The 60,948-nt window shown below is 50.8% G+C and overlaps 3 protein-coding genes and 1 pseudogene across 3 annotated transcripts; all 4 read right to left on the bottom strand.

Annotated features, from left to right (window-relative positions):
* Nucleotides 1-363: 363 nt before the first annotated feature.
* Nucleotides 364-1,012, bottom strand: LOC100599421 (annotated as a pseudogene).
* A 3,718-nt stretch (nt 1,013-4,730) lies between these two features.
* RAB44 (RAB44, member RAS oncogene family) lies at nt 4,731-36,550 on the bottom strand. Its single transcript, XM_030795647.1, has 14 exons — nt 36,461-36,550; nt 30,007-30,225; nt 23,797-23,908; nt 22,088-22,262; nt 20,447-20,572; nt 19,750-19,840; nt 19,280-19,375; nt 17,382-17,569; nt 15,197-16,770; nt 11,957-12,038; nt 10,233-10,347; nt 9,120-9,221; nt 7,172-7,248; nt 4,731-5,918 (listed from the first exon to the last, which is right to left on the bottom strand). The coding sequence occupies exons 2-14, from the start codon at nt 30,211-30,213 to the stop codon at nt 5,828-5,830; spliced, it is 3,036 nt and encodes a 1,011-aa protein (XP_030651507.1). The 5' UTR covers nt 30,214-30,225; nt 36,461-36,550; the 3' UTR covers nt 4,731-5,827.
* A 10,427-nt stretch (nt 36,551-46,977) lies between these two features.
* Nucleotides 46,978-55,577, bottom strand: CDKN1A (cyclin dependent kinase inhibitor 1A). Its single transcript, XM_030795646.1, has 3 exons — nt 55,458-55,577; nt 49,795-50,244; nt 46,978-48,569 (listed from the first exon to the last, which is right to left on the bottom strand). Exons 2-3 carry the CDS (start codon nt 50,237-50,239, stop codon nt 48,520-48,522), a joined length of 495 nt encoding a protein of 164 aa, XP_030651506.1. The 5' UTR covers nt 50,240-50,244; nt 55,458-55,577; the 3' UTR covers nt 46,978-48,519.
* A 3,424-nt stretch (nt 55,578-59,001) lies between these two features.
* On the bottom strand, nt 59,002-60,264 carry LOC100579786 (cytosol aminopeptidase-like). Its single transcript, XM_012496422.2, is given in 3 exon segments — nt 59,002-59,026; nt 59,028-59,918; nt 60,052-60,264. Coding segments are annotated over 3 exon segments (1,065 nt in total). The 5' UTR covers nt 60,201-60,264.
* Nucleotides 60,265-60,948: the final 684 nt, after the last annotated feature.

Genomic DNA, 60,948 nt, shown 5'->3' with positions numbered 1-60,948 from the left:
CCATCAGCCTATACTCTTAGACCCCTGCCAGGCCCCACAGGCCTCCTGGGGCCCTGTCATGGCCAGGCCGGACAGTCGCCACCACTGAGGCTGCCACTCCCACACCTCTGGGATGCCTGGCCGTCATCGGCCTGCAGAAGAGGTCCCTGAGTCCTGCCTGGAAGGGGCGGGAGAGGTAGAAGCAGAGGATGGGCCTCATAGCGCAGTTGGAGTAGAGGCCAGGATGGTGCAGAGGCTGGAGGCCACAAAAGCAGCCGGTGTGGCAGGCAGGTGGCCCACGGCTGCCACATGGCCCAGCGTGGAGCAGGGCCCCCACATCGGCACAAAAACCACCAGCACCACAAGGATGAGCCCTGTGTTCTCTTAATGCTCCTGGATGCTCTCTCCCGTGGGACCTTGGGGCTGGGTCCACAGGAGCCAGCCCACGTGGCTGAAAGAGCAGCCCAGCCCCAGCATGCATGGCAGGAAGGCCAGGGCTCCCAGCAGGCTGAAGTAGCAGGAGGTCCCAGCAGGGCTCGGGAGCAAGAGGCAGGCCTGGGTCTCGGGAGCCCCCGCTGTCTCCTCCTCCACTGCCACCCTCTGGAACAGCCAGTTGAGCAGGGATGCCGTAAGGCCCAGGGCCCACGTGGCCCCACAGAGCAGCAAGCGGGTGCCCCAGCCGGCTGGGAAGGCCAGGTCAGGCCGGGCCACAGCCACATGGCGCAGGAGAGCCGTGGCCACCATGCTATAGAAGATGCAGAACGTGGTGGCTGTGTTGGTGGCCTGGCTAATGGTGCAGATGGCAGGGCCCAGCCACCAGTTGTGCTGCAGGAAGCTCAGCAGCAGCACCGGCACCACGCAGGCCACGAACAGCAGGTCAGATAGCGTGATGTTCATCATGAGGCTGTGGGTCAGGGTGTGGAGCGGGTTGCGGGGAGCCTGGGCCCCATGACAGCCCCACCAGCAAGATGAGTCAGAGCAGTCGCTCAGGTGTGGCAGTGAGCTGCGTGGTGAGCGGAGCACTGGGCTCCATTCTCCTATTTCAGACACACAAGGACAAAGTAGAAAGTCCCAAAGGCCGCCTTCCCCGTTCCTGCTGAGCCTCCTTTTTTCACAGACCCCTGCATGTAGTGGGCCCAGATAATGCCTGTCCTTGGCACACATTAGCCCCTGCAGACCTCATGACAACCCCATGGGATGGACTCCATCAGTACCCTGGGTTCAAATCCTGCCTCTGCTACTTGCTAGCTCCAGTACCATGGGAGTTATTTATTTATTTATTTAGAAACAGAATCTCACTCTATCACCCAGGCTGGGGTGAGATCTTGACTCACTGCAACCTCTGCCTCCTGGGTTCAAGCGATTCCCATGCTTCGACCTCCCAAAGTGCTGAGATTACAGGTGTGCGCCACCACACCTGGCCCCCGGGAGAGTTACTTAATGTTTCTCTACCTCAGTTTCCTCAGCTGTAAGAAAGCAAAGAAATAAAAGAAATAAAACAGATGTCAATAGTAACGATCGTAAGTGGTAAGACTAGGGTAATTTTGATTTTCTTCTTTAAAATTTATTTCTAAAATTCTGCAGGGAGTACACATTGCTTTCATAATCTGATAAATACATATGTGCATACATACACACACACATATGTATCTATTTTTTGACAAAACAAAAACCCTGCCCTGTGAAACAAGCAGGTTTAATTTGAGGTTCAAATGGAAAAGTGGGTCTGAAAGGGCTTTGAGAAGGTGGGAAGCCCCTCCCAGTGGTTCCCAAGCTTCTCTGCACTTTGGGTCACCTGGGGAGTTTCACACATACGGAAGCCTGGGTCCCACCCCTAGAGACATGACATAGTTGGTCTGGGCTTTGGCATTTTTGAAAGATCCCAAACAATTCTAAGGGCAGACCAGCTTGGGAATCACTGCCCTCTAGGTTATGCTGTGCAGGCCCCTGGCAGGGTTGGGGAGTCTGCACCCAGTGGTCAGACCTTTCTTCTCACCCCCGCTCTGTCCCACCTGTCAAGGGCAGGGGGAGTCCCCGATTGGGAGGACTCTGGTAGAAGATGGGATGTAGCCATCCTAGAGCCAACCCAGTGGCTGACGTCACCATTGGCCGCCCTGCAGGCGAGGCCAGGGCCCAGGAGCTTTAGCTGGAGAGAGGCTTGCCTGCTAACTCAGTACATATTTCCCGAGCATTTGCTCTGGACCAGGCTCCGGGAATCCAGCAGCAAACAAGACACAGCAGAGGAGCCCTCATTGGAGTTGCCCTCCCCTTTTCTACCACACCAGGGTGGGGGCTGCAGACACCCTTCTCCTGAGGGTTCAAAGCCAGGTTTGAAGGAGTCTCTGAGTCCCTCCTGCAGAGCCCCAGCCTGGGGAACTTGGCTTGGTCTCTGGGGCCCCAGGGCAGCAACGTGCCTGAGGGCAGCTGAGGAGAGACTGGAGAGGGGGCCTCTGTGAATTCTGATGTCGGCCACCCTCCCGGGTCCCACCAGCTTCAGGGACGGCAGGAGGAGGGGAATTGAAGGACCTGTCCTGGATGAAGGCTGTCATCCAGCCACTTTCCTGGCATTTATCACTGCCTTTTCGTCTCTTTTTCCTGGTCCACACCCACCAATGACATGGACTATTACTGGAGGGGAATTGGCAGGGAGCAATACGAGGCTTCAGGGACCTGACCCCTGCTTCCCTGAAGCATCCGCGTGTTCCTGTAAGCAGTTGCATAACTTCAGGGTTAAGTCTGCGGGTATCGGCGTTTGGGTTTAACACCGGCTCCAGCACTTACTTGCTACGTGACTACAGAGAAGTTACTCAGCCTCCCTATGCACTACTTTCCTCTTCTGTAAGATGGGGGAGCACGCCTGATGGTGTGAGGGCTAAATGAAGTAACACGAGCTAAGTGCTCAGAACAGTGCCTGGCATACGGTAGGCACTGGATAAAGGAGGGACGTCATTCTGCCCTTGCTCACCCTCAGTTCCCAAAAGCCCTCTTCTCTTAGAGCTCCTGCCCAACCTTCATTCTCTCCCCATGCCCTCCCTTCTCACTCCACAGCCTGAGTCCCATCAGCCCAGTCCCACCCTCCTTTTCTTAATCAGACTCTGGCTAAGCCTAAGCCAGAGCCCCGTTGGCTGACATGCCCCAAGAACTCACCACTTGCCTGGAAGTTCACTCTGAAGTCTACCTCGAGTTTCTCCTGCTGCTGTCGTTGCCTGCTTTGTGCTACTCTGAGGTTCCTGGGTCCTGTTCCCTGGCTTGTGAGCCCTTTGACAGTAGGAAAGGCTGGTGGTCCTTGCACAGCTGTGCCCTGCCCAGCAGGTGGATCCGGCCCAAGAAAACCAAAAGAGGGTGTGGAGTTTCTCCCAGAACTCCACCTCCTGCGAACCTGAGTTGCCTGAGGCCAGAGCAGAGCTGAGCTGAGACGGGGAGGCCTGGGGGCCACTCTTGTACCGGGCCCCAAACAACAGAGGCGATGTCTGCTCCACTGCCTCTCCCAGGAATCACACCCTGCCTACCTGCCTCATTAACTCCCTGGCCCAAAGGACAGAGATGTTGGTGCCTGCCAGGTCCCTGGGCCCCAGAGAAAGAGCCATTAGCAACTACAGGACCTGTTTCCCATCCTCACCCAGGGCCAGCATCACTCCAGCCCACACCCGCCCCCTCTCTCTCTGAGCACACTGAGAAACTGCTCAGTTCAGGGGCAGGCTTGTGGGCTGCGGGAGGGGACCCGAGATGGGAGAAGACATTGGGGTAAAAAGGATCAGTGAAGGGCCCAGTAAAACAATCGGCTGGAGGGCCGGGTGCGGTGGCTCACGCCTGTAATCCCAGCACTCTGGGAGGCCGAGGCGGGTGGATTACGAGGTCAAGAGATCGAGACCATCCTGACCAATATGATGAAACCCCGTCTCTACTAAAAATACAAAAAATTAGCTGGGTGAGGTGGTGGGCGCCTATAGGCCCAGCTACTCGGGAGGCTGAGGCAGGAGAATGGTGTGAACCCGGAAGGTAGAGGTTGCAGTGAGCCGAGATTGCGCCCCTGTGCTCCAGCCTAGAGACAGAGTGAGACTCCATCTCAAAAAAAAAAAAAAAAAAAAAAAAAAAAGAATCAGCTGGACCATGGGAATCATCCACATGGAGTCTGGAGGTTGAATGGGGTCCGTTAAGGTAATCTAATCCAACTTTGGCGGCTTCAGATGCTGGGATCTTCTCCACCTCACCTTTCCCAAGCGTTACGTGTCTCCTGCTTGTGCGCATCTGGTGATGGAAGGCTCAGTGCTGCTGAGACATTCCTTTCAGAGCTGAGAAGAGTGGTTGGGGCCAGGGTCTAAGATTGTGTGATTCAACAGCCTTCTGTCGCTCCCTCTTTCTCCTTCGTTCTCTCTCTGTAACTCTGTTCCTTGAACTGGGGTTTCCATTGATTCAGCCAGGAAATTCCCCAGTGCCTGAAGGATTACAAAATACCAAACCCAGGCTGGGGGCGGTGGCTCACGCCTGTCAGCCCAGCACATGGGGAAGATAACTTGAGCCCAGGAGTTTGAGACCAGCCTAAGCAACATAGCTACACCTTGTCTTTGCAAATAACTAAGAACTTCGCCAGAAGGGGTGGCACGTGCCCGTGGTCCCAGCTACTCGGGAGGCTGAGGTGGGGGAATCGCTTGAGCCCAGACAGTTGAGGCTGCAGCGAGCGGTGATCACGCCAACGCACTCCAGCCTGGGTGACAGAGAGAGACCCTGTCTCAAAAAACAAACAAACTCAGTGCCTGGCACGTGTTGTATATTCAATTTGTGGTGATGGTGAGATGTGACAGACATACAAACGCAGACCATGGCAGTCTCTCTGAGACTCTAAAGCAAGCTCTCCGAGGGCACTGGAAACCCCAGCCCCGGCTGATAAGGTGCAGCCACCATTCAGGAGGTGAATATTATGGAATTCTGGAAACTTCCGCAAAAGCTCCAAAGAGGAGTGTGTGAATGATTCTGAGTCTAGGCTCCCCAGCTGCTTGGACCCCCCCAGCCACACCCTAGCTGCCCCTCAAATGCATCCAGAGACTGACAACTCAGGCCAAAGGCCTGTGCTTGGGGACACTGTGGCATTGGAGCAGGGGGCGGGACCCCCAAATGTGACCCCTGGGAGGTGTGTTTCATATCGTGGGGAAAGGGAGTGAGTTTGGGGCGCTGGAAGACAGGACGGCATCAGGGCGTATCAGAGGCCTCCAGAACATTATTCTTCCCAGGAGCCGGATTCTGCTGGGAAGAAAGCCCATGCTTGCAATAGAAATAGCGAGGGAGACCAGGCCAACGGCGCCCTGCCAGGCGGAGCACAGAGGGACCGCTCTAACACCCAGCAACTTGTGATTAACAGGTTACACCAGTTAGGAGCCAGCAGCACCCAAGGGAGCTCCTTGGGAAGTTTCTCTCCTCCTCCTCCACATCTCTTTTTTTCTGATTATGTATTGAATACCGTTATTGTTGAAAATCTGAAAATACAAATATGTGTAAAATGGAAAGTAACACCCACCCCTCCACATTCTCCCTATAATTTTATCACCCACAGATGTGTGGCCAATATTTTGGGTGTATTTTCCTTAAGTCGTTTTTCTAGACTTTTTCTTTCTGTGGAGAGTTTTGCCACACCCCTGCCCCTCAAGCCTTGTTCACTCAGCAAAGCCCTCCTTTGGAGTGTGAAAGGCAGAGGTGACGCGGCCCTGCTCTGGGATCCGAGTCCTGATTTGAGAAGGGTTTTCCTGAACCTCCAAGCTGGTCCTCTGTGTCGTTGCTGTCCAGGAATGAAGGACAGGAGCTGAGGGACAGGAAACCCTGCGGGTGTCCATCCTACCCGGGACAGGACAGGTGATCAGGAGCAACAGCCGAATCTCTTGGGCGGCCTCTTGGGGGCCACCTCCACCAGCGAGTCCTTCAGGCCTTCTTCTTGCATCCTGAGTGACCTATGTGACAGTGCCAGGCATCAGTCCTCTCTCTCACCTCCTGGGGGCAGCGTGGATGGGCCCATGGGTGCAGCTGGGGGCTGGGAGGCTGCACCCGCAACCCCCACACCAGCTCTGCCCCTGCCCTGAATTCCACTTGAGACCCGAAGAATTGAGTCACTGAGACTTTGACTTTCTCTCTCTGGCCTACTATATGTGCCAGGCACTGTGCAGGACTCTGACTACGACAAAGAAGCCACCATCCCCTCCCTTGAGTAGTGAGAGAGACAGACAGGAAAAGGGGTGACTGCAGCCCAGGAGTGATGGGGAGGCACACAGGGACTTCACACCAGGTCCTGGAGGGATCTGGGGAGGAAGGAGATGGTGACCGAACTGAAAACTGAGCCATGGACAAGGTTTGCCAGCAGAAAGGGTGGGGGAGGTGCATCCCGGGCAGAGGGCTATGGCTCAGTGCCAAGAGAGAGCTTGGAGGCTGGGGAAGCAAAAGAAGTCCATTCACTTCTTCATGATATATTTACTGTGTGCCGGATGGTGCTCATCTGATCTAGCTCCCCTCATCCCTTACTCATTTTATTCATTTATGGAGCACCTAGGTCCCAGGTATGGGGAGAGGGGCTGAACAAAACAGACATGGCCCTGCCTTCCTGGACAACAAGAAAACAGATAAATACATGTATCATTAATCTGTGTCGTGTCAAGAAAGGCCATGAAGGACACAAACAGGGGCTGTGATCCAAAATAGTGATGGGAGGTGGGTGATCAGGATGGGAGTCTCTGAGCGGCTGGAACTTAGCGAGTGTGTGTGTGTGAGTGTATGTGTGAATGTGAGTGTGTGGGTATGAGTGAATGCGAATGTGTGTGTGTAGGGGTGGGGGAGATGGCACTAGAGATGCTGCAGGCCATTGCAAAGCATTTGGATTTTAATAGAAGCTACTGGAAGTTTGGGAGCAGAAGAGAGACACTCCTTTTCTCAGCCCTCTTTGCAAATGAAAAAACTGAGGCTCAGAGAACCTAAGTGCCTCTGGGGAGTGATTCAGCGAATGGGAATGGCAGAGCTGGAGTCAGGAGACCCTCAGTGCAGGGCTCTCTCTCCCCTCCGACTGGTGAGCCCAGGTCTTTACCTAGGTGCTTCCCTGACCCATTTCCTCAGAGTGGGCCTTCCCGTCCCACCTGGGAGTGAAGAGTGAGGCTGGAGCTGGCCCAGAGGATTCTGCCAGGGAGGGTGGGGGCGGCGGGGGGCGGGCAGCACTTACCTGGCCAGGTTTACTACAGGCTCCAGGACGTTGTGACCCAAGGCGGCACTGCACTCCCCAAAATAGACCCCCAGTTCCTGCAGGCCAGACAGGGAAGGGCATATGTGTCTTGGGAGAGACAACTGAAAGGCCAGGCCATACCCTGCCACTAAAGTCCCGGCCATCGGAGTCCCAATGCATCCCTAAGCCAACCTCAGTGGCGAGCAAGACAGCCCCATCTCAGCGTGGGCCACGGTCCCTGGCTGGAGCCCTTTGCCCACTGTCCCTTCACCCCGGCTGGTCGAGGTGTCAAGGAATGCATTGAAGAGCATTTCACAGCCTTCGGAGTGGCGTGGGAAGCCGGCATCCCAACTTGGAGAAATGCCTCTGGAGACATTTTATAAATGTTAGTTATGTTTTTTAATTTCAGAAATATCTCATTGGGGGAATATTGGAAGATACAGTATAAGAAAGTACCAGCTCAATATCTAAACTATTGCTGTTAGTATTTGGGTAGATATTGCCATTCTGTTTTATATAACCCTTTTACAGGGCGGGGGCTAAATGTCCTGTACAGTTAGGTTAAACCATACGAAATTGCTATTTTTGGCAAGCCCCAGTCAAATATCAGCAATTTCATATGTTTCAACCTAAGCTATATCTAGATTTGCAGCTGCTTATATGGTTTTCTATTATATTGTAAGCATTTCCCCCACACCCTTAAATATTTTTCCAAGACAGGATTCTTAATGGCAAATACTACCCTCTCACATGAACATCCACGGTTTAACCACCAATTGCTGCCAAATGTTTGTTCTTATAAATAATATTTGAAAACCCTCATATAAACATGTTCGATTGTATGTTATACACGGGTATCCATTAGGTGTTCCTGTAGGGATTATTACTTCTGAGTCTTCCCTTAGGATAAATTGCTAGAGGATAAATTACTATGTCAAAGGGATGAGTTACTACTTTTAAGAAAAAGGCCGAGCATGGTGGCTCACGCCTGTAATCCCAGCACTTTGGGAGGCCGAGGCGGGCAGATCACTTGAGGTCAGGAGTTCCAGATCAGCCTGGCCAACATGGTGAAACCCCGTCTCTACTAAAAATACAAAAATTAGCCCAGTGTGGTGGCGCACGCCTGTAATCCCAGCTACTAAGGAGGCTGAGGTGGGAGAATCACTTGAACCCAGGAGTCGGAGGTTGCAGTGAGCCGAGATCGTGCCACTGCACTCCAGCCTGGGCGACAGAGCAAGATTCCATCTCAAAAAAAAAAAAAAAGAAAAGAAAAAGAAAAAAAAATTCCCTTCAAGCAGGAGCCACAATGATGACCTCACGATTTATGGGAAGTGGGAAGAGAAACAGGAAGAAAATACAGTATGAAAATGCCAAGAAGGGTTGTGTGAGAGGTAGGGCGAGGAGTGATTTTTCCCTCTATTTTTATTACTCTCCAGATTTTCTGGAATGTGGTTAAATGCTATTCATGAATAAATAGTATTCACTGTCTGGCAGTGGGGCTTTTGATGTAATCATCCCAAGGGAGAATTTGAGTCTTAAAATAGGAGAACTTAGAAGGTAGCATGTTAATTAGAGACCAGAGATAAAATTAAAATTTGATTGGGAATTTTAAACAAAGCTTTTAAAACCTTTTTACTCTGAAACTATTTCTTATGTAGGTGGGGACATGGTGTGGGAATGTGCTCATTCAACAGTGAGGTTCAGTGTCACGCCCGCCACTCCAGCCTCCGGTTTGGGCTTAAAGCGCATCTCCAGAGGCCAGGGCTGTGTGGGAGGCAGAAGCAGCCAGGCTGCTGTCCACTCTGAACAGGCCTTTGGTTGGGGCAGGGGCAGGAGTGGGCCACGGGTTCTTCTCGGCTGCCCGGGTAGGGTGATGCCTATCCGCTACCTGCCAGGGAGGTGTCTGCCCAGTCCACGCACAGAGACGGGCTGATGCCCAAGTGCTTACCTGGGCCAGTTGCTGCCCGGCTTCCACGGACACTTGCCGTTCCTCCTCACAGTCCATCTTGTTACCCAGGAGAACGATGACCACCCCATCCGACCCTGCATCCTGCGCACAGAACATGTTCTGTCAGCCACACCCACTGTGTGCCAGGCTCCTGGCACATTTGCCCTCCTAGAAGCTGAACTGTGTCCCCCACATGTTCCCCCTCTCAGGCCACATCCACTCCATAACCTTCTCACCTGGACGCTTTCCCCATCCTTCCTCGCTGCTGATAAACATCTCACCTATATTCCAAGGCCAACCTTAAGAACACCTCCCCCAGGAAGCCTTCCTGGATTGTTCCTGCCCATGCCCTCTCTTCCTGCCTGTGCTGAACAGTCCAGCACTTGATTACACATTTTCCCAATTGTCTCATGAATAATAATAATAATAGTTTCTGATTAATGAGTGATTGCTATACACCAGGTGCTGTGCTGAAAGCAATTCTATCAATTAATTCTCACAACTCCCCTATGAGAGAATTCTGGAAATTGAAATTCAGATGAGAACTCAATTCACTTGGCCAAAGTCAGAGTTGGGGTGGGTGGGATTCAAATCTAGGTCCTGTCAGACCCTAGTGCTCAACTCCCCTCTTCACACATTACCTTATCCTGCTTCTTTTGCTAAACTAGAAACTTCCAGCGAGAAGACAACATGGCTAGCTTCACACCCCTCTGCTGTGCTAGCACACACTGCAGAATTTCAGTATATATGCTTTGAGGAAGTAAGCAGGGGAAAAACTAGAGATGTGTGAACAGAGGAATTATCACGTGGAATGGCACAAGAACTACATTAGCCTCAAGTGTAAGAAGAAGACATTACAAACAGCTGCCATATGTAGGAAGAGAATGTTCACGGGATACAGGAAGTAGTTTGGTTTGAAGGCTGTACTGTGTGGTTGTGGTTTCTTTGTACTACTGCGTTCCCAGCTCATCCAACCACACGCCCTCAGTGGGTGGTGTCACCCATATGTCTGTCATGTCATTTGTAATCCTGGGAGAAAAGAGAGAGTGGGCAGGATATAAGGTCCCTCTTGACTGGAGGGACTGGGGCCAACCCCAGCAGCCATCTGCTCACCTGGAGACAGTCTAGCCAGTAGCGCACGTGGGCAAAGCTCTCCTGGGAGGTGATGTCGTACATGAGCACCACCCCGTCCGCCTTGCGGAGCAGCTGCCGCGTCATACTGTGGTACCTGCCCAGAGAGTCTGCATGAGGCCCCACCAGGCATCCTGACCCCAGGCCCTGGCCTCTGCAAAGCGAGAGAAGTAACCTATCCACAGAGCATGTCCATATGCTTTCCTTCGTTCGGTGTAGTTGTTGATGACTAGGTAACAGTTCTCATGGCTCAAATTTCCAAAGGTCTCAAGGAGAACTCAGTGAAAAGCCTCCTTCGTTCTGCCCCATTCTGGAGCCACCCAGTCCCCCTCCCCAGAGGCAACCAGGGTTATCAATTTCTTAAATATTTTTCCAGAGGTATTTTATGTATATACATATATATACACACACATATATACACCCATACACATACATCTTTCCCCCTCTATTTTATATAAATACAGTGCAAAACATGCATCATACTCATTAATATTCAGTGTTCTGCATTTTGTTTTTTTCCAGTTAACAGGATGTCTTGGAGAAATTTGGCTCACGCCTGTAATCCCAGCACTTTGGGAGGCTGAGGCAGGAGGATCACTTGCGGTCAGGAGTTCCAGATCGGCCTGGCCAACATGGTGAAACCCTGTGTCTACTAAAAATACAAAAATTAGCTGGATGTGGTGGCATGTGTCTGTAGTCCCAGCTCCTCAGGAGGCTGAGGCACAAGAATCACTTAAGCCATGGAGGTGGAGATTGCAGTGAGCTGAGATCACACCACTGCACTCCAGCCTGGGTGACAGAGCAAGACTCTGTCTCAAAAAAAAAAAAAAAAAAAAAAAATCCCTATTAGTACATAAAGAGAGTCCTCAGTCTTTGTGTGGCTTTATGGTGTTATATTGGGTGGATTGACCCTCCTTTATTTAACTGGTCCCCTATTGATGGACATTTAGGTTGTTTCCTATGTTTCATAACACAAGTGATAATACTATAAATGGTCCTGGTCCCTTTGTTATTATAGTCATATATGAGTCTATTTATAGAATGAATTTCTAAAAGTGGAACTGCAGAATCAAATAAGATATGCCTTTTAAGTTTTTATCACTGCCGGGTGCCGTGGCTCATGCCTGTAATCCCAGCACTTTGGGAGGCCGAGGCAGGTAGATCACGAGGTCAGGAGTTCGAGACCAGCCTGGCCAATATGATGAAACCCCATCTCTACTAAAAATACAAAAATTAGCTGGATGTGGTGGTGGGCACCTGTAGTCCCAGCTACTCAGGAGGCCGAAGCAGGAGAATCACTTGAACCCAGGAAGTGGAGGTTGCGGTGAGCCCAGATCACACCACTGCACTCTAGCCTGAGCAATACAGTGAGACTCCATCTCAAGAAGAAAAAAAAAAAGGTTTGATCACTACTGCCTAGGTTGAAAGTAGAAGACCAGCATTTTCAGAAGGACAGGTGATTGGGTGGCTGTCCCCTAATGACCATGTTGGGACAGCCCTAATATATGCCCTGCCAGGCTGAGGGACCTCTGGCTCTGCTGCCCTCTCTCCCCTGTCTTGGGCTTGACTCATCCCTCCTTCCCTGACCTCCTGAATCCTTGGGGGGCAGTTGCCTCCTGCCTGTGTTATTGGGGCTGCTCCCTGTCTCTCTGCACCCCTACCCTCAGCCTAGGTTCCTGACACCACTGATACGCAGTGCCCGTTACCTCTCTTGGCCAGCTGTGTCCCAGAGCTGCAGCACAAAGCACTTGTTGTCCACCAGCAAGGTTTTGACCCGAAAATCTACTCCTAGGACACATAGAGAGGGGTGAAGCCTACTAAGTTACCATCCAGGACTCCTAGCCAAGGCCTACCCCAGTATACACCTGTCCCCTTTACCAGCTGAGGTGCGATGGAGCCCTTGGCTGCCAGGCTTCTCCTTGGCTCTGCATCCCATCCGTCCTCGAGGACCCACTTCCTCCAAGAAGCCTTCCCAGACCTCCCTGCCACACTGGCAAGTTGTGCCAACACAGGGGACCTTGTCTACGATGTTCATTCCTTAGGCCACCCAGAATATAAATTTCATTATTTTATTTTTACAGTACTCTTTGTTCCATTCCCTAATTATTATATGCACTTTCCCCTCTCAACAAGACAGCAGTGGAGACAAGCAGCCCAGAAGGGCAGAAGGAATGCTGGCTTCAGGCAACTGTTACACTGGTTACAGGACCTCAGGCAAGTCACTTCACCTCTGTGAGCCTCTCTTTCCTTGTCTGCAAAGTGGCAAATTAGAAAGACCTACACTGCAGAGTGGTTGGAGGATTAAAATGCTGTTTTAAAAGGTGTGGTGACACACGCCTGTAATCCCAGCTACTCAGGAGGCTGAGGCAAGAGAATCACTTGAACCCGGGAGGCGGAGGTTACAATGAGATGAGATCTCGCTGCTGCATGATCTTGTTGCCTGGGCAACGAGAGTGAAACTCCATCTCAAAAAAAAAAAAAAAAAATGCTGCTTTAAGTGACCCAGAGAGCATGCAATTCTGAATTGAAACGAGGATAAAACTTCTGGTGTGGAGGCAGGGCTTTTAAGGTAGGTGGCCTTAACTTTGGGGGCCCAGCTAGGGCAAGAAACTGAACCAGGTCTTCAATTCTCTGCTTTCCTCATCTGTAAAATGGGGATAGATATGGAAAATGTACATTCAAATATAACTCTGTTGGCTCTGATTCTCTATCTGGTCCCATCCTCAAATGCAGGCAGGGTAGAGTTCTTAATTTGTGAGGTGGGGGGGCGGGAATGGAGGGAAGGTGACGCCAGGTAGGGAAATACTGACCCATGAAGGCAGGACCATTTCCTGTGGTATTTAAACCAGAATAGACGATAGCCACCGGGGGGCAGCAAACCGTAGCTGGGATTGGGACAGAACTGGACCCAGCACTTGGATCTCAGGTACTCCCAGCAGGCTAGCAGTGCATGCCGGCTTGCCTGGTTGGTTGGTTGGTTAGTTGGTTGGTTGGTTGGTTGGTTGGTTAGTTGGTTGGTTGGTTGGTTGGTTGGTTGGTTGGTTGGTTTCACAATTATGCAGCTTGTGTTTTTCTTGATTGAATTTTGTGAGAACTTCTTACCACATAATAAAGGAGGAGGCTCCATTCTAAGCAAGGCTGTTGTAAGGAATAAGACACGTATGGAAGATGCCTGGTGCATGGGAGGTGGTCAGTAAACAGTAGCTTAGGTGACTAACAATGGTAGCCTTGGCCAGGCACGGTGGCTCACACCTGTAATCCCAGCACTTAGGGAGGCTGCGGCGGGCAGATCACCTGAGGTCACCAGCCTGGCCAACATGGCGAAACTTCATCTCTACTAAAAGTACAAAAATAAGCCAAGTGAAGTGGCACACACCTGTAGTCTCAGCTACTTGGGAGGCTGAGGCAGGAGAATCACTCGAACCCAGGAAGCAGAGGTTGCAGTAAGCAGAAATCGTGCCACTGCACTCGAGCCTGGGTGACAGGGAGAGACTCCATCTCAAAAAATAAATAAATAAATAAATAAACAAACAAACAAATAAAATAATGGTAGTGTTGTAGAACCTGTGACCCCACTCAACATCAGGCCAGCCTGCTATAGGTTTCCTCTTCCCGAGGGAAACTGCATTTCTAACTAGCTCCCAGGTGAGGCTTCTTGGGCAAGCAAAGTTTGAGAGCCTGCCCCAGGCCTCTCTTGTGGGGGGCTGTCATTTACCGACTGGTTTGGCACTGATCCCCAGTCGGCATGTGCCCTGGTCTAATACAAAGACAGGCATGACTTCTTTGTCCCTAGGTGGGTCTCCCCTCCATTCCCTCGGGTTTGCTTTTTTTTTTTTTTTTTGAGACGGAGTCTCGCTCTGTCGCCCAGGCTGGAGTGCAGTGGCGCAATCTCGGCTCACTGCAAGCTCCGCTCCCGGTTCATGCCATTCTCCTGCCTCAGCCTCCCGAGTACCTGGGACTACAGGCGCCTGCCACCACGCCCGGCTAATTTTTTGTATTTTTAGTAGGGACAGGGTTTCACCGTGTTAGCCAGGATGGTCTCAATCTCCTGACCTTGTGATCCGCCCACCTCGGCCTTCCAAAGTGTTGGGATTACAGGCGTGAGCCACCGCGCCCGGCCGGGTTTGCTTTTCTGTAGCTCTGTACGGGGTTCAGTGGCCGCATATCCTGAACTTTTCGGGAGGGAAGCCTCTCTGCTTTCGGCCATTTCTTGCAGGAGCCACTGAGGTAGACATGATCAAATATTTACTTCTAATAATAATAACAACCACAATAACTAATACTTACTGAGTACTCACTACATGTCGGTTATTATTCTAAGATCTTGACATATTAACTCAACTAAACCTCAACCACTCTAGGAAGGCAGCACTACTGTTGTCCCCATTATGCAGATGAGGATTTGGGGGTTCAAAAGGGTTAAATCATTTGTCCAAATCCAGACCCTAATAAGTGGAAGGGCTAAGATTTGAACTCAGGCACCTAGGTTTCTAATTTACCACACTCTACAAATACATTCTGTGTAAAATATCCAGCTTGCCCAAGGTGACTTCCTGCCAGACCATGGCCGCCCAGCCTGGAGCTAGTCATGAGCAAACCCAACCAGCACAGACCCTGCTCTGGCCTCTGCCCACGGGCCACATGAGTGGAGACTTGCTTGTTTTCACCATCAACTCTCGCAGGCACCTAAATTGCAGGGTGCATTGTTGATGTGGCACATTATAAGCTAATCAGATCAATGCAGAAAAAGCAAATTACCTGTAATTAGAGACGATTAGTGAAATAGTAAGGTTATGCCCATATAAAACAATGTCTAATGCAGGGCCCGTGGCCAGGGCAGAACCTGCAGCTTCCTCAGGGAGGTCTTGGTCTGGGCCTGCTCCAACTCGTTGGCCCTGGCCCCTGCGTCTCTCCTTGCTCCCTGCCGCCCTCCCCAGTGCCCTTACCCACGGTAGCTGTCAATCCGGTGGCGAAGGAACTCTGGTGCAGCAGGTGCAGGAAGGATGTTTTGCCCACGTTGGAGTCTCCCAGGAAGATGACATGGAAGAGGTAATCAGGGTTGGTCTGGAGTCCCCCTCCAGCCATGGGATCTCCCGGGGATGGGGTCAGCCCAGCTTCCCTGGAGTCCATTCCTGGATCTTCAAGCCTGCTCTCTGCCCTTGATTCCCTGGAGTGAGGGGGGCCTTGTTCTTCTGTGCGAGCGGTCATGAGGGATGGCCTGGGTTGGGCTTCCTGCTCAGCCATGCTGGGAGGGACTTGCGTGGGTTCCTGGGGTCCTGCTCCAGCCCCAGTCTGAGCGCCCCCGGGAGGAGAGCCCCTTGGAGGTGCCGGTTTTCCAGGAGCGGGGGCTTCTGCTTCCGCCTGAGCCTGTGGTGTGGCAGATGGGAGAGAAACAAGCAGAGAATCTTGCTGGGGGAGTTCCGAATACGCAGTTTCTAGGCCATGAGCCTCAACCGACTGCTCTGAACTGAGGTCTTGCCCATCTCGGCCCTCTTGTTTTCCTTCCTCAGACCTGGGTTCCTCTTCCAGGCCCTGGTGGGGGAGGGCAGGCAGCTCACCCAGCCCAAGGACCTGGCCGTGAGCTTCTCTTAGCCCCTCAGGAATGCCCTCCTGCATCGCTGGGCCTGCCTGGCCCTGCTCCAGCCTCTCTGTGGGCACCGGACCCACAAACTCCAGGCCCTGGAAGGGCTCAGCTGGCCCCAGGGTGAGGGCTCTGGCCCTCTGGGTCCCCGGTCTTGGCTCAGAGCCAGTGGCATGTAGGTCCTGCTGGAGGGCATCTCTCTGCCTGGGCGGCTTGGCTGGGCCTACTTCTGTGAGGGCAGTTGTGGATGAGGGTCCGGGCTGGGTATCCCGCTCAGTCATGGTGGGAGGGGGTTGTGTGGGTTCCTGGGGTCCTGCTTCAGCCCTAGGCTGAGCCCCGCTGGGAGGAGCCCAAGACCCAGGGCCCTTGTCATCTGGGTCTGAGGCCTGGATCTGTTTGCTGGACCCAGCTGGGGCCTGGGGAGGGGGAGAGTTGGCAGGGGGAGGGGCCCCATCCTCTAAAGGAATGAGCACTTTGAATGCAGGTGCCACCAGGCTTCCTGAGAGACCCCAGAGGAGGCGGCCCTCGGGTGTGGACCCCAGCTCCTGGTTGGGGTCCGGGTCCTGCAGTTCAACAGGCTGCTCTGCTGTCATGTCCTGCTCATCTGGGTCCACTCCTTTGCTGTCCTTGGCGCTGAAAGTCACCCCAGGGGGGGTCCTTGGAGCCCCATCTGGATCTGAAGATGGCTCCTGACCAAATAGTAAAGCCTGTGGCTCCGAGATGGAGATCTGCCTGACCACACGGGGCGTCTGGGGGCCTGAGGCAGCTCTTGGGGTCGGGGGCGGGCTCCAGCAGAGCTGCAGGGCTCCGTGCGGAGGGCTGCCAAAGTTGCTCAAGAGCTGGTCCCAGTCATCATTGTCCCCAAATAGCCCAGGCAGGGGGGCCTCCTCGAGGGAGGCAGCCTGAGGGTCTGGGGTCTTTTCACCCACTGCAGGAACACTGGAAAGGAAGCAGGGAAGCAAAGATCAGGGGAGGGGCAGGTAGGTGGTGTCACACCCATCCCACCTGCAGCCCTCACCATCCCTTGCTCTCCCCATGGCCAGGTCTCCTCCCGGTCCTTGCTCAGGCAATCCTTCTCACCTGGCGTGTGCTCCCCATTCCTCCTCCTCATCCAATCCTGTCCATCCTCAAGACCCACATGAAGCCTCACCTCCTCCAGAAAGCCTTCCTTGATCATTCTGGCCCATCCCACTTCTCTGAGCTATAACAAGTAGAGTGAGTGCCTGCTAGGGATCTAGCACTGCACTAGGACGTGTGTGTGTGTGTGTGTGTGTGTGTGTGTGTGTGTGTGTGTGTACATGTACTTGCACACACGTGCATGTTTTAATTCTAGCCATGTGGTCTTGGGCACAGGTGTGTCCCTTTTTTGTGCCCCAGTTTCCTCATCTGAGAAATGGGCGTGATAGTTCCAGCTTGGCAGAGGGTGGGGTTTAAGGAAGGAGGCTGTGTGTGCACTGTGTGCCAGCTAGATCCTTAGAGAACTCAGAGTTCCCCACTGGTTCCAGGAGGCCCCTAGAGTCCACCCCAGTCCAGGGATAGCAGCCACTTGCCTCAATTTCTCCTTCACCTGCCAGGACACCCGGCCCCTGGCGGCGTCCAGGCGCCCCCTGGTCACCTGCAGCTGCCCCCGCACCTCCTCCAGCCGCCCAGCCAGGTCACGCTTGGCCTCCTGCAGCTGCTGGTTCTCTGAGGCAGCCTCCTGACGTGTGCTCCTGAGGTGGGAGAGCTGGGCCTCCAGCTGCAGGGTGGAGGGTGAGGCGGAGAGAAGCCCAGATGCCCTCCAGGGCAGCAAAAAGCCTCCCAAGGCCATTGTGGGACACAGACCCCCACCCCCTGTCCAGGCTCCTGGAGACCCAGCTTAAATCAGAGTAGGAGTGGGCGGTTATCCCTCCTTGGCCTAACTAGCTCCATTAGCTCCTGTCCAGGAGGGGCATTGGAAATCCTGGGGTGGACACCTAAACCAGATCCCACCCTCCCTCTACTCAGCGCCCTGCAATGGCTGCTGGCCCCTGAGCCCATCTGGCCTACAGGGGGCTCCTGATCCAACAGCAAATCACATGACCCAAAGAGGGAGCATTGCCTGGCCAGGTGCAGGGAAAGGCAAAGCTCTTGCAATGGCCTCCAGGACCCTGCACAGTCTCCTGCAGCCTCCTCACCTCCCCTCATGACCCTCACCTCCTTTCCTATGGCTGTTGCCTCTCAGTCTGTTCCCGTCCACAGCTCTGCTTACTGTTCCGTGAACTTCCACAGCGCATGCCCGCTCAGGGCCTTCGCACCTGCTGTTCCCTCTACGTGGCTGCCCTTCCCCCGCATATCACAGTTCTTCATGTCTTCACTCCAATGCCATCATCTCAGCCAGGCCTTCCTTGACTCCCTTCTCAACTTCCTTTGACTACGATTTCAACTCCCCTGACTCTTCTATCCCCCTTCCCTGTTTCACTTTATTCTCCTTAGCACTGATCACCATTTCCTATGTTATGTATGTCACCTGTCTCCCTGACTAGATGGTAACTCTGTGGGCAGAGGTTTGTGTCTGTCATGATCCTCAGGACTTGGAACAGTGTCTGGCGCATAGTTGGTGCTGGGTAAGTAGCTGTGGGGTGAAGGAATAAATGGTTGGAGGGGAGAAGCTTCACGTCCACAGGGGACAGGACGAAATGGCCCCATGTGTAAAGCCCTATCTCTTCACTTGGCAGGAGGGGCCTGCCTCAATTTCCAAGGAGCAGCTGCAGAGGCACCTGGGAAATCAACCTGGTAACAGGGCCAGCCCAGGCCGTGGTGAGGAAGGCTCGGGGAATCTTGTCCCAGGCTGAAGGGTGCTTCTTGTCCTAGTTATGGCAGAGCACAATTTTACCAAGGTCAGTGGTCTTCAAGTTGAGGAAGGAAGAGACAATGGGGCGCGGATCACAAGGTCAGGAGATCGAGACGACAGTGAAACCCCATCTCTACTAAAAATACAAAAAATTAGCCAGGCATGGTGGTGGGTGCCTGTAGTCCCAGCTACTCAGGAGGCTGAGACAGGAGAATGGCGTGAACCTGGGAGGCGGAGCTTGCAGTGAGCCAAGATTGCGCCACTGCACTCCAGCCTGGGCGACAGAGCGAGATTCTGTGTCAAAAAAAAAAAAATGGGGCAGGGTCTCAGACCCAAACACTCAACCACAGTGCCACCCGGAAGTGACTACAGCCTATAAGACCTGCAGTGTCGGGGCAGCAGCAAGTAACCTGACCCTAAGCAGGAAGTTAGGTCAGTTTCAGAGATGAACAACTGAGGCACAAAGCACCTACTATGTACCAGGCCCTATCTCATGCCCTCACAGGTGGTACCTCTAATCATCACAGTACCTTCTAAGGCAGGAGTTCTGATTTCCATGTCTCTGATGGGAAACTGAAGCTCATAGATATTAAAAACCTGTTCAGAAGTGGGTTTCTGGGAAACCCTGTCACTCACCTCCCTCTGGCCCTCAGCTAGTCGCTGCACCTCGCACTCCTTGGCCTCTAGGACGTCCTGCATCTGGGAGGTGAGGGCCAGGCCCCGAGAGTCACTCTGTGGAGTAGGTAGATTCAGCCCTCACCCTGCAGACTCTAAGAGCTAGCCGGGCAGGCCAGCCCCTCTCACATTCCACCTCCACCACCTGGGGTGCCTGGGCCAGGATGTCCCAGCAAGGAGGGTTCTCAGGACAACTCTCCCAGTTCCAGCCTAGACTGGGGCAACAAGGAGACTTGGCAGAGATGGGAAGGGGGCCCAGGCTCGACACTCCCCACCCCGTCTCTCTGGGGAACACAAGCTGCTCAGGGCAGGGAGAGGATTCACTACAGCAGCTTCCTGTGCCCCACCCTGGCCGGTCACTGGCCCCACTCTTTAGCCAGCAGAGGCGTCCCGGGCAGTGGGAAGGAGGCAGGCTGCCAGCAGGAGCCCACCTCAGCCTGCAGCTGCTGCTTCTCCTGGCGGATCTGCTGCTCCATCTCCTCATAGAGCTGCTGGACCTCGCGGTGGTGATCGGAGTCACGCCTGGGAGGAGCAGGAGTTGGGGCCAGGCAGCCCATCAGCTCCTCTGGGAGCCTGCTGCTGGCAGGGGCAGTCTGGGCTTGGGTTTGGAATCCATCCTATTGCTTTCCTCTATCTGCCGGCAGTCACTGACTTCTGTCACCCTGAGAACAGCCATCCCAGTAACAACCCCCAACCCATACGACTTTGACATTGGTCCTGCTGATCCTACCATGCCGACCCTTGTAATCACCACCGGTTCCCCTGGCCAGGGTCTCATCGTCCCCATCACCCCATCACTCAGTCCCCACCTCCCTCTTTCACCATCCTCCAGCATATAACCCAACTCCAGGGTCAACACATGCATTACAATCTATGGGAGCAGGCCCCCTGGAGGTGGGCATCACAGTGGGTCCTGTACCAAGACACACCCTGCCCTTCCCACTCCTGCCATTACCAACTCTGTCCTCCCCGCCAGGTCCCCTGAGCCACCTCTTCCTCCAGCGCAGCTCTGCCCTATCCAGCTCATAGGCCCAGCTGTAGAAGGAGCTGGGGAAATTCAATCAGATTCCACGGGAATGTGAAGAGCATCTACTTGGAGTCAGACACCCGGCCGGGCCCCCCACTCACTTCCTCAGGGTCAGCTCCAGGGCCTCCTTGTCCGCCTGGACCTCCTGCAGACGGCTGGTCATCTTGGCCAGAAAGCCTGCCAGGTTGCCTGCCAGCTGGGGCTCCTCCTGCCAGATTTCCATCTGCCTGGGGAGGGGAAGACAGCCAGAGATGGGAGGATCAGACACGAGGTGGGATGGAGAAGCAAGGGGAGCCCCACTCCTCAGTTTTCACTGCAGCGCTCCAAGAGACTTTGGCACCTGGGCCAAATCTATTGACACCCTACGAGATGCAACTAAAATGCCACCTCCTCCAGGAACCATTCCCAGGTGTGCCCTCTCCCTTCTTGAACCCCTGCCACACTTTGTCTCTCTATGACTCCATAATAGTGGGATGGGGGGATTTGGGATCCTGATGGCCCAGGGCTTCCATCTGCCCTCTCTATTCTCTCACTCTGAGGCTGTGTGACCTTCAGCAAGTCCCGAGCCCTCTCTGGGCTCATTTGTAAAATGGGGTGGGGAATGATACCTGCCAAGCAAGGTCATCAGGGAATGAGAGGCGCCTGATGAAAGCACCAGCTCAGGGCCTGCCACACGGTTGGTGCCCGATGAAGGCTGCTTTCACATGGATTTAATTAAGTCATGAGGACGGATGCCAGAGGGCTGAGCCTAGGCCAAGCTGCCAAGTGAATACAAGGCTCCCCACCCCCTTGCCCCACCAGTCTACACCCTAAGTCCCACCCTGCCTGCCTCACTGCACCTGGCCCCACCCTCCAAGAGCCAAGCGTGAGGAATCTTGTCCTCACAGAACCCCACGGGTGGGGCGAGCAAACCTGGGCCGGTGGATGAGGGCAGTTCCCTCACTGGTTCTAACAGACCCTGGGGGTCCTAGGAGGGGACGTTAGCAGGCAGGGCTCCCTTTCTCTCTCTCTCTCTCTCTCTTTTTTTTTTTTTTTTTGAGACAGACTCTTGCTCTGTTGCCCAGGCTAGAGTGCAGTGGCGCGATCTCAGCTCACTGCAACCTCCACCTCCCAGGTTCAAGTGATTCTCCTGCCTCAGCCTCCCAAGTAGCTGGGATTACAGGCATGTGCCACCACGCCCAGCTAATTTTTGTATTTTTAGTAGAGATGGGGTTTCATCATGTTGGCCAGGCTGGTCTGGAACCCCTGACCTCAGGTGATCCGCCCGTCTCAGCCTCCCAAAGTGCTGGGATTACAGGCGTGAGCCACTGTGCCCGGCCAGGGCTCCCCTTCTCTAAGCAAACCCTCACTGAGTTAAGAAAGGCACCCGCAGGGACCCGCATGGTTTTAAGAATTCAAGTGCCCTTAGTAAGCTGAACCCACTCACTAGTCCTCCTGGAGAGTGACCCTACAGGGCAGGACAGGGCAGGGAGGTGCGGGGGTGGGAAGGACTCCCCATGAGCAGGCATCCTCTGCACGTGGTTTTAACCCCACAATAACTTTTAGGCTCATTCTGCAGCCCAGGAAACAGAGGTCAGAAGTCAAGCCATCCCTGTGGTCACACAGCCAGCCAATGGCCAAGCCAGTATTTGCACCTGGTTCTACCTGGCGCCTGCCCCCTTGACTCCTGCTGTGTCCAGGAGAGCCCCTGCCATCAATGGCTAGCAGAGCCTCTCCCCATGCACATGCCGCCCTGGCCTTACTTGGGAAGTAAGTGTCCAGTCCCCAGCTGCTCCATGAAGGCGAGGAACGCCTCCTTCTCCACAGCATCGGCCTCCTCCAGAGCTGGGAAGCTGGTGGTAGCAGATACCCGCTTAGAGGGCAGTGGCTTCCTTCTGTGGAGCCTGTGGGGGCTCTGGCTGGAGCCAAAGATGTTTTCTGTGGGACAGAGGTGGACAGAGGGGAGCACAGTGGAGTTGGGCCCAGGCACCTGGCCTCCCACCCAGCCCTGCTCCAGCCCTCAGAGAAGTAATTCTACTTGTGCCAGTCACATTTATACAGGGCTACATTCATATATTTCTCATATCAACCTCAGGAGTCTGTTTAAGGTACCCATTTTACAGATGAGTATCTGAGGCCCAGAGACACGAAAAGACTTGTTGGAAATCCCACCGCACCTCGAAGGTGGTGAACAAACTCTTCATGCACTCAAACAAGGGATATGTATTGAGCATCTACATGACAAAATTAACCAAAATCCCTAACATGGAGCTGACATTCCAGTGCGAGTTGAAAAGAATATATATATATATAAAGCCAACTGGCTAAGTGAGCCAAAGGAATATGCAGGGTAATTTCCACTGAGAGACTGGGAGGATCGACTTAGATGAGGTGGCTAGCAGTGTCCTAAGGAGGTGACATTGGAACTGAGATGTGAATCACAAGAAGGAGCGAGCCATGTGGACTCCAGAGAAGCATGTCTCCGGCAAAGAGAACTGCACTGCAGGGGCCCTGAGGCAGGAGCTGGGCTAGCAAGATGGATGAGGTGAATGGCACTGAGTGAGCCAGAGAGGGTGGCAGCGTCTGGATGGTGCAGGCCTTGCAGGCCCCAGGAAGGGGCTTCCAGTTTGTCCCACAGGCACTGGGAAGTTCCTGGCATGGCGGGCATGATTCGATTCAGGAATGAAGACGGCCCCAAGGCTGCATGGACAGCAATGCTCCCTCTGCGCCCCACGGGCAGTTCCTTCTGCCCAGCCCCTGAGTTCTCCTGCCCACCCTCAGCTTCTCCATTGCCAGAACTGGAGCAGCCTCCTCCTGGAGTGGGCCCACGCGTAAATGCAGATTCCTGGCCTCCTCTGCTGGTCTCCAGGCTTTTGGAGACTCAGCTGACCTGAGAACTTTGGGGGCCTTTGTGGACACTGAAGGTTGATCTGTGTCTTGCAGGGGCTCTGTGAGGACACCACACCTTCCATTGCCTGGGCCGGAAGGTCTTCCCAGGGAAACGATTAGTGGGAGGATTGTGCCCTGCTGGCCCTGGGCTCCCTAAGTCTTGTCAGCCCATCTAGAGAGGCAGGTGCTGGGGTGGCGCTGCCCAGTGGGGGCTCAGCACCTGGAAAGCCCCCACCCCTAAATATCACCCTCTGCTGCTCCCTGGCCCATGGAATTCCCTTAACCAAAGCCACAATGTTACTCTCCTCAGGCAGAAACACATCTGTGGTGTCAAGACCTCGGGCTCAGGAGAATCCTTTTACTGGGGAGAAGACATAGGAGGAGTCAGAAAGCAAGCCCGGAGGCCTTCCTGGAGGGCAGGGGGGATGCAAGGGGGAGGGCCCCGGACCACTGTGGCAGCTGGGGATGGGGGGTGAAAGTCCCTGGGAAAATGGTTGCCTTTCTAACGACCCAGCCTAGCCCCATGCAGGGCACACTGCACGGAACACCTGGGTGCCCAGAGGCCCTCCAAGGACAGACATACTGAGTCCAGAGCTGAATTCTTCAAGGGATAGGTGTCCCTTCCGCTCCATGTCCAACCAGTCGAAGATCATCTCTGACTCTTCCTTGCTGCCCAGGAAGCTGAACTTGGCCACCTGGAAGGAATGGGCAAGTTGGGCAGGTGTTCCCACTGGGGAAGGCTCTCACCCTCCAAAACGGAGAGATGTTTGTCTTCAGCCACCCCTACCTCACCTCGCCCCAATGTCAGAGTCCCCCCAGTAACCTGACCCAGGGCCTAAGCTTGACGTTCCCAACCCCACCCAAGGCAGCCCTCCCAGCAGGGCCCTGAACTGGCTCCAGCCCTTTTCACTCTCTCCATTCAAAATCAAAACGTACCTGTCCTAAGTCCCATGTCTTTAGGAACTTGATAAAGGACAGCAGCCAATCCTCCCCAGAATGTGGTGATCAGTGTCCAAAAATTATCTGGGGCCGGGCGCGGTGGCTCATGCCTGTAATCCCAATAGTTTGGGAGGTCGAGGTGGGTGGATCACCTGAGGCCAGGAGTTCAAGATCAGCCTGGACAACATAGTGAAACCTCGTCTCCACTAAAATACAAAAATTAGCCGGGCATGGTGGCAGGCGGCTGTAGTCCCAGCTACTTGGGAGACTGAGGCAGGAGCATCACTTGAACCCAGGAGGCAGAAGTTGCAGTGAGCCAAGATGGTGCCATTGCACTCCAGCCTGGGTGACAAGAGTGAAACCCCGTTTCAAAAAAATAAAAATAAAAAGTCAATGAGTTAAACCTTCTATAAGAGCTCATTTTATATATCATGGCCTACAGGTCATGATTTTACCTTTTTGAAAATTATAACAAGTTTTAGACTAAGGTCTAGGAGATGGCCCAGTGGGCTCATCTGGCAGAAGCAGGTAGCCTGCATGGCTGCACAAGTGCACATCATGGGCTCTTTGAGCCCACACACTTTGGCTCTCAGAGGGAATCCCCAAGCATAATACAACTTTTGAGTTTGCTGATTCTCTGTTTCTCTAGTTACTTTTTTTTCCTTTTTGTGAATTTCATGTTTTTATCTGGGGCTGCACATGACTGATAAGTTATTCCCCATTGGTGGCAGCAGTGATGGTCTGGTCTAAACCAGTGATGGTCTTTATGTTCTATTTGGTGATCTCTGAGGGATGCATCATGGAGACCTAATGCCTATTGGTTGAAAACAGAAAAACTGGTTTGCTAATTGTTTTGTTGTTGTTGTTGTTGTTTGTTTTTCTATTCGTGATCTCAAATTAGTTAAGAATTCCAGGCCGGGCACAGTGGCTCATGCCTGTAATCCCAGCACTTTGGGAGGCCGAAGGGGGGCAGATTACTTGAGGTCAGGAGTTCGAGACCAGCCTGGCCAACATGGTGAAACCCTGTCTCTACTAAAAATACAAAAACTAGCTGGACATGGTGGTGGGCACCTGTAATCCCAGCTACTTTGGAAGCTGAAGCAGGGGAACCACTTGAAACCGGGAGAAGGAGGTTGCAGTGAGCCGAGATGGCACCACTGCACTCTAGCCTGGGCGACAGAATGAGACTGTATCTCAAAGAAAAATAATTTCATATCCACTGGGAAGGAGAACAGCTCTTTGAGATCTGGATTGGTGAGTTTTCATGTTTCACGTTGCTGTGTTTACTTTTTTTTTGAGATGGAGTCTCACTGTCATCCAGGCTGGAATGCAGTGGCCCAATCTTGGCTCACTGCAACCTCCACCTCCCGAGTTCAACCGATTCTCCTGCCTCAGCCTCTTGAGTAGCTGGGATTACCTGTGCCTGCCACCACACCTGGCTAGTTTTTGTATTTTTAGTAGAGATGGGGTTTCACCATGTTGGCCAAGCTGGTCTCGAACTCCTGACCTCAGATGATCCATCTGCCTCAGCCTCCCAAAGTGCTGGGATTACGGGTGTGAGCCACCACACCCAGCCTGCTGTGTTTACTTTTGATCTGTGACTGGAACTGTAGAAATGAAGCAAGACATTCTCTGTGTGTCTGTGTATCTATATGTCTGTAATAGACAAGCCTTTAACTCTTTTTTTCTTTTTTCGAGACGGAGTCTCACTCTGTCACTCAAGCTGGAATGCAGTGGCGCAATCTCGGCTCACTGCAACCTCCACTTCCTGGGTTCAAGAGATTCTCCTGCCTCAGCCTCCCGAGTAGCTGGGATTACAGGAATGTACCACCATCCCCGAAAGGTCTTTAACTCTTATTGTCAATGTGAAATACTCTTGTACATCTGGAAGGTATTAATAACTTAGTGTACTATTGTCTCTTAAAGGAATTCTGTGTTGATTAGTTCATAGAGACAAATAAGTGATTATATAAATCTAATTCTCCTAAAAATAACAGAAAATAACTGAAATTTGAATGCATTAAATGAGTTAGACTTAAAACAATTCTTCTTAGAAATCACTAGCTCAGAAAATTTTTCAGGAGCCAGGTCCATATAATTAACATGATTCTTTGAACAAATTAGACTGGTTTAATAGTTGTTTTGACAAAACACATATAATAGCTATCTGTCTTTTCTGTGCTTTATGTTAAGTATAATTCAAGTATGCATTCTGTTTTTCATAAGGTCTATATTTGTTTTCTGTGAAGAAACGAGTTAATCTAGATTTCCTATACTTCTCATTTCGACTTTCGGATCAAATGAGTCAACTTTATCTTTACATATGTTTGAGATTATGAACATGTAAATTTGTGCCCCGCTAAATTGATTAATTATTCTAACAAATAAATTTTGTATCAACAGTAATTATATTTTCTAGTGTGTCACCTTAAACACAGTTTCCAAGATTCCTAGGTAACTTTAAAATTTGTATTAATTTTGAATTAATATTGAAGTACATTAATTAATAAATAATTTTTGGCTATCTCGATAATTTCTAAAACAAATTTAATACTGAAACATTGATCGCTAAGCATATTTTTAGGTTGACATATTTTTTACTTCTTATTTTCACATGCTAGAAAGTAGCTATATCTTTGGGTAATGTTAATAAATGAATTCATTTTTTTCTGCTTTAAAAAGTTGTGCAGGCTGGGCGAGGTGGCTCATGCCTGTAATCCTAGCTCTTTGGGAGGCCAAGGTGGGTGGATCACCTGAGGTTGGGAGTTCAAGACTAGCCTGGCCAACATGGTGAAACCCTGTCTCTACTAAAAACACAAAACTTAGCCGCACATGGTGGTGCGTGCCTGTAATCCCAGCTACTCTACTCAGGAGGCTGAGGCAGGAGAATTGCTTGATCCCAGGAGGCGGAGGTTGCAGTGAGCCAAGATCATGCCACTGCACTCCAGCCTGGGCGACAGAGTGAGACTCCATCTCAAAAATAAATAAATAAATAAAATTTAAAAAAAAAGTTGTGCAAAAGAAAGCGACAGAGACCCAGATATTTGTATGCCCATATTCATAGCAGCATTACTGACAATTGCCAAAAGAATCAACCCAAGTGTTCACTGACAGATAAGAGGATAGACAAAATGTGACGTATACGTACAACGGAATATTATTTGGTCTTTAAAAAGAAGAACATTTGGACACATGCTACGATACAGATAAACCTTGAGGACATTCTGCTGTGTGAAATACACCAGTAACTAAAAGACAAATACTGTATGATTCCATTTCTATGAGGTATCTAGAGTAATCAAAGTTATAGAGACAGAAAGTAGAATAGGGATAGCCAGGGGTTGGGGAGAGGAAAGTATGGTAGTTACTGTTCAATGGGTGCAGAATTTCAGTTTGGCAAGATGAAAGAAGCTTTGGAGATGGCTGGGGAAATGGTGGTACAACATCATGAATGTACTTAATGCCACTGAATAGCACATTTTAAAATAGTTAAAATGATAAATTTTCTGTTATGCATATTTGACCACTTTTTTTTAAAGTTGTGTTAGGGACACACAAGGCTGTAGAAAGTTGGCTTATGTGGGCCGGGCGTGGTGGCTCACGCCTGTAATCCCAGCACTTTGGGAGGCTGAGGCGGGTGGATCACAAGGTCAGGAGATCGAGACCATCCTGGCTAACACGGTGAAACCCCGTCTCTACTAAAAAACACAAAAAATTAGTCGGGCGTGGTGCTGGGCACCTGTAGTCCCAGCTACTTGGGAGGCTGAGGCAGGAGAATGGCGTGAACTCAAGAGGCGGAGCTTGCAGTGAGCCGAGATCACGCCACTGCACTCCAGCCTGGGCGACAGTGCGAGACTCCGTCTCAAAAAAAAAAAAAAAAAAAAAGAAAGTTGGCTTATGTGTATTTGTGAGCTTTGCTTGTCTGCTAAAATGCTTGTATAAGACAGTTCTCAATTACTTACCCTTAGTTCTTCCTGTGAAAGAGGTTAATTACACTGGTTAAAAGTGCAATTAATACAGGCTGGGCATGGCGGCTCACACCTGTAATCCCAGCACTTTGGGAGGCCTAGGCAGGTGGATCACTTGAGGTCAGGAGTTCAAGACCAGCTTGGCCAACATAGTGAAACCCCGTCTCTACTAAAAATAGAAAAAATCCTCCTGGCAAGGTGGCAGGCGTCTGTAATTCCAGCTAATTGGGTGGCTGAGGCACGAGAATAGCTTGAACCCGGAAGGCGGAGGTTGCAGTGAGCTGAAATTTCGCCACTGCACTACAGCCTGGACAACAGAGCAAAACCCTATCTCAAAACAACGGCAACAACAACAACAAAAGTTCAATTAACTACAGATGCTTGAGGCTTTACTAGGAGCAACAGCGACAGACAAACAAAACTTTGTCTGCAAGGAAAATGGGATGCACTGTTGTGTGAAAGTGTCTGGTTATTCTAGAACATGAAAAAGGATAAAAAGGCAAAACTTGAATGGATATAGAATGTTGTAGAAAGTTTGCTGAAAGAGAATTTTATTTGCCTTGATTTATAATGCCTGAGTCTGAAAATAATCCATGAAATGTATTAACATTTTGTCAAATTTGGCCCAGTTTTAATAGGCTTAAAAATTGATAATACATAGGCTTGGCACAGTGGCTCATGCCTGTAATCCCAGCACTTTGGGAGGCCGAGGCAGGTGGATCACCTGAAGTCAGGAGCTCGAGACCAGCCTGGCCAACATGGTGAAACCCCATCTCTACTAAACATACAAAAACTAGCCAGGCGTGGTAGTGGGTGCAGGTAATCCCAGCTACTTTGGAGGCTGAAGCAGGATAATCGTTTGAACCTGGGAGGCAGACGTTGCAGTGAGCTGAGATCGTGCCTCTGAGATCGAGCTGAGAAGGAAGGAAAGAAGGAAGGAAGGAAGGGAGGGAGGGAATCTGAAACTTGGATATGAGGCAAAAAGAATGCTAGCACAACCCATTGTTCACCTTTCATGAAAAGTCCCAAACTTACTGAAGTTACTAGCAGAACAGATAGCCTGAAAGATTTATGATCTGTTAGACATTAGCCATTTTAAGAATTGAACTCAGTAATTTTATCCTAATACTTTTCTGTCAAATTGCTGGCTTCTCAAATGCTCTTTGAACCAGTCATAACATCTTACTGGTTCCCTCATTCTTTTTTTTTTTTTTTTTGAGTTGGAGTCACCCAGGCTGGAGTGTAGTGGCGTGATCTTGGCTCACTGCAACCTCCGCTTCCTCGGGCTCATGCAATTCTCATGCTTCAGCCTCCCAAGTAGCTGGGATTACAGGCACCTACCACCATGCCTGGCTAATTTTTGTATTTTTAGTAGAGACGGGGTTTCACCATCTTGGCCAGGCTGGTCTCGAACTCCTGACCTCAAGTGATCCGCCCGCCTCGGCCACCAAAAGTGCTGGGATTACAGGCATGAACCACAACACCTGGCCACCCTAAGACTCTTTAGGGGGACACACAACCATGGCTGATCTTATGCTTCACTGAAGTTTACGGTCATTGACATGGTTTGACTTCCAGGGCTCCGACTGCTTCCCAAGACAAATGTCCTTGCTTAATGAGCCTAAAATTATACCATTTGCAAATTACTTCTTTGCCTTAAAGTACTTTCACTGGTTAAAAGACAAATGTCTCTGGAAAAGGGCAACACATAAAGCCTTACCTGTCATTTTCACATTAGCATAAACACATCCCTAGAGTTTTCTGAGAGCTCTAAATGAGAGAAAGGGGCAGGGGTAGGCAAGCCCTGCCTTCCTGTGATGGGGGAGAGGGGGTGTCAGGAGCTGTGGAAAAGGGATTCAGCGTTCAAATGGGGGTCTTGGGCTCACCGCCAGGTCCTCGCGGGTGACAAAGCCCCTCTCCTTGGCACCGCAGTCCTGGAAGAAGGCCTGCAGTTCTGCCGCTGCCTGAGAGGACCAAGACTCTGACTCTGGGGCCACTGTGGCGTCTTCAGCATCAGCTGGCTCTCTTGTCTGCCGCCGCCGGCTGGAGCCCAGCTTCCGGACTTTTCGAGACGTTCCCTGTCCAGTCTCCATGGTGCGTTGGCCCTGGGGACAGAGGAGTGAGGGGCACTGGGCTGCTGGACAGTCACGCCCTCTCATGGCTCAAAACCCTCCCCTGGCTCCCATCACCCCTGGAAGAAAATCCACTGTGGCTGCCAAAGCCCTGCCTGATGGTGTCCCACCAGGTCCTCTGACCTCGTCGCCCAGCCGCCTCATGGCCTCTCGTCCATTCTGCTCAACGCCTTTACCCTAAGTTCCCTCTACCTGGAGTGCCCTTCTCCAAGCTACCCACATGCCCTCATCTCTTCAGGCTACTACTCAACTATCAAAGTCCTCTCCGACCATTAGAGAATATATCCTATTCACCCCATGCAGAATCTATCTCGTGTTTTGACCTGGAGGGTGGTTACTCAGGGTTTTCCAGGATCTAGCTGTCTGAAGGGCCATAAGCAGCTTCTGAGCCATCTCTCTGGTGACTCTTCTCGCTCATTAACTCATCTCAGCTGCGTCAGGGATCCCTCCACCGACGCCTCCTCCCCTGTCAGCCTCACCTCTCCTCCAGCCTTTTCTCTCCAGCACCGTGTCCCTAGTCCTTCGACACACGCAGCATGGAATCAGTAGCGCCCCTATGCGGCTCTTAGGGCCCCACATGATGTGGCCTCAGCTTCATCCACCCCACCCCTGTGCCCTTGGGGTCCATGGAAACACCACTCAACCACTCATGGTTCCTGAAATTCCTGATTCCCTCCCACCCTGCTCCCTTTGCCCCAAACTCCTCAACTCTCTCACTCCCTTACATAGTTAATACCTTTTGCTTCCTCACCTTACAGGCTGCCTCTTCCAAAAAGCCTTCCCTGCAGTCACCCCTGCATTCAAGCTGGGCTCAGTGCCCCCTTGTCTGTGACCCTGCTATGGTTTGAATGTGTTCCCCGAAGTTCATGTGTTGGAAACTTGATCCCCAATGAGGCAGTGTTGGGTGACGGGGCCTGTTGGGAATTGTTTGGGTTATGGGGGCGCCATCCTCATGAATGGATGAATGCCATTATTGTAAAAGTGAGTTCCTTGTTAAAAGATGGACTCAGACCCTCGTGCTCTCTGTCATCCTTCTGCCTTCCACCATGGGAAGACGCCACAAGAAGGCCCACGCCAGATTCTACCTCCTCAATCTTGAACTTTCTAGCCTCCAGAATGAGGAAATAAATTTCTGTTCTATATAAATTTCCCATTCTATGGTATCTGCTGCAGCAGTACAAACAGACTAAGGCAGGCTCCATGCTTCCCCAGCTGTGGATATCACTGTTTATCTAGGTCTATACTGCTCCCCGCCCCTTAGCACATGTTAGGTGCTCAAGTAAGAGATGTCAAATTCATCGTTCATTCACCTGTCACTGAATGTCTTAGTTCAGTCAATTGATAAGGATTTTGATGGTTGGGCATTCATCCAGGTGAGGCCCCTGGGGTGAGGAAAAGAGAGGCTGTGGTTTGGAAGGGATAAAGTCTCAGCCTGCCTTGGGGGAACATGTCTGGGGCCCATAAAGCTAGGGGATGAGAAGGACTTGATGTCCAGACAGACAGGGCAGCTTCCTGCAGGTGGCGGGACTTGTGCAGGTGCTACAGGAGGCATCGAAGATTTGGAATCAGTAAACAGTGTGTGTGAAGGAATCGAGGCAGAAGAGTAAGGCTCATGCCCAGGAGACGGAGGAGACATCTCCCCTGGGTGTTCTCTGTTGAGGCCAAAGGCCACAGACAGGCTGGGTGGAGTGGTTAGAGGGCTCTGCTTTAGGCATCATAGGCTCATTCCAGGGGGTCATTCCACGGCCTCCCCTTGCGCAAGCTTCCCAAGGGGAACTGCACAGGTTGCACAGAACTTGGATGAAGCAATTTCTCATCCTGAGGAGGCCCCAAACTTCAAACAGAAGTACATTCTCTCTCTCTCTCTCTCTCCGCCCCCCCTTCAAAGTCTGTTTCAGATGAAGTTTTAAGATCATAAATGTAAAACCGCAGTGGTGAGCTGAAGTCCACTATTAGGGGCTTGTGAGGACCAACTGTGCACACCTCTTCCTATCTCAGCAGCTTGGAATCAGCCACTGTGGGAGTATTGGCACCATGGGAATCAGCAAATGCTATGAATCAGGTCTCCTGCCCCCACCAAAGAATAGTCACCAGCACACCTCTTCTGAAGACTTTCATCTGCCCCAACCTTTCCCACCCTCTATCATGCACATAAGCAACAAGCATTTACCGAGCGCCAACTGAATGCCGGTACAGTGCTAAGCAGGTCTGCCGCAATCCATGTGTTTCCTTTAAGCGAATTAGGAAAAGGTACTCCCTGCTGGCAGACACAGCCCGGTGCCAGGGCTCATGGTTTGACAAGTGGAATGTGGGCTGGATTCCAGTCCCCATGCACCCCCTTGGCTGGGCATCCTTGTGCAGGACACACCTTGCACACCCCAGCAGAGTCCCTGGCACTGCAGGTAGAGGTGTGACTAACTCCTGGTCTCCCCTAGGGGCCCTCACAGCCTCATGCAGGAGACACAAACATAATTACAGTGCAGCACAGAAGGGACAGCCTACCTGTGTGTCAGGTGCTGGGAGAGCACTGAAAAACGAGCAACTCACTGATCAGGGTGTCAGAGAGGGCTTCCTGGGGGAGGTGACATAGCAGTGAGCTCCAGGGCAGGAGAGATTATATTTAACCCTGATGCCCTCATAGTGCCCAGCCTTGCTTAGGATATGTACTGGGCTCTCAACCCACTTCCTCTGCTGATTCACTGTCCCCTAGAATGTGGAGTGTTCTAACAGAAAACTGAGTAGACTCAGAAAATATCAGGGCCAGACACAGTGGCTCACACCTCTAATCCTAACACTTTGGGAGGCCAAGGCAGGTGGATTACTTGAAGCCAGGAGTTCGAGATCAGCCTGGGCAACATGATGAAATTCCATCTCCATCAAAAACAAAAAATTAGCCAGGCATGGTGGCATGCGCTTGAAGTTCCAGCTATTAGGGAGGTTGAGGTGGGACAATCACTTGAGCCCAAGAGGCACAGGTTGCAGTGAGCCAAGATTGCACCACTGCACTCTAGCCTAGGCAACAGAGTGAGACACTGTCTCAAAAAAAAAAGTCTTTCTAATAAAAAGCAGGGAGGCAAAAAAGCCAAGAATGAGGAATAAGATTCTAAGGGTTAGAATAGGGAAGTCCCCATGCTTATCCAACTGGCCTTCACCCAGTATCTCTCGCCCCTAATTCACCCCATGTTGCCCCATGGAAACAGTGAACACACAGACACCCCTCCTTGGGCCCAGAGGCCTTCCACACCTGAAAGCCATCATCTGTCTCCATTCCCCATCCCCCTAAGAGGGGAGCCCCCTCCCTCCATGGGCCTATGACCCTTCTTCAGTGGCTAATGGGGTTTGGCCTGGCAGTTCCAGCCTTGTAGGTTACACTCAAAGAAAGACTCCCTGTAGAATAGAAGGGGATTAATAAAACAACAACAACAAAATAAGCTGGGCATGGTGGCCTGTAATCCCAGCCTCGGGAGGCTGAGGCGAGAGGATCACTTGAGCCCAGGAGTTCAAGACCAGCCTGGGCAATGTAGCGAGACCCTGTCTCTACAAAATAAAACTAGCTGGGCATGGTGGTGTGCCTGTAGTCCTAGCTACTTGGGAGGCTGAGATGGGAGGATCACTTGAGCCCAGGAGGTCAAAACTGCAGTGAGCTATGATTCACCACTGCACTCCAGCCTGGGCAACGGAGTGAGATTCTGTCTCAAAAAAATAAAAAAGTAAAAATAAAAGAAAGACTCACAGAGCCTCAGTACTATAAGAGGGTCAGTCCCACTCTCGTGACCTGGAGATGCAGAAAATGAGGCTCACGAGAGAAAGTGACTTCCAGTCCCATTGCTGTGAAGTCAGCAGACCTCTGCTTCCAGCTCTGCTGCCCGTGGGCTGTGCAACCTTAGGGAAGTCAATCAGCATCTCTGTGCCTGAGTTTCCTCACTGGAAACTTAGGACTAATATCTCTCACACGGGGTTGCTGTGAGGATTAGGCAAGATAATTAAAGTTGAAACATCAGTTCCCATTCCCCAGCATAGCCCACCTCTCTTTCCAGCTTCACTTTCTCTTAGCACTTGTCACCTTCCCAGAATAGAGAGGCTTTTGCTCATTTTTGTTGTAAATTTTCCTTCTCCTCATGCTGAAATAGAGGCCTCACGTGAGTAGCGAGTTGACCCTTCTGTTCACTGCTCTATCCCAAGAGCCTAGAACAGCGCTTGGCACACAGTTGGTACTCTGCAAATATTAGCTGGATATATGATTCACATAAAGCATTTAGGAGTGCGTTTGGTATCAGTGACTACCAGGTAAGGGTAGCAATGACAACAGTGGTGATGACATTGATAAAGGTGAATTCTATTTGAGGCACATAAAAGCCAGCTTCCATGCAGATACAACTGATCCCATTTGACAGATGAGGAAACTGAGGGAGGTTCCAAGAGGCAGAGTGACCTGCCCAAGCCTTGATGTCAGTGGTAGAACTACAGCAGACTCTGCTCTTCTGGTCGGTCACGGGATGGACTTCCCCAAGGCTACAGAGGTGGCCCTTCCTGGGCAGAAGGCCCCTCTGGGGATGACAAACGCCCAGTGGAGTAGCCCTGAGTGGGACAAGGGCTTTGGAGCAGGGTGGGTGTTGACAGGCTTGGCTCCTGTGGTGACGCCCAGTGTCTCGTGTACTTCCGGCGATGGAGCTAACATGGCCAAGGGAGCAAGATAAGATTCCCCGTGCAGAAGCCTCCAGAAGCAAAGTCCACTGTGACATGAGTGTCACATCGCAGCCTGCCAGGCTCCCACAAGTGTAGGAAGTTAGAATCCTGGAAGAAATTCCCTGCAGCCACATCCTAGGACATGTGGCATTTTTGACATTCCTTTCTGGGAGTTCCTAGCCAAGCTGCACCTCCACAGCCCATTTCCAGCAGTCCTCTGGCATTTTTTTTAAGAAAATAGCACCTTCCAGATGCCTCGCCTGCCCCACCTCAGCATCTGCCCTCTCTGCCAGTCAATCCTTCTCTCCCAGGAGGGGTACTCAGCCACCCGCTCCTTGCCTGTCAGGTGGCCTGGGGCAGGAAGGCAGCAGGTGTCCTCCAGCCATCGCCACCTCAAAATCAGTCACTTGTCACCATCAGGTGGGATGGTGCACTCGCCCCTCGTGCCTTCACATTCAGATCCCTGACAGCACCCCCACTGCCTGACAGCATACCCTAAAAACAGCCTGTGTCCCTTCTAGGCCAGGCCTGGTCCCTCAGAGACAGCAAGGACACCCTTCAGGCAATACACAAATGTACACATGCAAACGTGTACGCCCACACACCCTCCTTGGCCATCACCCTCACCCTCCACTCCCTCACTGTCAGCCTCTCCGTCAGACACAGCACCCCTCACGGCCATTCCATCATTCCATTCTGCATGTGGGAATGCCATTGCCCAGCACACATCCCTCCGAGTCAGCCGGCAGGGCCACCCTGCCAGTGCCCTTCTCCTCCACCACTTTCCCCTTAGTGCATCCTCACGCCTCACATCCTTAAGAGTGGGGGGACCCCTTCATGGCCAGGACACACATACAGCCCCTCAGCATGACCATCTCTGCCCACATCCCTCACCTAAGAAATCGCATAAGGCTTGAAGCCAAACATGAGAGCAAATGAATCCCAGGCGCCTGCGGGAATCCACTCCCAGCTCGGTATTCTGTTAGGCAGCAGGCACCACAGGCTGCCCACCAGGAAGTGGAAGCCAGAGAAGAAGGGTGGGGTGGGGCAGCGGCAGATTACAACCTGGCACGGGCGCTGCCTGGGGCCTCCAGGTGTCCATCACTCTCTCACCAAAGGGCGTTCAGAACTGGGTCTGCTCTCCACTTGGCTGGCTTCGATAGCTATAAATAACAGCCATAGTCGCTAAACCCCAATTGTCCAAGTCAGTGGGCCCGAGAGACACCTAGTGTCTTATTCCAGTCTACTTACCCTCACTCCTCCCCTCCTAACTAATAGAGAAACTGAGGCTCTGAGAAACCAGCCGTAAATAGCCATTTACGGGTAGTGACATACCCCAGCCTCCTGCCCAAGTGCTTTCCCATCCCCTCCCTTAGACCACGCAGAGAGCTCCAAACGCAGGGGAAAAGAGGGCTCTGCCCTTTGCACCCTTGACATAGAAACTAAACAGGGACCCCAGCTCCCTCCCCCATCCTCATCCTTCAAAGAAAAAGAAGCATTGCAACCTCGGGATGGCTCCTACCTCTCAAAGGCTCCCAGTGGAACACACAGCCCTGGGCTCTGGGACCTGGTGGTGGGGTGACTGCTGCCCTGCGGATCCCACGAGCTCTAGAACTGTTAACAGTCTTGTCTTGCTTAATCTCCCTTTCCGTTCCCCAGCGAGCCAATCTCCTGTGCTCATCTACAGGACTTCCGGTGGAAGCGACCACTGGCAGCCCTTTCACAATTTTGCCTGGCACCCCCAGGCATCCCCGCCCTGGTTGGTGTCTTGAAGTGGAGAATGCTGGGGCTGGCAGGGAGGTCCTCCTAAGCAGAGGCTCCGAAGAGTGAGAGGGACGGCTCAAGATCACCCAGCCCTTAGTGGCACAGCCAGGACTGGGCCTGAGTCTGTGGTTGCCAAGGCAATGCCTTATCCCAGCAGCAGCAGGTTGATGGGCACAGCCGTGGCTGAAGCTAAGTGTGTGGGATGCCCTGGGAGAACTGCCCATCCTGCCTCACTTCAGGCCCTCACTCTCAGACAGTGTCTTTGAGCCTCAGGGGAGGCTTTATATCTAAACCACCTTTTAGGGAACAATCTAGTCTGATACTAAAACACATTGTAGAGCTACAGCCATCAGAATAATGTGGAATTGTAGCATGACTATAGACGGATGAATCAGTGGAACAGCATAATGAATAGACAGAAATAGACTCGAATATTTGTGGGAATTTAGTGTATCATAAAGGCACCATTTCAAATCATTGGAGAAGAGATGGTTTATTCAATAAACTGTGTTGGGAGAATGGGCTGGGTATCTGCAAAAAACAAAGTTAGAGCTCTAACTCTAAAAGCATTCCATATGGATAAAAGGCATAAGCCTTTTAAAAATCAAAATCACACAATTATATGTTGTTAGGGATTTACTTCAAAATTATTGAAGAGTGGGGAGAATAGGTAGGACATAGATGAAACAAAACTGGCTCTGGCCCTGCTGATCCCTGCTGGAGTTACTGAGGGTACCGCAGGCTCATTACATTCTTCTACTTTTCTGTATGTTTGAACAAATGCTATAAGAAATCATGGCATAGTTTATTTGCCATGGTTTCAGGAGAAGGAGGGAAAGAAAAGGAAGGAAGGAGGGAAGGAAGGGAGGGAGGGAGGGAGGAAGGAAGGAAGAAGGAAGAGAGAGAAGAGAGAGAAGGAAAGAGAGAGAAAAGAAAGAGAAAGAAGAAAGAAGAAAAGAAAGAAAGAAAGAAGAAAGAAAGAAAGAAAGAAAAAGAAAGAAAGAAAGAAAGAAAGAAAGAAAGAAAGAAAGAAAGAAAGAAAGAAAGAAAGTAGGAAGGAAGGAAGGAAGGAAGGGAGGAAGGAAGGAAGGAAAGAGATCTGTCATGGGATAGGCTGGGTGTGGTGGCTCATGCCTGTAATCCCAGCACTTGAGAGGCTGAGGCAGGAGGATCGTCTGAGCTCAGGAATTCAAGACCAGTCTGGACAACATGGTGAGACCCCGTATCCATTAAAAAATAATAATAATAAAGAAGGAGGAGAAGAAGAAGGAGGAGGAGGAAAAAGAAGAAGAAGAAGAGAAAGAAGAAAAAAAGGGAAGAAAGAGATCATGGGATAATTTTTAAATAATCTTGGATTAGGCAAGGCCTTTCCAGATATATCACAAAGCATTAGAAGCCACAAAAGAAAATATTGAGCCACTCAACCATATGGAAACTTTTTAAAAATAAATAAAACTGAATGGCCAAAAAAGGTCACCATTGTTAAGTCAAAAGGCAAATAAACTCTGAAAAAATACTTACATATCATAGAAAATAAGTTAATTTCCTCCCTCTGTAAAGAACTCCTACAGATCAATGAAAGACCAATAATGCATTAGAGAAATTGGCACCATATGTGAATAAACAATTCATGGAAAAATAAATATCAATGGATTTAAACGTGTAAAAAATGTTTATAAAAGTAAACATTTCTGTTTATAAAAATATAATAAGAGAAATAAAAGATAAAACTATGTACCATCACAAAGAAGATGAGGGTAAAAATAAAAAATAAAACTACACTGAGACATCATTTTCAGCTATACAATTAGTAAGATCCAAAAAGTGATATATTATATCATGAAGGATGTAGGAAACAGATTATTGGCAGGAATATAAACTGGTACAACTTTTATGAAAAGAAATGTATAATATCTGTCAACATTTAAAATGCAAAAATCTTTCTACCCAGCAATTTCACTTTCAGTCATTTGTTCCACAGATGATACACAATATGACAGTATGGAAGGATATTCATTACAGTATTGTCTGTAGTAGCAAAGGATTGGAAATGATCTAAATTTCCATCAGTAGGGAGCTGGTTAAATGAGCTCTGATACGTCCAACCATTGGCATAGTCTGCACTGTGAAGAAAATGAGAAACATCCAGGTGGACTGATATGGAATGACCTTCAAGATATTGTGTCGTATGAAGAAAGTAAGGTGCAGAAGAGTGAGGATAATGTGCTTTTTATGAAGAAAAAAGTGTGTGTGTGTGTATGAAATATATGCAATAGATAAGGGCTGTGATATAGTTAGGTTTTATGTCCTCACCCAAATCTCATCTCGAATTATAATCCCTATGTGTCAAAGGAAGTGATTGGATTATGGGGGCAGTTTCCCCCCATGCTGTTCTCGCAACAGTGAGTGAATTCTCAAGAGATCTGATGCTTTTATAAACGGCAGTTTTTCCTGCGCTTATATGCTTTCCTCCCCTGCTGCCATGTGAAGAAGGTCCTTGCTTCCCCTTCACCTTCCGCCATGACTGTAAGTCTCCTGAGGCCTCCCCAGCCATATGGAACTGTGAGTCAATTAAACCTCTTTCCTTTGTAAATTATCCAGTTTCCGGTATTTCTTTATAGCAGTGTGAAAATGGACTAATACAGGCCAGGTGAGGTGGCTCACGCCTGTAATCCCAGCACTTTCGGAGGCTGGGACAGGAAGATTGCTTGAGCCCAGAAGTTAAAGACCAGCCTAGGCAACAAGGTGAAACCTTGTCTCTATAAAAAATAAAATTAGCCAGGCGTGGTGGCGCATGTCTGTAGTACCAGCTACTCGGGAAGCCAAGGTGGGAGGATCGCCTGAGCCCTGGAGGTCAAGGCTGCAGTGAGCCGTGATTGCATCACTGCACTCCAGCCTGGGTGGAAGAATGAGGCCCTGTCTCAAAAAAAGAAAAAAATAGATAAGCACACACATTCATATATGTTTGTAAATGCATAGAATATTTCTCACAGGATATACAAGAAACTAGTCAGATTTGGGCTGGATAGAAGTGTTGGGATGGAGGAGGGGGGCAGATTTATGTTTCACTGTTTACTTTTAATGTATTTTATGTTTTGTACTATCTGTATACATTACTATTCAAAAAGAAACTTAACAATAGTATGTACACATACAAAGAGAGACCGATGAAGGAAACATGGTAAAATGTTAACATTTAGGAACAATGGTAAAGGGTATATGGGGATTATTTTACTATATTTGCAACTTTTCTGGACGTATAAGATTATTTCAAGACAAAAAGTTTTAAAAATTAATAAATTTAATTTCAAAATAAATGAATATTCTCACAACCAACTATCTGAGGAAATTCATACTCAGAGAGTTTCTGAGGCTTTATTGAACTAAATAAGGCACTCATTTATTTATTATTATTATTATTATTATTATTGAGACAGGGTCTCACCCTGTTGCTTAGGCTGGAGTGCAATGGCACAATCATAGCTCACTGCAGCCTCCCGGGCTCAAGAGATCCTTATACCTCAGCCTCCCAAGTAGCTGGGATTATAGGCATGCACCACCACACTCGGCTAATTATTGTATTTTTAGTAGAGATAGGGGTTTCACCATGTTGTCCAGGCTGGTCTGAACTCCTGGACTCAAGTGATCCACCTGCCTTGACCTCCCAAAGTGCTGGGATTACAGGCACTAGCCACCGTACCCAGCTTGTTTATTCAACAAACGTTTATTAAGCACTTCTAGGTGCTGGACACTGTGCTACGAAATACAAAATGTAGAAAATATAGAATGTGAAAATGTAGAAAATATGAAAGTGTAGAAAAATGCATGGGAAAAAGCCACATGTCATATCATGCCAAACAGTGGTAATTGTTTTGAAGAAAAGCGAAGTGGACTGAAGGGCTAGAATGGTGGTGTCAGGTGTATTTTAGATGAGGTGCTCAGGGGAGGCCTGAGGAGGTGACGTTGGAAAGGACATGTGAGAAAGAAGATCTGGAAGAAGAGGGTCGAGGGGGAGGGAACGGTGAGTGCCAAGGCCCCGAGGCAGGAGCACGCTTTGTGTGCAAGAGAAACAGCGAGGAGAGCCCCATGGTGGGAGCAGGAAAGGGCGGGCGGAGTTGGAGACAGAGGTTAACAGGCAGGACCCGGAGACCATATGGGCCCATTTGGAGGGTGACATGAACCAACTTAGGTTTGAAAGCGATCCCCCCGCTGCTTTCATTCTGGAGAAGAGACTGTAGTAGGCAAAAGCAGCAGCAGGGAGACCCATGAGGAGTTAACATAATCCAGACAAGAGGCAGTGGCTTGGCCACGGGGGGCAGTGGTGGAGATGATGAAAGATGGCTGGACTTGGGATATGTACTGAAAATAGGGCCAACAGGGCTTGCTGCTCTATTTGGGCAAATGCAACAAATCCAGGACCTTCTTTCCAGCAAAGGACTCTCTCCACTCCTCTGAGAAGAGAGTGAGGTTGGATTTTTAAGACCCAGCCCTCAGGATCTCAAGGCATCCTCAATTTATTTGCCCCCCAACCCTCACTGGCCCTGCTCCCATGGAAATAAAAGGGACATGGAGAAGGCAAGAGTGGTCACACCCTCTCGGGTGGAGCCAGAGTGCCAGGGAGTCCTGCGGGTGGTAAGAGCTCAGCCTGGCCTTGTCCTTGGCACCAGCCCCAGGGAAAAAACCTGCCAGGAAAAAAAATTAGATCCAGGCACGTTTGGAAACGATCGAGCTAACTGAAAAATACCATGTTGCTGAACTTAAAAACACTGTGCTCAGAACTAGGTTTTGCAAAAATAGAATCAATGGACAAGGAGCAAGCACAGTGAAACGGTTTTACAATTAGGAAAGTTTTCACACTCACTAATTTTTAGTTCCTTACAGATGCTTGAAAGCTCTTCACAGCTTGTTAAATCCTGAAGCAAAATACTCTCCATTCTAGGGCCCTGAAGTGAGAGCTGAGGTGCAAGCTAGGACCTGAGCCTCCCTGCCTCCAGCTACTGGCTTCAAAATAGCTCAAGGAGCGTAGGCAGGTGGGCAATCCCACAGAAAACCAGGGTCAGGGAGCTTGCTTCAAAGCTGCATTTGGGTAGCATTTTACATAAGACTGAGAAAACCTAAGTTACATCAAAGACTGAGGAGGTGCATAGAAAGAGGTGGGTCCCTGCAAGCCTCCTCTTAGAATTGTCATGGTGGCAGTGGCCCTGGGCGAGGCACTTCCCCTTTCTGGTGTATTGAGCAGGCAGTGTGATCTGGAGTCATCAGCGTGGACATCCTGGCCCCTCACCACTTCCTAGGGGCGTGAGCTCAGGCACTATCTGGCCCATATCCGTGTTCACCTAAAGCTTTGGTAGATAGTTCCTGGCAGGCTAATGATTTCCCACCTCAAATGTCTTCATCCCTCTGGTTTTCTTCAGCATTACAGGAATTTGTTCCACCCCGTGAGTGAGGAGCAATCTGGACTAGGCCCTAGAGGCAGCCCTATCAGTGATGGACAGTGTCTGTAGGTAGGTAGCCTAGGTAGCCTCCAGAGAGAAAACTGTAGGGTGTGTTCCACACGGTTTCCTCCTCGAGGCTCCCTAGCAGGTTTAAGCCCCAGTTGCACACAGTGGAACTTGTTCACTGACACCTTTATTGGCCTTCTCCTTTCCTTTCTCACATTCTCTACTTTCCTGCTGTGCCTCCAGGGACTACCTCCCAGGCAATCCACCTGCACACAAGTCCTTGTCTCAAGTTGTTTGGGGAATGGGGGTGGAGGGTGACTAAGACAGTTACCAGAAATGGCAGAAGCAGGATGGGCTTCTGAAAACAGATTCCTCACCAGTGAAGTGACAACACGGACCCAAATGCTGGTAGTGAGTAAGGTGGTGATAACCCTTGGCAGAGTACAGCATCACAATGTCCACAATGTGTGTAGTGTATTGGGATGAGGCACAGGTAAAATTTCAGGGGCAACATTGACTTACACCATAAGTCTAATACTTGAAAGATACAGGGCAATAGTAATGATAAGGATTGTGGGGTTGGTTGGCTTTTGTTAATTGCCCTAGAAGCCTTGAAGAAAGAGAACTCAGGGTATGTTATGAAGACAGGAGAACTCCATAACAGCATTCTAAATGACACTTATCTCTCATGGCCCATGAGTAGGCTGTGCTGAAAATCAGGCCCAGGATCTGATTGTAAAAGGGGTGAACCTTGAAGAGAGACTAAAGGCACGGCCTCAGCAGACCTACTACCCCAGGGTCAGAATTCTGATAGGGAAAGAATGGGGCATTAGGACCTGAATGGAGATATTTGGACAGATGCACTTGAGAAGCTTGCACCTCAGCTTCCTTGAGCCTTCTAGGCCTTCAGAAGGGCCCCTTCCTTTACTAGAGAACAGGCACCCATAACCTGAAGACCACACTGAGGACTCACCTGAGATGGATGTCTCACAAGGTGATGCTTATCTTCCTCAAGATCCTTCCCTCCTTCCCTCACTGCCTCTAGACCAGGGTCAAAAAATATTTTCTTAAAGGGCAAGAGAGTAAATATTTTAGATTTGCAGGCCGCGTGGTCTCTGTTGCAACTATTCGATTCTACTTTTGCACTTAAAACGACAGTGCAAAAACAACCATGGGCAACAGGTAAACAAATAAGTGTGTGTGCCTTCCAATAAAACTTTTATATACAAAAACAGGCAGCTGGTGCATGGAACTATGGTTTGCCTACCCCTGCTCTAGACCAGTAGTTAGGGTCAGGTCTTACCATTGCCCAAGCAGGAAAGTATATAGTCCCCATTGCTGGAGGAAATAGCTTATTCACCAAAAAAGCTACAGGTCTGGCTGATATACATTAGTAGGAACAGGAAAACACATATAGGAGGAGATCTTGAGGATATGGGACTGGGGCTGGGGGGAGCTGAGGAATACAAAGCTAGATAAAGAGGGTTTTATGGAGGGATGCTTCTTTTGACTCAGAATTTAACATCCTGGTGAGACCACTGGAGCTGGTCTTACACACTGCTGAATTGGTCCTTAAGGTTTAGACACAATGATGGCTGACATTCAGTGAGGTGGCAATGCTGAAACAGCCTTGGAAGAGTACTAATGAGGGATTAGAAGGCTCAGAGAGGAGGGCCCAAAAGGCCTTCCCTTTGCAAAGCAATAAAGAAGTGCCTAGTGAAAGGAGCTCAGTGCTGGCTGTCCTCCATAGCCCAGGTTGACAGAGGAGATACTCCTATGGAATGCCATGGCCACTGTCAATGGAGATATTAAGGTTCTAGAAGAGCAGAGACCACATAGGGCCACTTAATCATCAGAGACAAGGTGGACACAATTATAATGACAGGCAGCAAGGCCTGAATGGTAACCAGGAGTCTTTGATCTGCAGGGCTCTGCAGCAGTGGTGTCCTTAGGGCAACAGAGGTGAGCATTTAATGAGAGTCTTGCTTTACTTAACCACAAAAGATCAAAGGTGAGTGCGCAGAGGCTGATGTCAGCTGCCGGGATAGAAAATCACAATCTCTTACCTAGTTTCCAGCTTTGAGCCAGTTCTGACCCAGGACACACTGATGGAAGAGAAAGACCTGTAATGCCACTATAAATATATAAAATAAATGTTTCCTTGATTCTTCCCAAAAGCACCCTCTGGCTATGTACCAGAATAGCTGTACAGTGTGGAACTGGGAATAACCAGATCATTTGAGGTCTGTTAGATAAAGGGTTTGAGCTTTCACTGCTTCCAGATGACCCAAAATACCATTATAGCCTCCTTTTAGAGAGGGGGGACATAGAAGGCCAGATGATAAATAGAGTTCTAGCCAAGCTCATCTCCCAGTGAGTCTGTGGACCTACTCTATGGTTATTTCCTAGCCCTTGAGTACAAATTGGGATGCATAACTTCACAGATAGCAGAACTCTCACATTCTGCCACATTCTCACGTTCTCTCTCATCTGTAGAATAAGAGCCATTATGGAAAGAAAGACCAAGTAGAAGTCTCTAAAATTATCCTGCTGGTCAAAGTAGTAAATCAGAAGCAATAGCATGTCCCAGGTGGGTAGAAATTAGTGATACCCTCAGAGACTTAAAGGATACTGAGGTGGTCCCTACAGTATCTCCATCGGATCCACCACATACCGCCCCTGTAAAAACCGACTGAAGCATGGTGATTCATGATTATCCACGGGGCAGCCATGATCAGATACCGTATCCTTACTAGAAGAGTCTACACAGCCTCTGACACTATGACAAGTGTGTTCTTTTCAGTCCATATCAGGAAAGGGGATCAAAAGTGGTTCACATCCACTTTCCCTACAACAATTTAGAGATCTATCAAATCATTAAAGTTTTAATTGGTCAAATAAACTGGGGCATGCTGGGTCTTTCCCTCTGTGGTAAAGGACAACTCCTCTTACCATTTTTCTCTTTTTTTAAATTATACTTTAAGTTCTAGGGTACATGTGCACAACGTGCAGGTTTGATACATAGGTATACGTGTGCCATGTTGGTTTGCTGCACCCGTCGTCTCATCATTTATTTACATTAGGTATTTCTCCTAATGCTATCCCTCCCCCAGACCCCCACCCTCCTCTTACCACTTTTTAATTTGCATTTCAGAGGCAGTGTACTAAAGACCACTCCAGCCCATTTACTGGATGATTTAGTAAGCTGCCATGTTTAAGCAGTGGCCGGAGCAAGAGAGGGCTCTGGAATAGGTGCAGGCTATGGGACAAGCGCTTGGATCACATGCCCCAGTGTATTCCCTGGTCCTGGACTTTTAACTCTGGATCAGTAGACAGTTGTGAAGTGCCTGGAAGTCCTCTCTGGCGGGAAGAGTCTCGTTTCAGAACTCTTATGATTCTAGTGGAAAGCTCTGCCCTGTGCAGCAGAGAATTATTCCACATTTGAAAAGTAGTTCTGGGCTAAATTGCAGTGTTGGGAGCAAATAAATGATTATTGTTTTAAGCCACTCAGTCTTGGGGTGGTTAATTATGAATAGATAACCAGAAGATGCATGCAACAGTACCTTGTTTTTTTAATGTTGGATAACTTTCCACTATATAAATATACCACAATTTGCATATCTATTCTGTTATGGACATTTCAGTTATTTCTAGCTTGGATCTGTTAATAATAATGCTGCTGGAAACATTCTTTTGGTTTTTCTCTTTTTGAGGGAGACAGACAAGGTCTCACTCTGTTGCCCAGCCTGGAGTGCAGTGGTGCAGTCAGGGCTCACTGCAGCCTTGACTTCCCAAGCTCCTCAAGCAATCCTCCCACCTCAGCCTCCCAAGTAGCTAGGACTACAGGCACGCTCCACCACGCCTGGCTATTTTTTTTTTTTTGTAGAGATAAGATTCTCGCTATGTTGCCTAAACTGGTCTCAAACTCGGGCTCAAGCCATCCTCCTGCCTTAGCCTCCCAAAGTGCTGGGATTATAGGTGTGAGCCACTGTGTAGAACATTCTTATGCCTTTTTCAGTGGAAATATGAACTCATTTCTCTTGAGAACATATCTAGGAATAGAATTACTGGGTCATGAGGTAGCCATGAAGGTAGGCATCTTTAGAAGATATTGCCAAACAGTTATTTATTTATTTATTTGAGATGAATCTCACTACATCACCCTGGAAGAGGCTGGAGTACAGTAGTATGATCTCAGCTGACTGCAACCTCTGCCTTCTGGGTTCAAGTGATCCTCCTACCTCGGCCTCCCAAGTATCTGGGATTACAAGCCCACACCACCATGCCCAGCTAATTTTTGTATTTTTAGTAGAGATAGAGATTTCACCGTGTTGGCCAGACTGGTCTCGAACTCTTGGCCTCAAGTGATCTGCCTGCCTCAGCCTCCTGAAGCACTGGGATTCTAGGTGCGAACCACTGCGCCTGGCCCAAATCGTTTTTTTAAATAAGAGCTCCATTTGCTCCATCACCTTGCCAACGCTTGGCATTGTCAGTCTTTTTTAATCATTCTGTTAAGTGTATGGTGGTATCTTATTGTGGTATCTTAATTTGCATTTATCTGATAAATAATGATGTTAAGTTATAATATATTCTTTACAAAAAGATTATACAACAAACCAAAATATTGACAGTGGTGATCTTTGCAGAGGTCTGACAGTAGATTTTGTTTTGCTGTTGTTTTTTGCAGCACAGTCTTTCTGTTTGCTAAGTTTTCTGCATTCTCTAAATTTAAATGCTTAATTTTTAAAACTATTTTTTAAATTATGAAATCCTTCCCAAAAGCCCATTTATTTGTTCTTATAATAAGGTATAATAACCACAATGGTAATATTATAAGTAAAGTCACTAAGAATCATTTACTGAGCACCTGCTGTATATTCAGCATTGTAGGAGGAGCTGTGAAAGACACAGAACAGTACAGGGTGTGGTCCCTGCCCTCGAGAGGTTTACAGTCTAGGTGGAGAGACAGGGGAACCAGGACACATGGGGAGCCGAGAGAAAACAGTCCAGGCCAGTATGTTACAGGAGCTGGAAGGTGTTTGGGGTCAGACCCCAACACTCCAAGTACAATAAGCACTTCAGTGCCTCCAGGGGCTCAACGTTAGTGCCAGGAAAGACAACCACTCCCAGCCCCATGTGAGCCCACGTAGCACGCCCTGTCCATAGCCTCTACTGCCACCATCTTAAAATGTCTGACTCCTTGTTCAGCTGCTAATCAAAGTGCAATGAACTGGGGAGGGATGGGGTGGATGAGGAAGGTCGCTGGACGATTTGAGGGGCCAGTGTCTCCCTCCTAGAAAGATCTACTCCCCCATAATATACCCCTAACACAGAGATAACCCCACTCAAGGGGGCCTGTGCCACCGCATGGGACCCTCACCCCCAGAGCTAGAGGAGGGGAGGAGGGGGCGGTCGCTGCTTGAGCTGCCTGAGGTAGAACTAGGGTGCCCTTCTTCCTGTGTGTCCCTTCCCCTTCCAGTCCATTGAACTGGGGGTGGGGGCGGGACAGGCACCTCAGAGCCACCTGGAGCTGAGAGGGTACTGAAGGGAAAGGACAAGGGGGAGGGAGAGCAGCAGAGGGGAATCGCAGAGCCCAGCTGGAGAAGAAGGGTAGCTGGGGCTCCTCAAAAGGTACAGGGGGAGCCAAAGAGGGAAAAGGCTCAACACCGAGATGGGATCCCCAGTGCAGGTCAGAGGGGCCATGAGGGCAGGGGGGGTGGTCTGCTCCAGGACCCCACCTCCCCCCTGCCTTCACAAGACAGGGAGGTATCAAGAGCCAGGAGGGTACCAGGTCCCCAGCTCAGCCCTAGGCTGTGCTCACTTCAGGGTCACCCTGCCCAACCTTAGAGGCGGACTCCAAAGTTTTTGATGACGCCCCCACTCGGTGAGGCCCCTTCAAAGTGCCATCTGTTTACACTTCTCAAATTAAAAAGAATTCAGGTCTGAGTGTCCAGGAAAGGGGGTGAATTTCATAACCCCCTGTGACAGCGAGGGGAGGAAGCCACACCCCTCCAGAGGGTACCACCCAGCGGACGAGTGGGGAGGAGGAAGTAGCTGGCATGAAGCCGGCCCACCCAACCTCCAGGAGAGAGGAAACGGAGAACACGGGATGAGGGGGCTTTAAATAGTATTTCATAAAATAAAAATGCCCAGCACTCTTAGGAACCTCTCATTCAACTGCCTAGTTTTTGTTTAAATAATTCTAATGCCAGAGGCTGGGGGGGCAGGGGGCGGCCCGGGTATGTACATGAGGAGGTGTTTAAATTAAAACACAAATAATAATTAAGACACACAAACTGAGAGACTAAGGCAGAAGATGTAGAGGGGGCCTTTGAGGCCCTCGTGCTTCCAGGACTGCAGGCTTCCTGTGGGCGGATTAGGGCTTCCTCTTGGAGAAGATCAGCCGGCGTTTGGAGTGGTAGAAATCTGAGGAGAGACAGCAGAAGTCAGCCAGGCCAAGAGGAAGAGGACACGGCGGAGCTGCCCACCTGAGGCAGACAGCAGGGGGCCAGGACACCCTTCCCTGGGGCCAATGGGGCCAATGGGGCCGACTGCTGAGGGCAGGAAGAACTCGGGGAACGTCCACTCTGTCTCTTGAGGGGTAATATGGAGTGTCCCACCATGCTTCACAGATGTGATTTTATCAATCACCGCATCTGCACCCATGGGTCTGCCCTAAGTCAAGCTGCCCGGCAGAGGAGCCACTACTACAGCTCTGTGTGCTTGTTTAAACAGACTAAAATCAAATAAAATGAACAATTCAGTTCCTCAGTCACATGAGCTGTGTGCCAAATGCACAACAGCCATATGTGGCTCGTGGCCCCTGCACCGGACACTCCCATCCCTGCAGAGTCACTGGACAGTGCTGATATAGGGATTCTGTTACAAAATCCGTGACAGCGTTCAGCACAATGCCGGGCCCATATAAACGTCAGTAGTTGTTGTTATTATAATTAGTCTTGACCCAACTGCAAATTCACTTTGAGACCTTAGATAAATCACTCTACCTCTCTGAGCCTGGTTTCCTTGCCCTAAAAGGATGGCAAGGGGCTGGGCATGGTGGCTAATGCCAGTAATCGCAACACTTTGGGAGACTGAGGCAGGAGGACTGCTTGAGCTCAGGAGTTCAAGATGAGCCGGGGCAACATGGTGAGACCTTGTCTCTACAAAAACTCAAAAAATTAGCCGGGCGTAGTGGTGTGCGCCTGTAGTCCCAGCTTCCCAGCTTCCCAGCTACCCAGGAGGCTGAGGTAGGAAGATCGCTTGAGCCCAGGAGTTTGAAGCTGCAGTGAACCATGATCGTACCACTGCATTCCAGTCTGGCCAACAGAGTTAAGACACCTGTCTCAAAAAGAAAGGCGGGGAGGGTAACAAGAATGTCTTATGGTATAACATTGCTATAAGGACTAAATAAATCTACCTTAGAAGCTTGGCAAAGGGTCTGGCATAATGAACGTTCCCAATAAATGTTAGCTAGTTGGTCTTTGCTGCCTACTTGCTGTGTGACCTCAGGGAGGTTGCTTCCCCTCTCTGGGACTATTTCCTTCTACCTAAGGAGCATGCTGGACCAGGACCAGACAGGTCAGCCCTTGGACCACGGATTCTGAGAATCCTGGTCCCTTACGATGTCCTTCCCTGCACATGTCCTCACCTGTCATGCTGGTCTGCCGCCGTTTTCGACCCTGAGAGCCTCCAGGTCCACCTGGGGACCCTTCAGCCTGCTCCCCTGAGCGAGGCACAAGGGTACAAGACAGCGACAGGTCCACATGGTCTTCCTCTGCTGTCCCCTGCAGCAGAGCAGGCGAGGTGCCAGGCCGCCTGCCTCTTCCCAACTCATCCCGGCCCCGCCGGGGCCCCGTGGGAAGGTAGAGCTTGGGCAGGCCAAGGCCCTGCACAGGCTCCCAGGCGAAGTCACCCTCCAGTGGTGTCTCGGTGACAAAGTCGAAGTTCCATCGCTCACGGGCCTCCTGGATGCAGCCCGCCATTAGCGCATCACAGTCACGGCTCAGCTGCTCACTGTCCACTGGGCCAAAGAGGCGGCGACAGGCCTTGCTGCCGCATGGGTTCGGACGGACGTCCCCGGCCTGTTCTGACATGGCGCCTGCAGCAGAGATACAAGGAAGACCCTGGTCACCGCGGAGATTGAACACAATGTTACCTGGCCGGGCTTTGCTGTGTCATCTCAGGTGACGTCTTCCTACTAGAGGGTCTCTCTCACTCCTTCCAGCTGGTCTTCCTGCCTCCTTCCCACAGGAGGCCTGACCCCCAGCAGCAGAGCTCAGCCAGCCTGGCACCCCAAGGTCACTGGGAGAGCAGGCAACGGAAGGGCAAGCTAATGTCAACAAAGGCAAGTTTATTGCAAGAGCAAGGACCAGGGTCCTGTTTGCCACCAGGTATTATCAGCTAAAATCAATTTGTGTTCCCCCCAGAGGTGTCCCTCATGGGTGTGAATGCCCCCCAAATATGTGTGAATTGCCAGAGTCCAGCAGTTTCCTAATCACAGCCCTGGCCAGGAGGTCAATTCCTAAAAGAAGGAACAGTCTGACAGTTCCTCCAGCCTCCTAAATCCCCCCACCCAGATCCCCAAGTAGGGTAACCCTGCTCTGCCAAGTAAAATACCCGGACTTTGGGGCAAAAAGCACCCGGGTTGTGGTCCTAGCTCTGCCAGTTACTACGTAAGCTTTAAAAAGCCACTTAATGTCTCTAGGTCTCAGTTTCCTCACCCATAAATGGGGCCGTGTACAAGTTTAAAGAGCATAGCTACAGACACATAAGCAATTGATCAGGGAGTCCATGCAGCAGGGCAGACAGAACAGAGCTGAATGAAAAGCTGTGTCTTGGTAGTTAAGCAGGAGGGCTCTGGAGTCAGATCACCGGGGTTGGAGTCCAGCTTTTACTAGGTGACCCTGGGCAAGCAACTTAACTTGTCTGAGCCCTATTTTCCTCATCTATAAAATGAGGATAGTAACGGTGACTGTCTCAGAGGATAGACATGAGAATTAACTGAGTTAATGTAGGTAACGTGCCAGCAGCACTTCGTATACAGAAGTGCATGGAAAACAGAAGTATGATTATTCCTCTCTGCCTTCAGTTTTACTGAGCCTCCCCCCTATCACTTCCCCCTGCCAACTACCTCCTTCAGACGGCAGCTGACAGGTGCTGTAGGCTGAGGGCCTTTCCCAAGGATGTCGTCAGGCGGGTGGCCTAGGGGTAAGGAGGGGCCGGGTGGGGCAGCGCAAGGGATGATTTCTCCCAGGCTGAGCCACATCCTGCCAGGCACATCAGGTGATCTGAAGTCTAGACACCTGGCAGCCCCTGCCCCGTGTTGCCTGTGTCCAAGGAACCCGTTTTGCAGACAAAAAGAAAATTAAAGGTGGCTGGTCTACCTGGCTCCTCTCCTCCCCCTTCAGGAGAGGGAAAACGGAGGGTGAGTTTGCCCATGAGGGAGCCCTGGCACCTACCTGCCTGCTCTGGCTTGACTCCAAGGCTGAGTGACTGCACGACCTTGGCAGCAACTGGGTTTTCCTAGGGACAAGTCCCAACTTGCAGGCTCTAGGGGTGAAAGCTCTGCTGAGTCCTCCCGAGGCAGGAAGCCCGGGACACATGCCACATCTGCTCCACCCCACCTCACCCCACTGCTTGTGATCAGAGGAGCCCACAGTTTCACGTCCCAGCTGGTTGGAAGAGGAGGCTCTTGGTAACTTCACACCAAGTTTAAAGGGCAGGAGATGGAAGAGATATGAGACTTGCCCCTAAGTCATACAGCTAAAAAGGCCAAAGGCCACTGCCCCATAAAGGGGTCACCCAGTACAGTGGACAGAGCCCTCAAGTAACCTCTGTCCACCCTCTGCCAGGCATGAGTTGGGATTTATTTATATATTTTTATGTTTGGGGGCTGTTCTAAGCAGTTTAAAGATATCAATCCTCCTAAAAAGTGGATATCTATTAGCTCCCTTTTTACAGAAGAGGCAACCAAGGCTCAGATAAGTAACTTGCCCAACATCACGCACTTCACCAGTGGCACAGCCAGGATCTGAACCCAGGCCTGTTTGCCCTGAGTCCTGTGCTCCAGTATTGAACCCCACTCCCTCTCTAATTTTGAGTTTTCTTAACCAGAGAGGCCCATCAGAATCACTTGGGGAGGCCGGGGCAGTGGCTCATGGCTGTAATCCTAACACTCTGGGAGGCAGAGGTGGGAGAATCATTTGAGCCCAAGGGTCCAAGACTAGCCTGGGCAACTAGCCGAGACCCTGTCTCTACTAAAAATAAAAATAAATAAAAATTAGCTGGGTGGTTGGGTGCAGTGTCTCACATCTGTAATCCCAGCACTTTGGGAGGCCGAAGAGGGTGGATCACGAGGTCAGGAGATCGAGACCATCCTGGCTCACACGGTGAAACCCCATCTCTACTAAAAATACAAAAAAAAATTAGCCGGGCCTGATGGCGGCGCCTGTAGTCCCAGCTACTGGGGAGGCTGAGGCAGAATGGCGTGAACCCGGGAGGCGGAGCTTGCAGTGAGCTGAGATCATGCCACTGCACTCCAGCCTGGGCAACAGAGCGAGACTGCGTCTCAAAAAAAAAAAAAAAAAAATCTGGGCATGGGGGCGGGGGGATCACACCTGTGGTCCCAGTTACTTGGGAGGCTGAAACAGGAGGACTGCTTGAGTCCAGGATGGTACCATTGCAGTCCAGCCTGGGTGACAGAGTGAGACTCTGTCTCAAAAAAAAAAAAAAAAGAAAGAAAGGAAAGAAAGAAAGAAAGAAGGAAGGAAGGAAGGAAGGAAGGAAAGAAAAGAAAGAAAGAAAGAAAGAAAGAAAGAAAGAAAGAAAGAAAGAAAGAAGGAAAGAAAGCAAGCAAGCAAGCAAGCAAGCACACACGCACCCAGGGAAGTTTTTTCGAAATATAGATTGCTGAGGCTCTGCCTCCTGAGACCAACTTAATCCAAATTGAAGATTCAAGCAAGTATTTGGCACAGTTCCTCAGATGGGCGTTCTTGGGGTGCCAGCCAAGCGGGGACACACTGGTGTGTTTGAAATGGACATTCTGGGTCTCAATACATCATAGGCACAAGGAGGAGGAGCCCGCCTAGGGCTTCATCAAGGAGCTGGATATTCCTTGGCTCCCACGAGCTCAAGACAGGACTAGGATCTAGGCAGGCACCCTCTCCTCTTCTACCACCCCTCCTTCTCTTATGGCTCTCATAGGCCTCTCCTCCCCCATCAAAATCTGCTCTCATGCTCATAATAACTTTCAGCCCAAAGAAAACTCAGAAGCGCAAACGCTTGTTTTAGAAACAATTAAAAATAGCCTCCTTTATTGGCCTTCCTGCCTTAGACTTCAGCTATATTTTAATTTCCAGTAAGAGCTCAGTAAATACTGTTGAACCTAGGGAGTGCCCCTTTGAAGGGATGGTGATGGCATAGGGGTTGATCTCGGATGAGCCCAGGGGTAGCCGCGGCGGTTCGCGCGGGCCAGCCCCACTCCGCGGGAAAGCCGGTGTGCTATTCCCGCCAGGGCCGGGAGGGGGCGCCGGCCTCCAGGAAATCACGCGCGGGGTGGGAGGTGCGTGGGCAGAGCCTCGGACCGCTGGAGGGAGTAATGATGAGTCAGTTTCCTGCAAGGCGCTGCTCGCCCGCCAAAACTCTGCTTCCACTCCGGCTGCGCGTCACCCTGGGGTGGGGAGGGGGAGAATGGGAGGGGACGGGGGGCCGCGAACACGTCACGCTGAGCCGGCCAGGCTTCCGAAACTCCCGCCGCTGTTGGGAAACCGCGCGCTCTTGTGCCATCTCTGACACACACACACACACACACACACACACACACACACACACACACGCCTGCGCGCGCGCGCCGGGAGCCGGCCCCTCCACCTTATCTCCACGCCCAAAGCACGGGATGAGTCAGATCCCTGGAAAATAAAAATAGACGGGAGCAACGAAAACAAAACCGCTCACAAGTCCTCCCAGAAACGCGACGTGGACGGAGGCAAGGAGAGGGGAAGCAGCCTGGGCGCCCCAAGTTCCAAACTCGGCTCCAAGATGCTTTTCCTCACGAAGAGGGCGCAAGTGTCCCCCAGGGGTTTGGGACGGAGAGGACGCGCCGTGGTCCGCGCCAGGCGACTCGCCCCCCTGCTCCGCTCAGCCCTGTCGCTTTCGGAGAGGGAATCTGGGCTGGGTCGGGACGCCCCGAGACCCCGAGGCAGCTGACGGAGGCCCTGAGCAGCGCCGTGCCCCCCCAGACCCCCCACCCCTCAAAGACATGAACCCTCCCCGCCTCCCATCCAGGCGTGGGCTCCGCTCTCGCCCCGGAGTCCAGCGCCCCGACCCGAGGGCAGGCTGGATCGCGATTCTCCCGGCCGCGGTGGGAAAGAGGTAGAGGAGACCCCGGCCCTTCCCCGACTGACAAGCTGGTTGGAGCCCGCCCAGCGCAGGGCCGTGACTCCCCGACCCCTAGGGCGCGCCGCGGAGCGGGGACCCGACGCGGTGTCCTGGACCTCCGGTGCCCGGCTTCCTTGGGAACAAACCGTTCCAGCCAAATAGGTCACTGTGCCGATGGGAGGACGGAGACCGCGAAGGGGCAGGGGAGAGGGGCTTCTGGAGTCCCGCTGTACCCCATCCCGGGAGGGGTTCTGACCTCATACAGTCCGTTCCCTGGGGTCTCCTTGTCACAATGAGTCACCTCCTCGCTAGTCCTTAGGGGACGGGTCCTGGCACATTCCCAAGGGCCAGGAAACAGCCCGCGCTGACCTCAGCGCTCAGCCAGGTGGTGGCCACAGTGGCGTGGAGGACCTGAACCCGGGACCTGGGCCAGGGTGGCGCCGATCGGTTCCCAGAGCCACCCGGGACCGATCCTAGACGAACTTACTCCGCTCCGCTTTCCTCGCCCCTCCTGGGCCCCTCCAGGGACACGGACTTCATCCCCACGCCGCGAGCAAACTGCGCCTGGGGCCTGGAGCCAACCGCAGCCAAAGGCGAGCTCCCAGAGCAGTCCCGTCCACGCCCTCCCTCGCCCCAGCTGGGTTTCCAGGGGCAGGGAGCGCGGCCGGGGATTCCTGTACTTGCAATCCCGCTCTCAGCCCGGGGTCTCCGGCACATCCCGACCCCCGTCACCCGCGCACTTAGAGACACCGTGTGCGCAAGCCGAGCGCGCACCGACCCACGCCCGTCATTCACCTGCCGCAGAAACACCTGTGAACGCAGGACACACCCGCGAACACGCATCCTCGCGGACACGCACGGACATACGCGGGCACGCTCGGCTCGGCTCTGGGCCGCCGGCCCGGGGGCCCCTGTTGTCTGCTGCCGCTCTCTCACCTCCTCTGAGTGCCTCGATGCCTCGGCGAATCCGCGCCCAGCTCTGGCTCCACAAGGAACAGACTCCGGCAGCTGCTCACACCTCAGCTGGCGCAGCTCAGCGCGGCCCTGATATACAACCGCCCCGCCCGGGCCCGCCTCAAGGAGGCGGGACCCGCGCTCGGCCCACCGCGCCGCCCGGGACCGCCCTCCCCGGGGCCCAGGCTCCTGGCTGCCCAGCGCCGAGCCAGCTGAGCCTGGCCGAGTTCCAGCAGGCCGGCCGGTCCCGGAACCTCGCGTGCTGCAGGAGGGCGCTTCCCTCCTCCCCCAGTCCCTCGCCTGCGTTGGTGCGCTGGACACATTTCCCCACGACGTGAGCCACAAATCTGGCTTTTTTTACTTGGAGAATGAGTTGGCACTCTCCAGGAGGACACGACACTGTTAGAATGAGCCCCCTTTCTGGCTCACCGCTGACCCACTCTGGCAGGCAAGGATTTACCCAGTGCAGCTGAAAAGATCAGGAGGATGACATTAATAAATAAAAAGTCATAAATAATAAAAACGATGCACCTCTCTGCAATTTCCAGAAAAGCCCCACAGTATCACCTCTATTCCCACTGATCCCTCACTAGGTCACCTCTCCCAGAAGCACCTGGAGCACCTAGACACCCCAGCAAAGCATCTTGAGGCCAGAATGATTTTTCAGTCCCGTTTATTTCACAGATGAGGAAATTGAGGTCCACTGAACTTAAGTATACAAAGTTGTTGATTGTCACATGCTTCCGGGAAGGAGGGAATTGGAGACACTACCAGAAAAGGGCAACCTGATCTCCAGGGAAACAGAAGAATTGGACATTGAACCAATGTCCATACACCCTACACTCACCTCAACAGAAAAAACCCCTGTGGTTGCAGCAGCTTTGTTGGCCAGGAAGGGGAGGATTTGACGAGTGAGTTGTCTGTCTCCTGAATACTCCCCACATAGCCCCTATACACTGCTGAGGAAACTGGGGTTCAGAGAAGTCTGGTGACCTAACTCAGATCATGCAGCAAAGAAATGACTGTAGTTGGAACACAGGACTTTTGCCTCCTGCCCAGGGCTCTTTGCTCGTCATCCTTTATTTCTGTGGCTCCAGAATGACAAAAATGCCAAATAACCCTCATTTGCAGATGGTTTATGGAGATGACATAAATAAAGGACAATTCTGGAAGTGTCTACTGGTGCTTCTGACAGACACAGAAATGAGTGATGTGTCTATCCGCTCCCATCTACCCCACACCCCTGACCTCCCTTGGACTTCACCTTTGCCTCCTTTCTGCTCCTGAAACATTTGCAGTTTTGCTTTTAAAAAATTGCAGAGGATGGATTGTTCATCTGAACAGAAATCCCACTAAAAAACAGAACCCAGGCTTGGAGCAGCTACAATTACTGACATCTCAGGCTGCTCAGAGTCTAGAAATCTCTGCCCAGACATGCCCAGTCCTCTTCTTCTAACGCAGCTGACCTCGGGGAGGACAGGCTTCTTTCTCCTCTGCTGTGGGGATGGGAGCCCGAGTAGGGGTGGGAGGACACAGCAGCAGACCCCCTTGGCCTGCCTGGCCCTGGAGTCAGGCCAGGATTGTGGCTAAACCCCAGAATGGCCACGTCACGGCCTCAGGACCCCACTCTAAGCCCCACTGCTCTCTGCACCTTCGTTCCTATACATCCAAACCATCCAAAAGGCGGGTTGTCAAATGCCCAGCAGAGAACAGGCACCTCCTCCCACTGCCTTGAAGCCCCTCTGCTTTCAGGCATTTCAAATAGACTAGACATTGTCTGTGTGTTTACTTTGGGGGAAAATTTTTTTTAATAAAGGCTTGTAATGAATTATTTAAATTTTTGTGGTACTGAGCACAATGAAATAATTCTTTTTGTTGTTGTTTTTGGGAAAGAATTTTTTTTATAACTTCTAGCTCACCACCACCACCACATTCAATATTTCTTAAGTAACTACTAAGTGTCTAGTACTGTTCAGTGCTTTAAAAAAAAAAAAGTTTGCAACCATGCACTTGAACGTGTACCCAGACACACTCTAAGGGAGGACCTCTGCCCTGAAGAAGGCAAGGGAGCAGGTTGTTAAAAGACACACAAAATCTGACTCCCAGCACACACTCACACAAGCACACATGCATCAGATCCCAGCCCTGTCACAAGGATCTGCTGGCAGATCACATACCCTGTTCAGAGTAACAGGCTAAGGTCTACCTGGGGTCTCTAGAGGTCTCCTGTCTCCTACCATCCCCTTCCTCATCTGAAAACAGGCAGCCCAAGGACAAAATAGCCACCAGCCTCTTCTATGCCAGAGCTCAACATGTTGGGACATGTTCCTGACAGCCAGAAAGCCAATCAGAGCCACAGCCTGCTGCCCAAGCATGTTCCTGGGAAGCAGGCAGCATAGGGATGGAGGGAGGCTCAGCCTGGGAGACAAGAGCGCCCAGACCAGCCCCCTCCCCAGAGTGCAGTGGAGCAGCGTGGGGTAGGGGAATGGTGAATGGTGGAAAGACCAAGCCTGAAGAAGGAGGATGTGAGGAAGGCTCAGTGGTGGCTGCAGAAGCTGCCTAGGAAGGGAGAGGAAGTGCTGGGAACAATGTCACCATTTCTCAGAAAGAGACTGGGGAGTCCCAAATAGGGGCAGTCAGCTTTCAGAGGAATTCACCTTCACACAGGCTCCCAAGAAGTGAGACCCCAGAGAAGGGGCGGAACAAAGACAGAACATTATTGAGCAGAGGCAGCCCTGGCTTTTTGTTTTCATTTTGTTTTTTTGTTTTGTTTTGTTTTGTTTTTTGAGACAAAGTCAGCAGTGGCACAATCTCAGCTCACTGCAGTCTCCACCTCCCAGGTTCAAGCAATTCTTCTGCCTCAGCCTCCCCAGTAGCTGGGATTACAGGCATGCACCACCATGCCCAGCTAATGTTTTGTTTTGTTTTGCTTTTTTGTTTTTTGCATAGAAAATTGGATTTATTGTTTCTGACAAATGGCTAGTTATTTTCAGTTTGCTCATGTTCCCAGCATCACAGATCTGAAGTACAATTTTGCTTCTCAATTAAAAATATATACTGGCCGGGCATGGTGGCTTACACCTGTAATCCCAGCACTTTGGGAGGCCGAGGTGGGCGGATCACAAGGTCAGGAGTTTGAGACCAGCCTGGCCAATATGGTGAAACCCCGTCTCCATTAAAAATACAAAAATCAGCCGGGCGTGGTGGTGGGCACCTGTAGTCCCAGCTATTCAGGTGGCTGAGGTGGGAGAATCGCTTGAATCTAGGAGGCGGAGGTTGCAGTGAGCTGAGATTGTGCCACTGCACTCCAGCCTGGGTGACAGAGCGAGACTCCATCTCAAAAAAATATATATATATATAAATCTTTGTGCAAAATGAAAAAAAACAAGGCATAAAAATGTCATTGTGTTCTACATTTTTAAATGTAAATTGACTCCTTTAAAATATTTTCATCCATTCATTCAAAAGCCTTTTAAGTTCAACTGTCCAATTTAAGACAGAGTGAAGACATTTTTGCGTATCTGAACTAAGCATTGTCTTGACTGAAACGCTATGAGAGTCCTTGTGGGCCTCCCGGTCGTGCCTTTCCATAGATAGGGAACCTCATCTTTGTTGGTCATCACACCTGCTATGTCTAAATGTGCCCACTTAGGATGAGTCACAAATTCTCTCAGGAATGCCGCAGATGTACATGCTTCCGCAAATCTATATTTTCCAATGTTATTAACATCAGCCAGCTGGCAATCTACAACCTGTCCTGTATAATGTTTGAAGAGAGGCATCCTCCAGACACGGTCCCCTGTTTCAATGCTGGCCTCGAAGAGCTTGTTCCAGAGCCAGGATGAATTGGTAAAGACCCCAGTGGTACCTGACCCCAAAGCTACATCCATGGCACCTGTTAAGGTGGTGGCATTGAGGATGACCTTCGGGTTAAACGTGTGCGCGTAACAGAGCGCATCAGCCAGTATGAGCCTCCCGTCGGCATCAGTGTTATCAACCTGGATGGTCTTCCCGTTCCCGGCTCTAACAACATCCCCCAGCTTGCTGGCCTTGCCGCAGGGCATATTTTCACAAAGACGGGCCAGACCTATAATATTAATGGGCAAATTGAGTTTTGCAGCAGACACAATGGCTGAGCATATAGTTGTAGCTCCTCCCATGTCGGCCCTCATGAGGTCCATATTTGCAGAAGCCTTGATGGAGATACCACCACTGTCGAAGGTAATTCCTTTCCCAACAAACACCAGGGGTGGTTCGTTTGCATTGGGGCTGCCTATGTAGTGAATTTCCAAGAAGACTGAGGGTTCGTCGGATCCTTTGGCCACACTGAGGAATGATCCCGTTGCCTGTTCCTCAATCCAAGACCTGGGTCTGATATGAACCTCAGTTTTACTACTAGCACTTTTGAGATTCTTCTCAATAATTTCGGCAAATCTGGTTGGCATCATCTAGCTGGCTGGCGTCTCCATCATGCCAAGTTCTGCCCAGAAGCAAACAGGACTCCTTTCTGCCAGGCCTCCTGATCCCCAGTTCCATAGAGCTTCACCGACATGGCCATCTTCTTTTTTTGCTTTAGGTCATCGTATTCATAGAGACCAAGCACCGCTCCCTCCTCAGCAGCCTGAGTGTCTGCACAGGGATCCACCTCCACGGAACAGAGCTCCAGGTCTTGAATCTGCCTGCATCCCACTGCAACAGCAGCTCTGATGTTTTCTTTGCCTTCATGCCAGTTTTCCTGTTCGTCGATTCCGGCTGCCTTTTTGCTGAGGCCAACTAGCACCACGCTGGGGAAGTCCTGATGCAAACCATAGAAGATTTGAGTCTTGCCTGCCTTCAAAGGTGGTCCAGATACGTTCAAAGTCTCTCTCAGCTTTCCAGCTATCGATTTATCAAAATTCTCTCCTGCACTTGTGAACTGTGGCTCATCATCTTCTTTTTCTTTGGAATAGATTCCTAAAACAAGGCCCTGCGTCGTGTCTGCAGCGGAGAGACCCCAGCTCCTGAAACATCTCACGGCCAGACGTCAGACGATGACTCACCCCGCCTAATGTTTGTATTAGTAGAGACGGGGTTTCACCATGTTGGCCAGGCTGGCCTCGAACTCCTGATCTCATGTGATCCGCCTGCCTCTGCCTCCCAAAGTGCTGAGATTACAGGCGTGAGCCATCACTTTTTTTTTTTTTTTTTAGAAGAATGACTTTGGGAACTAACACCCTGACCTACTGGGGGCTTTACCCAGTCAACATAAGGATCAGGACTGGGCAGGGAAATTTGTGACAGAATTTGTGCAACACAAACACTTCCAGATTCCCAAGGCTGCTACTGCCTAAGCCTGAAATTTCCTGAAATTTCACCATTAGAAATTCACTCCTTTAGGCAGTGGTGTTTACAACTAATTGATCACAACCAGTTATAGATTTCTTTGCTCCTTCTCCACTCCCACTGCTTCATTTAACTAGCCTTAAAAAAATAA

The sequence above is a fragment of the Nomascus leucogenys genome, chromosome 17 (genome assembly GCF_006542625.1).
Source record: "Nomascus leucogenys isolate Asia chromosome 17, Asia_NLE_v1, whole genome shotgun sequence".
Taxonomy (NCBI): Eukaryota; Metazoa; Chordata; class Mammalia; order Primates; family Hylobatidae; genus Nomascus; species Nomascus leucogenys.
Note: the sequence above shows the minus strand (reverse complement) of the source record. Positions and strands in the feature narration are given on the sequence as shown.

Bases quoted from the DNA above. Each gene is read 5' to 3' on its own strand.
- RAB44 (XM_030795647.1), bottom strand. From the start codon at position 30,213: ATGGAGACTGGACAGGGAACGTCTCGAAAAGTCCGGAAGCTGGGCTCC. The intron at 17,570-19,279 runs GTGAGTGACAGG...TCCACCCTGCAG, and splicing joins TAGCTGAGGGCCAGAGGGAG to CTGGAGGCCCAGCTCTCCCA. The intron at 12,039-15,196 runs GTAAGGGCACTG...TATGTGTCCTAG, and splicing joins CGGATTGACAGCTACCGTGG to GAGTAGATTTTCGGGTCAAA.
- CDKN1A (XM_030795646.1), bottom strand. From the start codon at position 50,239: ATGTCAGAACAGGCCGGGGACGTCCGTCCGAACCCATGCGGCAGCAAG. The intron at 48,570-49,794 runs GTGAGGACATGT...GTCTCTCCTCAG, and splicing joins GCGGCAGACCAGCATGACAG to ATTTCTACCACTCCAAACGC.